A 72,089-nucleotide genomic window follows, 5' to 3' on the forward strand; every position below is an offset into this window, starting at 1 on the left:
CGGACCCAGCAGCGCCCCCCCCCCTGAGTAGGGCCCTCTCAGCACCAGCACTAAACTTCGGCTCTCGTTATGACACCATAAGGATTGAGTCCGTGGGGGAGGAAAGCGAAAGCGACAGTGAAAGTGAGAGTGAGAAGGAGGGGAAGGGAGTGAAGAACCAGCCGAGGGTGGGGAAAAGAAAGGGTAGAGACGAGGGGGGGGGGAAAGAAAGAAGATAAAGATCAAAGACAGCAAGTTGCAGGTGGCCCCCATAGATCCAAAACCAGCTAATGTCCACACAAAGTCCCCAGTCTTGCCCTCGCAGGCAGAGACGGAGACGAGTGGGACGGCTACACTGCCGCCTAGTGGGCAGGTAGCAGCCAGCCAGGGCATCCCCAGCCAGCCTTCCCAGTCGTTAACACAAACCCTAGCACACCTCACAGAAGAGGTGTTCACTAATGCACCGAGGGAGAGGTCGGGGTCAACACCTTCCCTGACCAGCAGTACCTCGGTAGCAATGACCCTCTTCAAGCGAAGGGCCTCCCTTCAAAGCATCCTTGACCCCCTCCCTTGTATGGGCAAAACCAGGGGCCCCCTAGAGGTCCTCCTAGATACAGCACTGGAGGACATGGGAATACCCCTGGACGCGGTAAGCCAGAAGTCGGCTAACAGCTCCAATTCAACAGACGGTAACAGCCAAAGAAGGCTGTCTGTCATAACCCCCCCAGGACAAAGCTGACCCACACGTTCTGAGGGGCCCTGAGCAAGTTCCACCAGACTTACCTTGTGGGGAGTTGAACAGCCCAAACAACTCCACGTACTGTGCATACAAAGACGGTGCCTTCTTGGACGAAGCAACAGTGAGTACCTTCTCAGGGGTGATTGGAGTTGCAAATAAGCCCAAGCCCCCTCGAAGCAAGCGTAGAGCTAAGAGTAGGAAGAGTGTCCTGACCTCCCAATCATAGTCGCTATGGGGTGGATGCAGCGACTCCTTTTTTTGTTAGCTACCCTGATGGCCCTGATATGTGTGTCTGTTAATGTCAGGAGCATCAGAGAGACACAAAAAAGATTCGATGTACTAAACTATCTAGCTAACTTGAAAGCAGATATCATTTTTCTGCAGGAGTGTGGTGTTTCGTCGAGCCCTGATTATAGGGACCTGAAGGAGAGTTGGACCCTGGGGGACTACTTCTGGTCGGGCTCCAACATAGCCAGAGCCGACTGAGTAGGTATCCTGTTTAAAAACCCATGTATTACCTCCCGCAGCAGCAAGGAGGAAGAACCTGGTAGAATTCTGAGTGTGGATGTGACATACAACAACACTCCCCTCAGACTGGTCAATGTCTACACACCCACTAACCAAAACGAAAGAGTTCAATTTTTTCCACAGCTGTGTCCACTCCTGCTGAGGAACGTACCAGTCATCGTGTCAGGTGACTTCAATTGTGCTCTGAGGGACGTAGACCGGAGCAGGCTACGCAACGACCGCTCTAGTAGAGTTTTGTCCTCTGTAATATCTGATTTCTCCCTGTGTGATGCAGGTAAGGACCTGGTGCCTCCCTTTACCTGGGTGAGCTCATCTGGGACCTCCTTCTCCCGCATTAATCTCGTCCTGCATACCAGCTCTCTTACGAAGACGGCAGTAGACACCCTGGCCATCTTCTCTGACCATAGGCTCCTGCAGGTAACACTGCAGGTCCCTCAGGCCTCCCAGATGGGGTCAAGGGTTAGGAAATGAAACACTTCCTTACTCTACGACCCCTCCATAGCTGCAGGCTATAACAGCAGGCTTGTCGAGTGGACCACTTTGTGTGACCTATTCAACTCCCCTATAGTGTGGTGAGAGATGGTCAAAATGAGAACTAAGGGTTATTTCATAGCAGCAGGCAAGAGGAAAGCAAAAGAAAGGGAGGGCCAAATATATTTACATATAAACATTAGTACCCGTGTCTTGGTGAACAGACACCTGACTGGTAAAATATCTATCCAGTCAGGGGTCAGACAGGGTTGCTCACTATCCCCACTACTATATGGCGTGTGCATTGAACCCCTCCTGCAGGCAGTCCGTAGGGATACCAATATAACTGGTTTCCAGCTGCCTGGATCCAATGGGGTCCAGGTCAAAACAACATATATGGACGATGTGTCACTAATTTGCACCAACACATTGTCGGTACCTCGGATTAGCAATAGCCTTGAGAAGTACTGTACGACGACCGGGGCAGTGATTAATAAGTCCAAGAGCGAAGTCTACGTGTCTAAAAATTGGCAGGTAGATAGGGAACTGTCGGACACGTACCCTGCCAAAAAAAAGGACAAAAATCAAGATTCTGGGCCTCATCTTCGAGAATAGCTCAGGGGCCCAGAGCTGGACGACGGCCATTAACCAGGTCCATAAAAAGATTGGCGGATGGAGCACAAGATCCTTAACAATGATGGGTAGAGTATTAATAACCAAGTCTATACTGTTCCCCATCCTATCTTATGTAGGAAAAATCTTTTCCCCTAGACAGGACCACCAAAAAAGTGGTGGACCGCATTATCCACCGCTTTATCTGTTAAATTTGTGATAAATTTGTTGCTAAAAATCGGGAGATTGTCACCTGCATATAAACCTGCAGCTCTCTGCACTTCAGGGTGTGGGTGTTCGGAGGAGGAACGGGAGAGTAAGGAGAGAAACTAAACAAAATACATAGGAACAGTTGTGGCGACTGCCACATGTGTTGCAAAAAGCGCAACACCTGCTTAATTCTTAAATGAATTGCAGAAGACCTGGCTAGGTTATGTCATCTTATATTCTAGTTGCTGATATTGTACTATATGGATACTCCCTTTATTTTTCAACAGTGAATATTGTATACAATGGATACTTTGTAATAAACTAATACTATGTTTATTTAGTTTATCTTTCTAATCTAATCGTTTGGTAGCAGTTCTGTGTCTCTGGTATTGCCTTGCTGAGATTTAGTACTAATTACTGCTGCGCTTTCCTTGTTTTTTGGCCCTGTCGGCTTACCATAGGTAAGGCTATTATTTTTCCTCCTGTGTTTTGTAGCCGGGGGGTTTAAAAAGATGTCGATTACATGTGGTTTTTTTGGTACGCTGTACGCTCTTAAGACTTGCCGTTTTAAAATTTGCGGTTAAGTTTTTTTTTTCTCCCCCCCCCTCCCCTCCTTTTCTTTCCCTCCTCTGATCTCCATCTCCATTCCTCTGGAATCTACCACACTCTCTCCTTCCTCCTCAGCTAAGACTCACAATCACCCTGGAACCCTGCCTCTTATTCCCAGCACATTCACTCTGGCACGCACTTGCCGATTTTCTTCCTGAGCAACGTACAAAAGAATCCGACCTTTCCTCACCAACTACGCCACCCAGCTCCTGGTACTCTCCCGCTTACACTACTGCAACTCCCTCCTGACTAGCCTCCCAGCATTTGCCACCTGTCCGCTCCAGCTCATCCAGAACTCTGCTGCTCGCCTGCTGTTCTCTGTGCCTTGCTTCTCGCACGCAACTCTACTGCTCCACTCACTCCACTGGCTCCCAATCACCGCTCGCATCCAGTTTAAGACTCTTGCACACACCACAGCATGCACGGAGGTGGAAATCTGTATGGATCATAAGCTATACAAAAGTGTCAAAGTATTCCTGACTCAGAGTACAGTCGAATAGCACAGGAGACATGGAGTAACATACAACTAAAGGGGTTAGATAATCTAAAGGATCCAAATCTGTTAACACTAGAACCGCAAATCAGTCTTTTGAACCATTTTAGCAATTTCTGTTTGTGAATTTCTCGCACATGCCCGTTCTTAAGTGTTACTAAATATTGTAATTAAATACTCATACGGTGTTTCAGCTGCAGAAAAGAGGTTGTAAACACTTACTCCTTAAACACCAGAGCAGCTTCTTTAGCCGCATATTGAAATCAATGTAATACAATCACAGTGATTGTGAAAGAACATATTATAATCCCGTTGAGTGCTTGAAACACGGATGAAAGTCATTCTACACATCAAATATTATTATTATTTTTATTTTTATTTTTATTTTTATTTTTATTAATTATTATTATTATTATTATTTATTATTATTATTATTTATAAGCTTTCTACACAGATCAGTGACCATCAGGACTGATGCTAAACGAAAGCCAGAGACTGTTGCATTTTACAACGTAATGAAGTATGGTGTGGATATGCTGGATCAAATGGCACAGCTGTATTCTGTCAAAGGTGGTTCTCACAAGTGGCCTGTGGCTGTTCATGTTTTGGACCGGGCTTTTGTTTTGTATAAGAAGTGCACCGGGAACACAATCTCCCGTAACAGCTGGGTTCAGATAGGCAGAAGCAGGGAAAAAAAGAAACTTCGTCAAACACAACCACCAGAAATCCAGACATCCAACAAATTTGAGCCACTTCAACATTTAGATGACCAAAACCAACATCCAGGACCCTATAAACAGTGCTGGCCAGGCAGCAAAAAGAAGGGAGGTAATGATTGTTGGGGACTCCATATTGAGAAACACAGCAAGTTCAGTTCGCAGTTTGGACCCCCTTACTACAACAGTGTGCTGCCTTCCAGGAGCCTCAGTCAAGCACATCACAAAGAGCATGTGGACAGGCTCCTAGAACGAACAGGAGATGACCCAGTAGTAGTCGTCGTCCACATCGGTACAAACAGATTGTGGTGCACACAGGAAGGTTTCACCTTTCTTGAACATTGGAGCACGTTCTACAACAAGGACTATCTATATAGGTGGGACAGACTGACTGTACTCTGAGAAAGTATCCTTGAGGAGGTCCAGAACATTTAAAACTAGAAAGGAAGGGGGGAGAAAACAAAAAAAACTGAAAGGAGACCACATCAAAACAAGGGCAACAACTCTGGTAAGACAACTATTAAATGTATTTCTTAATGCTAGAAGTCTCAGAAACAAAATGTTAGAACTTGAAGCTACTGCACTAACAAGTAACTACGATGTGATGGGTGTTACAGAAACTTGGTTGTCTGAGAGTGATGGAGACTAATATAATATTAGTGGGTACACACTGTATAGGAAAGACAGGCAGGACAGAAGAGGCGGAGGGGTAGTGCTATTCATAAGAAAGTCTTGAAGCCCAGGTGTTAAATCTGGACAAAGAAAACAATGCAGAATCAATGTCAGAATAATGGACACAATTCAAAAGGCATAATAGGAGCATACTATAGACCGCCAAATTCAGACGCTGAGCAAAATAATCTGTTATACAATGACATTCGAAATGCGTGTAGAAAAGGAGAAGCCATACTAATGGGGGATTTCAACTTCCCCGTATAAAATGGGAGAACAACGGACGAAATTGAAAAGGTGGAAATGACAAATGACTGACTGTTTCCTAACGCAGTTTGTCAAGGCACCGACTAGAGAGGAGGGATGCCTTGATTTAGTCTTTTCAAATAATGAAGACAGAATAACTAAAACAGATGTCACAGAGCCATTAGCAAACTCAGACCACAACATGGTCTCATTTGAAGTATTTTTTAAAACCTCAAAAGGAATGACTAAAGCTAAGGTTTACAATTTTAGAAAAGCAAACTATAAAAGGTATGAAAAAGAGACTAACAGAAGTAGCACAAGGGTCAGTCTTGGGTCCTCTCCTGTTCTCTCTCTACACCCGCTCCCTGGGCCCCCTCATCGCATCCTATGGTTTCTCATACCATTTCTATGCTGATGATGCTCAGATTTTCCTCTCCTTCCCCATCTCCTCCCGTATCTCTACCTGTCTGTCTGCTATTTCCTCCTGGATGCACTCGCATCACCTCAAACTCAACCTCTCTAAATCTGACCTCCTTTTCTTTCCCTCCTTCTCCCCCTCCTCTGATCTCTCTCTCTGTTCCTCTGGAATCTACCACACTCTCTCCATCTTCCTCAGCTAAGAACCTTGGAGTCACCCTGGACCCCTGCCTCTCTTATTCCCAGCACATCTCCACTCTGGCACGCACTTGCCGATTCTTCCTGAGCAACATCCGAAGAATCCGACCCTTCCTCACCAACTATGCTACCCAGCTCCTGGTCCAGGCCCTGGTACTCTCCCGCCTAGACTACTGCAACTCCCTCCTGGCTGGCCTCCCTGCGTCCGCCACCCGTCCGCTCCAGCTCATCCAGAACTCTGCTGCTCGCCTGGTGTTCTCTCTACCTCGCTTCGCCCACGCTACTCCACTACTCCGCTCGCTCCACTGGCTCCCGATCACCGCTCGCATCCAGTTCAAGACTCTTGTACTAGCCTACAGCTGCCTTGATCAGACTGCACCCAGCTACCTCCAGACCCTCATCTCTCCCTACACCCCCACTCGACCTCTCCGCTCCGCCTGCACTAGAAGACTGGCTCTACCTCCGCTACGCTCCCCTGCCTCCCGAGCCCGCTCCTTCTCCACCCTTGCACCGCAGTGGTGGAACGAACTTCCTACAGATGTCAGGACTGCCCAGTCGCTGACCACATTCCGGCGCCTCCTTAAGACTCACCTCTTCAAACAGCACCTGTAGAACTCCTCTGTTGTATCCTGGGACACTATCACCCTTCATTTAAATATGCTTTATTTTGCTCTTATCTGCCCCCTATTTTACTGCATTTAATCCTGTACCTCAGAATATTGTAATCTGCCAAGTGTTTAATCTGTAGTATTTTGTACTTAATCATATCCTGATGTAACTTTCACTATTATCTGCTGTATTATTGAATTGTGGTTTGTCACACTTGAAAAAATTATTGTATTTCTTGTTCTTATTGTATGACTTGTATTGTAACACTTGAATGTATTTGTATTTGCTTGCGATTGTAAGTCACCCTGGATAAGGGCGTCTGCTAAGAAATAAATAATAATAATAATAGATTGGAGTAAAATAGAGAAAACATCCAATTTTAAATAACTTTACCATAACAGAGGCAGAAGTGTTAAAGGGACTAGGAGCTCTTAAAATAAACAAATCCCCTGGGCCGGATGAGATCCTCCCAATAGTACTCAAAGAAATGAAAGCAGTTATTTACAAACCGCTAACCAAGATCATGCAACAGTCTCTTGACACAGGGGTTGTACCGACAGACTGGAAAATAACAAAACGTAATACCGATCCACAAAAAGGGAGACAAAACCGAACCAGGTAACTACAGACCAAGAGCCTGACTTCTATTATATGTAAACTTATGGAAACTATAATAAGATCCAAAATGGAAAATTACCTATATGGCAACTATCCTGGGAGCCAGTCAGCATGGTTTTAGGAAAGGGAGATCGTGTCTAACTAACCTACTAGACTTTTTTGAGGATGCAACAATGAAAATGGATAATTGGAAAGCATACAACATGGTCTATTTAGATTTCCAGAAAGCTTTTGACAAAGTCTCGCATGAAAGATGAATTCTCACACTGACCGCAGTAGGGATTCAAGGAAATGCATGCACATGGATTAGGGAGTGGTTAACATATAGAAAACAGAAAGTATGGATTAGAGGAGAAACCTCAAAATGGAGCGAGGTAACCAGTGGTGTACCACTACATTAATGATTTAGATTCTGGTATAGTAAGCAAACTCGTTAAATTTGCAGATGACACAAATAGGAGGAGTGGCAAACACTGTTGAAGCAGCAAAGGTCATTCAAAATGATCTAGACAGCATTCAGAACTGGGCAGACACACGGCAAATTAAATTGAGAAAAATCTAAAGTATTGCATGCAGGCAATAAAAATGTGCATTATAAATATCGTATGGGAGATACTGAAATTGAAGAAGGAATCTATGAAAGACCTAGGAGTTTATGTTGACTCAGAAATGTCTTCATCTAGACAATGTGGGGAAGCTATAAAAAAGGCCAACAAGATGCTCGGATATATTATGAGAAGTGTTGAATTTAAATCAAGGGAAGTAATGTTAAAACTTTACAATGCATTAGTAAGACCTTGCCTAGAATATTGTGTTCAGTTCTGGTCACCTTGTTACAAAAAGGATATTGCTGCTCTAGAAAGAGTGCAAAGAAGAGCAACCAGAATTATCCCGGGTTTAAAAGGCATGTCGTATGCAGACAAGCTAAAAGAATTTAATCTAATCAGTCTTTAACAAAGACGACTACGCGGCGATCTGATTCAAACATTCAAAATCCTAAAAGGTACAGACAATGTCAACCCAGGGGACGACTTTGACCTGAAAAAAGAAACAAGGACCAGGGGTCATAAATGGAGATTAGATAAAGGGGCATTCAGAACAGAAAATAGGAGGCACTTTTTTACACAGAGAATTGAGGGTCTGGAACCAACTGCCCAGTATTGTTGTTGAAGCCGACACCCTGGGATCCTTCAAGAAGCTGCTTGCTGAGATTCTGGGATCAATAAACTACTAACAACCAAACAAGCAAGATGGGCTGAATGGCCTCCTCTCGTTTGTAAATTTTATATTCATTTCGCAGCTAGCCCTGAAGCTACGGTAGAAACATTTATCAGAGAAGCGCAAGCCGGCTTGCAAATGCCGATCAAATCTTCAGCCAGCGCTGCACCCACTGGCACACGGAAGAAAAGACAATGCCAGGTTGCTAAATGCAGCAGAAACAAAACTTTCAATGTCTGCGCCCGTTGTGAAAAGGCAGTCTGTGGTACATGCACTGGTTGAAAAGTGTGTTATCTGTGTAGATTGTACCAATTAGACAGCTGTAATAGATGAGCCTTTGAACTCTGTTTCCCTCAAAGCACATTCACGTCGCTTGTTATATTTTGGTTTTATGCCATTTTTATAACTAGTTATTTATTTGATTATTTTGTATGTGCATACAGCTTTCTACACATGTTTACACAGTAGTTTATTGTGTAATGTTTGTGTTTGAAAAAAAGTGTCACTTTCAATGTATATACAGTGTTTTTGCTGTCTGTGCAAATGTTATATATGATGTTCATAAATACAAATATCAAGTTGTATCCAATAGTTTGTTTTTCATATCAAAGCGGTTTTAAAATAGACTCCAAATGAACCGCTGCGGCGGTTGTAACTAGTTTTGTCCAAGAAATACATGTTTCATGGAGGAAACTCAAGAACATGTGTTTGGGAGTGTCCTTTTGCCATTTCTGTTTGGGAGAGAACAAAACAAATTAACCAGGGTAGGTTTGGGAGTTACATTGTCATATGATTTAAGATTTAATTTTAAAAGGTCTTACAAAAAAGTACCCAGCACATTTTTTGTGGTTAATTATAAGTGTTAAATATGAGATGTGGGTATGAAACACATGGATAAAAATATAGATGCAAAAGATTTCTGTAGTAGAGAAAGTGCAGAACGACATTAGAAATAGAATTGAGAGGTGTGTTAAATAACTGAAAATATGCATAAATAAATAAATAAAATAAATAAATCTGTTCTAAAGTTTAATATCCAATACGTCCCCCGTCTATTAAATAGATTTTTGGAAGCAGGAGATGGAACCGGGGCTTGCTCCGTCCACTCCACACATCGACCCGGTATTGCAGTACCTCCGGGAACGGTGCACAAGAAAGGTTGAGAGAGAGAGAGAGAGAGAGAGAGACAGCCTCTCCCTCTCCCTTTTTCTGGGTTGTATTTTTTCCCGCTCTTTTTGTTGTTTTTTTTTGTTTGTTTGTTTGTTCCAAATAAGGCAGGCAGGTCTGCCTAACTGAGGGACAGTCTGCTCTGCTCACGCAGCAGGCCAGTGTACCCAGAAGGCCTTGCGCTCATGGGAGGAGGAGGACGAGCGCAGCGGTAAAGCAGAAACAGAGCCGTTTAGTGGGGCAAGGAGCCCTCGCTTTCAAGGCGGCAGCAGCAAAGCGCCCCTTTGCCGGGACCGAACGGCACTTGCGTTTTGGGAAGAGTTCCCTGTTTTGTTTTGTTTTGTTTGGCCTTGCCGTCGGGTAGAGAAGGCCTTTGGGCCGGCCGGAAGGGCTGGGCTACCAGTAAAACCACACTCTGGCTTCTCTTCAGTTCGAATAAATCTTTCTAAGACTAAGGCTTAGAGGGTAGTGGCATTGCCCGCTCCCTCCGAGGGTCTGTGAGAGGTTTGTTCGGGTGAGGAGGAACAGAATTTTTTTTTATTTTTGACTGGCTTTCTTCAGCTCGGCAACTTTTTGGAAGACTAATGCTCAGTCTGGTTTTGGCTTGCCCAATCCAGGCCGAGGGTCTTTCAAGATTTTGTTGACTGTTGAGAGCAGTTTTTTCTTTTTCAGGCGGTTCCAGTTTTTTTCTTTTTCAGGCTTTTCCAGACGTTCCTGGAGTTAGAGAGAAGGAGGACCTACCATCCAGACGACCTTTGAGGACCCTTTGATGACCTAGACGACCTCATCCCCAGCCCTTGATTGTAATCGAGATCCAGACCGAGAGAGCAGCAGGCGCCCAGCAGAGGGTGCCATCTGGGAGGAGCAGAGGGCGGCCCCGGACCCCGAGGAGGCGTCACAGCCATGATTCTTCCTACGTGGTCTCGGTGCCAAGCAGCGCCCCCTACTCCGCCAGGGAAGGACACCGTTCACCTGGGGAGGGGTTCCCTCTTGCGAGGCGACCATCTCCTCAGGGACTAAAGTAATAGTTCCTTCAACTGCCCAGATTTGCTGCTTATGTTGTCTCTTTTCCGTAGAGAGAGACAACCCGGACGTCCAGAGGCTTCTCCCACCCCAATCGGAGGAGCCAGCTGAAGGATGGCGTTCCGGCCAACCCAGGAGACCAGGAGGCACAATGCGGTGCGCTTCACAAGAAACAAGCAAGATGAAACGGAACCAGGACTGACGAGACTGGAGTTCAGCCGGACCATTCTTCAGAGGGGTATGGGTTTTTCCCCTTCTGACTTGAATTGTTTGGTGAAATTGCCAGGGCTTAAGGAAGTGTTTGAGGTCAGTTTTAGGAACCCCCAAAAGTTACAAGAAATGTGGTCCTTTTGGGGGGAGAATAAATATCTCGCTCCATACAAAGAATTTTGTGTGGATGCACTGACAGACAGAGAAATGAAAGTTGTTACTGTCCAATTTTTCAATGAGGCTGTTAGCGACTATGATATTACAACATGGCTTAACCGCTATGGGAGGGTGTCATCAGAAGGGAGGAAAATTACAGATGAAGATGGGGTTTGGACAGGAGCCAGAAAGTGGCTGGTACGCCTTAATGTTGATCCATCGGGCATTGGAGGCGTCCGCCACATTCCAAACTCCATAGTGTTAGGGCCCAACAGAGGGCTGGTATTCTATAATGGGATGCCAAAACTCTGCAGGAAATGTGGGGAATTAGGACACCTGGCGGCCGCGTGTACTGTAGTCAAGTGCAGGAACTGCGGCGCCCCCCACGAGACCAGCCACTGCAGAGAAGAGAGGCAGTGCAATTTGTGTGGAAAGAAGGGGCACCTGTTTAAGGACTGCCCCTCTTCCTATGCCAACATGGCCAGAGCCAGCAAGGCAAACACGAACAAGCCTAGGCCTGAGCAGGAAGAGGGAGCAAGTAACAAAGATCAGTCCACATCACCACCAACAGTATCCAAGACCCAGACTCCAGCACCACCATCATCACCAGCACCCCCCTCACCCCCCCGCCCCCGAGACATGTCCCGTTTTACGAGGACCCCTTCCCCCAGCCCAGAGAGAGAGTACAACAGCCACTCCACTAGCTCCTCCAGTAGCTCCTCTGATGCAGAACACGAGGCAGGGAGGGAGCCCGGACCCAGCAGCGGCCCCCCCCTGAGTAGGGCCCTCTCAGCGCCAGCACTCCCCCTCGGCTCTCGTTATGACGCCATAAGGATTGAGTCCGTGGGGGAGGAAAGCGAAAGCGACAGTGAAAGTGAGAGTGAGAAGGAGGGGAAGGGAGTGAAGAACCAGCAGAGGGTGGGGAAAAGAAAGGGTAGAGACGAGGGGGGGAAAAGAAAGAAGATCAGGATCAAAGACAGCAAGTTGCAGGTGGCCCCCATAGATCCAAAACCAGCTAATGTCCACACAAAGTCCCCAGTCTTGCCCTCGCAGGCAGAGACGGAGGCGAGTGGGACGGCTACACTGCCGCCTAGTGGGCAGGTAGCAGCCAGCCAGGGCATCCCCAGCCAGCCTTCCCAGTTGTTGGCACAAACCCTAGCACACCTCGCAGAAGAGGTGTTCACTAATGCACCGAGGGAGAGGTCGGGGTCAACACCTTCCCTGACCAGCAGTACCTCGGTAGCAATGACCCTCTTCAAGCGAAGGGCCTCCCTTCAAAGCATCCTTGACCCCCTCCCTTGTATGGGCAAAACCAGGGGCCCCCTAGAGGTCCTCCTAGATACAGCACTGGAGGACATGGGAATACCCCTGGACGCGGTAAGCCAGAAGTCTGCTAACAGCTCCAATTCAACAGACGGTAACAGCCAAAGAATGCTGTCTGTCATAACCCCCCCCCAGGACAAAGCTGACCCACACGTTCCGAGGGGCCCTGAGCAAGTTCCACCAGACTTACCTTGTGGGGAGTTGAATAGCCCCAACAACTCCACGTACTGTGCATATAAAGACGGTGCCTTCTTGGACGAGGCAGCAGTGAGTACCTTCTCAGGGGTGATGGGAGTTGCAAATAAGCCCAAGCCCCCTCGAAGCAAGCGTAGAGCTAAGAGTAGGAAGAGTGTCCCGACCTCCCAATCATAGTCGCTATGGGGTGGACGCAGCGACTCCTTTTCTTGTTAGCTACCCTGATGGCCCTGATATGTGTGTCTGTTAATGTCAGGAGCATCAGGGAGACACAAAAAAGATTTGATGTACTAAACTATCTAGCTAACTTGAAAGCAGATCTCATCTTTCTGCAGGAGTGTGGTATTTCGTCGAGCCCTGATTATAGGGACCTGAAGGAGAGTTGGACCCTGGGGGACTCCTTCTGGTCGGGCTCCAACATAGCCAGAGCCGACGGAGTAGGTATCCTGTTTAAAAACCCATTTATTACCTCCCGCAGCAGCAGGGAGGTAGAACCTGGTAGAATTCTGAGCGTGGATGTGACATACAACAACACTCCCCTCAGACTGGTCAATGTCTACGCACCCACTAACCAAAACGAAAGAGTTCAATTTTTTCCACAGCTGCGTCCACTCCTGCTGGGGAACGTACCCGTCATCGTGTCAGGTGACTTCAATTGTGCTCTGAGGGACGTAGACCGGAGCAGGCCACGCAACGACCGCTCTAGTAGAGTTTTGTCCTCCGTAATATTTGATTTCTCCCTGTGTGATGCAGGTAAGGACCTGGTGCCTCCCTTTACCTGGGTGAGCTCATCTGGGACCTCCTTCTCCCGTATAGATCTCGTCCTGCATACCAGCTCCCTTACGAAGACGGCAGTAGACACCCAGGCCGTCTTCTTCTCCGACCATAGGCTCCTGCAGGTAACATTGCAGGTCCCTCAGACCTCCCAGATGGGGTCAGGGGTCTGGAAATTAAACACCTCCTTACTCGATGACCCCTCCATAGCTGCAGCCTATAAGAGCAGGCTTGTTGAGTGGACCACTTTGCGTGACCTATTCAACTCCCCTATAGAGTGGTGGGAGATGGTCAAAATGAGAACTAAGGGTTATTTCATAGCAGCAGGCAAGAGGAAAGCAAAAGAAAGGAGGGCCAAATATAAATACCTGAATGCTGCCCTCCAGCGTCTGAGCCTGCTTCAGCTTCGGGGGTTCCCTGTAAGCGACGAGATAGCCCAGACCAAGCTAGATCTTTCAGTGCTTTGTAGGGAGGAACAACGAAAGGTCATGCACAATGCAAAAGTGCAAAAAATGGAGGAAGACGAAAAGTGTACTCGCTTCTTCTTCCAGAAAACGAGGGAGAAGCGGCACTTGATGTCCTCCATGCTCGACAGCAGGGGGAGGATAGTAGAGGATAGTGAGGGAGTGAAAAAAGTGGTAGAGAACTTCTATAGGGACCTGTATAACATCAAAGCTACAGATGACACCCTGATAGAGTGGTTCCTGAGCCAGTTGGAGCCTGACTCAGTGCGGGACGAGGAGGAGGAGGAGAAGGACCCAGAACTCACGCTGGAGGAGCTCACCCAGGCGGTTAAGACCATGAACACCGGTAAGACGCCAGGTCCAGATGGCATCCCGGGTGAGTATTACCATCTTTTTTGGGACACGCTAAAAGTCCATTTAGCGGAGGTCTACAGAGCGGTCTACAGGGAGAAGCGGTTGGGCCCTTCTATGCGGGAGAGTGTAATTACTCTCCTTCATAAGAAAGGGGAAGTTAAAGATCTACGGAATTGGCGCCCAATCAGCCTCCTTTGCGTGGATTACAAGATACTAGCCAAAGCTCTGATGCTCCGGCTACAAGTACACCTCCCTTTGGTCATTGGCCCTGACCAGGCTTGTGGCGTCCCAGGGAGGTCCATCACGGATATTTTAATGTTAACAAGGGACATTCTGGCTTATTCTAGAGAACGGAACCATCCCCTCTGCCTGTTCAACCTTGACCAGGAGAAGGCGTTCGATAGGGTAAGCCATGAATATATGTACAAAGTGATGGACCAGATGAAATTCGCTCCTGGACTTAGGGAGTGGGTTAAAACCATATATACAAACATTAGTACCCGAGTCTTGGTGAACAGGCACCTGACTGGTAAAATATCTATCCAGTCAGGGGTCAGACAGGGTTGCCCACTATCCCCACTGCTATATGTCGTGTGCATTGAACCCCTCCTGCAGGCAATTCGTAGGGATACCAATATAACTGGTTTCCAGCTGCCTGGATCCAACGGGGTCCAGGTCAAAACAACAGCATATATGGACGATGTGTCACTCATTTGCACCAACACATCGTCGGTACCTCGGATTAGTAATATCCTTGAGAAGTACTGCACGGCGACTGGGGCAGTGATTAATAAGTCCAAGAGCGAAGTCTACGTGTCTAAAAATTGGCAGGTAGATAGGGAACTGTCGGACATGTACCCTGTCAAAAAGGACAAAATCAAGATTCTGGGCCTCATTTTCGAGAACAATAGCTCGGGGGCCCAGAGCTGGACGGCGGCCATTAACCAGGTCCGTAAAAAGATTGGCGGATGGAGCACAAGATCCTTAACAATGACGGGTAGAGTATTAATAACCAAGTCTATACTGTTCCCCATCCTCTCTTATGTAGGAAAAATCTTTCCCCCAGACAGGACCACCAAAAAAGTGGTGGACCGCATTATCCACCGCTTTATCTGGGGCAGCAAGATGGAGAGGGTAAAGCGAGCCACCCTGAGTAAAGCCGACAAGAAGGGAGGTAAGGGGGTCCCGGACGTTGTGCAGCTCACCCGAGTGCAGGGGCTCACGCAAACTATCAAGAACATCCAGGCCCTGGACAGGAAGGTATGTTACATGAATCGTTTCTATTTTGCCACCTGTCTCAGGGCCTTGGGCCTCTGCACTATTGATAACACCGTGCCGTACTCCTGGGACCCCCCATTGTATTATAGAACCTTAAGGGACACTATATATAAATTGGGCTTAGATAAAGCAAAATTGGCCTCCTGGGAATACAAGGCTGTAACTAAATATCTTGCCGGTTCCCAGGAAATTGAAAAAGTAGCTACTTTCTCCCTCACCCAAAGCCAAAAAATCTGGGAGAATGTGTCTCACAGCTGCCTCAGTAATGTCCAGAAGGATATAGCATGGAACACCGTCCACAGTGCACTCCCCACTCGAGCGTTCATGTTCAGGAGGGGACTAGCCCAAGTAGAAACATGCCCCTATGCAAAGTGCCGCAAGAGAGAAACACCAGCCCATATCTTCTGGGAGTGTGATGTGGCTGGCAGTGTCTGGCTCTCTGTCTCTGTCTTCCTAAACAGGTTTGCTGACACGGCCAAGATGACCGCTGAGACTGTGCTCTATGGGCCTGCGGGAGGAATCACTACCAGCACAGCTAAGTGCGTTTGGCGTGTCATCAATGTTGTCAAGCAGATCCTGTGGGAAGGCCGTAACGTCTGTGTCTATCACAAGCAGGAGCTAGACACTATCACCACGACCAGAAGGGCACAAACTCTTATCAAGGACTTTGTAATTCTGGACATCCGGACCCTCGGGAAGGACAAGGCCTGCGCGGAGTGGAGGATCGCCGGACTTCAGGACGTGAAGATGGAATAAAGGAAAAAACTGGAACCGCTAGCTCCTAGGAGCGGGACTACGGGGCACCGCTAAGCCTTTTATTTATTTTGTCATGCCAGCATTCCGCCCTTTTTAGCTGGCATGACCGTTTTTCAACGGTGCCCTGGTTTTATGTAGTCTTTTTGTTTCAGTTTTATGGACCTTTGATTTAATTTGAATGTTTTATTTGATTTTGTTTTGTTTTGTTTTATGTATCTTTAAGATTTTTAATGTAAACTATTAAAAGTTACATTTTAAGTGTTTTAAAATTTTAGAATTTTAACTCACTGTTTATACACTGTCCCTTTTCCCCTGTCCCTGTTTTAGATCTAGGTTTATGTTCACTTTTTTAGAGAGCACTCCCCGGCCCTCACAAGCACTGGTTTTTTATAGATGGTTCTTTTTTTCCAGTCACTTTTAAAACAGCACAGGTTTTTTTCATGTTGATTTTAATCTGTGTCTGTTTTAACCATGTACAAAGCACAATTGTCTTGGTGTTTTTAAATGTATTTTAAATGCTTTTAAAACAAAATGTATGTCTGTATGCATGAATGTCATCTTTAAAAGAAATGTAAAATGAATGAAAAAACGAATGGGTGTAAATGTAAAAAATGTAAAATCTCAATAAAAGAGTATTTTACTAAAGATTTCCGTGGAGAGGAGCATTTATGAGTTCAATGCAATTTTTGGCTAGCCCTGCCCCTCGGGGTGGGGCTCGACATGGGTTTAAAAGCAGAACGAGCACAGCGGCGGCGGTCGTGTTAATAATTAGAGCCTGGCACCTTTTTTTTTTTCTTTTTTTTTTCTTTTTCCCATTTTTCCCCCTCAGTCCAAGAAGCGAGTACCCCGGCAGCTCCGGCGGGCGGCCGCGCCCGGGGCGTTTGGTCAAAACCATTGTGGGCATCGCTTCTCGGCCTCTTGGCTAAGATCAAGTGTATGTGGCTTGTCCGCAGCAGTTGATTGGAGAAGAGATAGGTAAGGTAAGGTACGGCAAGGTAAACGGTGGCAATATTGTTTGCTGGTAGCTGAGGTCCTATTGAGGAGAGAGTTGTTGGGGCCGTTTCTGTAAGTATTCCGCTGTTTTTTCAGGTAAGGGGGACCCTTTGAGGGCACCTTATCTGGGCCTTTTGTTCTATTATATCTGTGTTTCTTTTTTGGTTGTAAAGTGTAGATCAAGATGGCTTTCCAGAAGTTTTCAGAGCGTCGCTTTAATTGTTTGAGGATTGGGATTAAAGCCGAGTATATGGTTGGGGTGGAGAAAATTGAACTAAACCGGCTTGAGTTTTCACGGCAAATTCTGCAGAAGGAATTGGGATTTAAGCCTGAGGAGTTGAACTGTTTGATTTCTGTGGGGAAGGGGAATGAATGGGATGTTAGTTTTTGTAAGAGAGAGTCTATGGAGAGGTGCCAGGGGCTGTTTGAACAGTCTCTTCAAAGTGAGGTGATAGGATAGGAGAAGGGATAGGAGTGGGTATGAGGGATATGGGATTATACCATCAGAGATCTCCTTGGGGAATAACCGAGGCTATGTGCATTATTTTGGGCAGCCTAAATTGTGTAGGTGTGGGGCGATGGGTCACTTAGCAGCTGGGTGCACAAAAATCATTTGCACTGTTTGTAAGAAGGAGGGGCACGTGGCGAGTGAGTGTGAGATGAAAAGGACTTGTAATTTGTGTGGGAGTGGAGAGCATTTTTTTAGTAATTGTCCCCACTCTTTTGCAAATAGGACTAGGGGGAGGGAGGAGAGTGAGAGGGAGGAGAGAGAAAGAGGATAGGGAGGGACAGAGGGAAGGAGGAGAAAGCGAGGGAGGGAGAGGAAGAGGGGAAGGGTAGTGAGAAGGGTGAAGGGGTGGGGCAGGAGGAGGGTAGTGAGCATGGGGGAGGGGAGGAGTGGATGGAGAGTTGTGAGCAGGGAGAGGGAGAGAGTAAGCATGGGGGGGGAGGGGGGATGAGGAGTAAGCTAGCCGGGGACCTTGCAGTATCAGAGTCAGAAGGGGAGTATGAGGATAGTGACACAGGGAGTGTGGTGGAGGTGCAGATCAATAGGGGGGAGTGGGGGGGAGGGAGTCAGGGGGGGGAAGCGGTACAAGATACCGGGGGCTCAGGGAAGAATGGGGCAGGGGAGGGCGAGGAGGTATTAGAAGAAGGGGAGGAGGGTGAGAGAGAGAGTGGGATGGATCAGGAGAAGGGTCCAAGTAAAAGGAAATCGGATGGGGATGGGGGTGTGAGGACGGAGGGGGTGGTGGAAAGGAGGAAAAAAAAAACGAGGGGTCAGGAGAGCGGAGGTGGTCTGCTCGTCGCCGAGCTCTGTTGGGTCCTTGAGAGAAGAGTATGGGGGAGAGGGGAGAGCGGGGGGAGGGTGGTAGTGATTCCTTTTTAGACAATATTGGGGTGAATGTTTTTGCGGGTGAAGTGGGTGAGGAGTCTTCAAATTCAGAATGGTAAGGTCACTAATAATTTGGTTGAGTGTTGTGATGGCGTTGTCCATAGCAACTATTAATGTGTGGAGTGTGAGGAGTAAGGATAGGTGCAAAATGATTTTAGATTCTTTGGGTAGTGTAAAGGCAGATGTGCTGCTGTTACAGGAGTGTGGTCTCCCCTTTAGAGAAGCTTATAAGGAATTTGAGAGTATGTGGGTGTATGGTGCATCGGTGTGGTCAGGGGCAAATGGTTGTAAGAATGCAGGTGTGGCTGTGTTATTCAAAAATAAAAATATAGAGATTAAAAGTAAAACTGTGGTTGAGTGTGGGAGAGCTGTGGTAGTGGATGTGGAGTGGATGGGGAAGGAGGTGAGGGTTATAAATGTGTACGCCTCGCCAGATAAGCATGAAAGGGTTGAGTGCTTTGAGAAACTGAGGGTGTTTGTGAAAACATCAAAGATTGTGATTTGGGGAGGGGACTTCAATTGTGTGTTAAGCGTGAGTGATAGGAAGGGTGAGGGTGTGAAGCTGGATAAAACCTCTAAGATGTTGGGGAGTATTGTGCAGGATGCTCAATTAGTAGATGGGTTTAGGAGGTTGTATCCAGGGCTATCGGGATACACGTGGTCGGATACAACGGGTGTGAGGGCTTCTAGGATTGACTTTATTTTTTCTTCAAAGGAAGTGGAGTGGGTGGCATGTGTGTGTGTGCCTGTGTTTTATTCTGACCATGTGATGGTGTGTGCGGAGGTGAAACTGGAAGGGGTGTGTGTGGTGGGGAGAGGGGTGTGGAAGTTAAATGTGAGTGTGTTAAAGAATAAGGATGTTATGAGTGAGTTTGAGAGGAGGTACAAGGGGTGGCAGTCATTGAAAGAAATGTTTGATTCAGTGGGTGAGTGGTGGGAGTGTATAAAAAATAAAATTAAAAAGTTTTTTGTGGAAGTGGGGGTGTGGCAAAAATGGAGAGAAAGAAGGTGAGCCGGTTGCAAAGGAAGTTGAATAGGATGTATGAATTGGGGAGTATGGGGTGTAATGTGGCGAGTGATGTGTGCGAGATTAAGAACAAATTAAAAGTGCTGCATGTAAAGAGAACCGAGAGTGTGATTGTGGAGAGTAAGGTGCGGCATTTGGAGGAGAACGAGAAGTGCTCTAGGTACTTCTTTAAGAAAGTGATGAGTGGCAGTAAGGTGTTGTATGGGTTGAGAGATGAGAGTGGGGTGGTGAGGAAGGAGACGGAGGACATGATAGATGTGGCTGAGAGGTTTTACACCAAGTTGTATGAAAGGAAGGTGATTGATGAGAGCATGGTGAGTGATATGTTGGAGGGGTTGGAGAGGAGGGTGTGTCAGGGTGAGGTATTGAACGGGGTGATCTCCCTGGAGGAGGCTGCTGCTGCTATGGAGTCTTTCAGGGACGGGAAGACGCCGGGCGGGGATGGTCTGCCCAGAGAATTCTACAAGACCTGTTGGAACTTGGTTGGGCCGGATTTAACCAGGGTGTTCAATGAGACTTTGCTGAAGGAGGAGATGCCGGCATCCTTTAGACAGGGGATTATAGTGCTGGTCTTTAAGAAGAACTGTAAAGAGGAACTGGCAAACTGGAGACCTCTAACCCTTTTAAATGTGGATTACAAATGTTTTTCTAAGATTTTAACTTGCAGAATGAGGACGGTGATAGAAGAGGTGATCCATCCGGATCAGACCTGTGGCGTTCCAGGGCGGAAGATTACGGATAGCCTTATCTTACTGAGAGATGCTGTCTTTTTTGCACAGGACCGTAAGGTGCCGGTATGCCTTTTGAATTTGGACTTGGAAAAGGCATACGACAGGATCTCTCATGAGTTTATGCTCCAGGTTTTGAGAAAAATGGGGTTTACAGATCAAATTGTTAAGTGGGTAAGTCTCCTCTATAGTAATATAGGGAGTAGAGTGAGTATCAATGGGAAGCTATCCGGTCAAATTGATATCAAGTGTGGAGCAAGACAAGGCTGCCCGCTGTCCCCCCTGCTTTTTATCTGTTGTATGGAACCTTTGGCTCAGGCCCTCCGTAAAGACAAGGTGATCAGGGGGCTGGCTATCCCGGGGGGGGGGTGGAGGAGCTGAGGCAAAGTGCGTCTTGTATATGGATGATGTGAATGTGTTGTGTGTGAGTGAGTGAGCAATTAAACGAGTGTTGTGGCAGTGTGAGTGTTTTTGTGTGGCCTCCGGGTCCAAGTTGAATAAGGAGAAGTCGGAGTGCATGTTGTTTGGGGGATGGGAGGGGGTACCGGATGTTGGGGTATGCGTGAAAACTGATTTTATAAAAGTTTTAGGTATAAGGATGGACGCCACAGGATCTGGTCTGAGCAATTGGGTGGAGGTCTCAAAGAAAGTGGGCCAGAAAATGGGGCTGTGGACACAGAGGAGCCTGACACTGGAGGGGAAGGTGCTCATTGTCAAGGCGGTCATTCTCCCCTTGCTTCTGTATGTGGGAGTGGTCTTCCCACCCCCCAGGGCTGTTATCACAGTTTTAAAAAGGCAGATGTTTCGTTTTTTTTGGGGTGCCAAGTGGGAACGTTTGAAGAGAGAGGTGGTGTGTAAAGGGGTATTAAAGGGTGGTAAAGGGCTTCCGGAATTGGAAACGTTTTTATATGTTCACGCAGTTTGCAGGCATGTTGAATTGGTGTTAAGAGGGGAGTGTCAAGGGGCTTTGTTTGTGAGGTTTTTTATGGGGGCGTTTTTAAGGTTTCTAGGAATTTTAAAGATCCCCCTTACTGTCCCGTTTTTGATCCTCCCTTTGGGTATGCAGTGTTTAAAGAGTTCTTAAAGGGGAAACTGACGGGGAAGGTTGACAAAGACCTGCTTTTAAAACCAAGAAAACTGCTTTCTTTTGTGCAGGAGAGTGTGACCACATGTCCTATAAAGAGGGTTGCAGTAGGCGATCCAGAGAAGGTGTGGAGGAATGCTGCCCATCCTGCCTTGATGAACCAGCATAAAGACCTGGCCTGGCTTATCATGCATGAGGTGTTGCCGGTGAGAGCGGTGATGCATGGCAGAGGGATGTGCAAGACCCCTAGCTGTCCTTTTCAGGGCTGTGGGGCGGAGGAATCTGTGTGCCATCTGTTGTGGGAGTGCGAGTCTGCCAGGCGCTTGTGGAGAAAGGCGTCCCCCCTGTTGGCTGTGTGGATGGAAGGCAACCTGTTGGAGGAACAGCTGGTTTTGTATGGCCCAAAGAAGAAGGAGGAAGGCTCATGGCAGCTCTGGTGTGTGGTGAACTGTTTTAAGGAGGCCCTGTGGAAGGCAAGGAATATCCTGGTCTTGAAATCTGAGACCTTGAGCTGCCATGAGACCTATGAGATCGGCCAAAGGGCCATACGGGACTATGTGCTGCGTGATGTCAACAGGAGGGGGCGTGAAGAAGCGGAGAGGATCTGGCGGTGGGAGAAGTGGCAGGGCAGTGCTGGTGCTAGGTTGGAGTGTCTGGGCTTGTCAAGGCAGGATGAGGACTTTATTTAAGGACATGCACTCTTTTGTACAAACGTGTTTTAGAGGTGCCTGTTAACTATTGTTATTGTGAATTGTATGTGTTAGTTTTGTAATTGTGTTATAAAAAAAAAAAAAAATAAATAAAATAAATCTGTTCTTATCAGTTTAATATCTGATACGTCCCCCATAGGGGGACCAGTCTATATTAAATTGATTTTTGGAAGCAGGAGATGGAACCGGGGCTTGCTCCGTCCACTCCACGCATCGACCCGGTATTGCAGTACCTCCGGGAACGGTGCACAAGAAAGGTCAAAAGAGAGAGAGAGAGAGAGAGCCAGCCTCTCCCTCTCCCTTTTTCTGGGTTGTATTTTTTTCCGCTCTTTTTGTTGTTTTTTTTTTTTTTTTTTTTAAAAAAGGCAGGCCGTCCTAGCTAGACGATGAGGGACAGCCTGCTATGCACATGCAGCAGGCCAGTGTACCCAGAAGGCTTTGCGTTTGTTGGAGGAGGAGCGATTTTAATGCATGCAAATCAAGGTAGGCATTCACTTAAGGCAGCAGCAAAAAGCCAATTTTCCAGGACCAAAACGGCAGTTGCGTTGTGGGAGGAGGGTTCCCCATTTAGCCTTGCCACTGGATAGAAAAGGCCTTTGGGCTGGCCAGGCGGACTTTGCCGCCAACAAACCCATGCTCAGTCTTCTCTTCAGCTCCAATAAATCTTTCGCCTTTTACTAAAAAAAAAAAAAAAAAAAAAAAAAAAAAGTGGTGGACCGCATTATCCACCGCTTTATTTGGGGCAGCGAGATAGAGGGTAAAGCGAGCCACCATGAGTAAAGCAGACAAGAAGAGAGGTAAGGGGGTCCCGGACATTGTGCAGCTCACCCGAGTGCAGGGGCTCACGCAAACTATCAAGATCATCCAGGCCCTGGACAGGAAGGTATGTTACATGAATCGTTTCTATTTTGCCACCTGTCTCTCAGGGCCTTGGGCCTCTGCACTATTGACAACACTGTGCCGTACTCCTGGGACCCCCCCCCCCCCCTTTGTATTGAACTTTAAGGGACACTATATATAAATTGGGCTTCGATAAAGCAAAATTGGCCTCCTGGGAATACAAGGCTGTAACTAAATATCTTGCCGGTTCCCAGGAAATTGAAAAAAGTAGCTACTTTCTCCCTCACCCAAAGCCAAAAAAATCAGGGAGAATGTGTCTCACAGCTGCCTCAGTAATGTCCAGAAGGATATAGCATGGAACACCGTCCACAGTGCACTCCCCACTCGAGCGTTCATGTTCAGGAAGGGACTAGCCCAAGTAGAAACATGCCCCTATGCAAAGTGCCGCAAGAGAGAAACACCAGCCCATATCTTCTGGGAGTGTGATGTGGCTGGCAGTGTCTGGCTCTCTGTCTCTGTCTTCCTAAACAGGTTTGCTGACACGGCCAAGATGACCGCTGAGACTGTGCTCTGTGGGCCTGCGGGAGGAATCGCTACCAGCACAGCCAAGTGCATTTGGCGTGTCATCAATGTTGTCAAGCAGATCCTGTGGGAGGGCCGTAACGTCTGTGTCTACCACAAGCAGGAGCTAGACACTATCACCACGACCAGAAGGGCACAAACTCTTATCAAGGACTTTGTAATTCTGGACATCCGGACCCTCGGGAAGGACAAGGCCTGCGGAGTGGAGGATCGCCGGACTTCAGGACGTGAAGATGGAATAAAGGAAAAAACTGGAACCGCTAGCTCCTAGGAGCGGGACTACGGGGCACCGCTAAGCCTTTTATTTATTTTGTCATGCCAGCATTCCGCCCTTTTTAGCTGGCATGACCGTTTTTGAACGGTGCCCTGGTTTTATGTAGTCTTTTTGTTTGTTTTATTGAATTTATTTTGAATGTTATTTGATTTTGTTTTTATGCATCAAAAAGTTTTTTTAATGTCAACTATTAAATGTTACATTAAGGGTTTTAAAATTTTAGAATTTTAACACAGTTTTATACACCGTCCCTTATAGTTTTATTGTTCTGTTTTATGTTCACCTTTGAACCTTTTTAAGAGGAGCACTCCCCAGCCCTCAAGCACTGTTTTTTTTAGATGGTTCTTTTTCCAGTCACTTTTAAAGCAGCACAGGTTTTATCATGTTGATTTTAATCCGTGTCTGTTTTAACCATGTACAAAGCACGATTGTCTTGGTGTTTTTAAATGTATTTTAAATGCTTTTAAAACAATATGTATGTCTGTATGCATGACTGTCATCTTTAAAAGAAATGTAACATGAATGAAAAAAGAATGGGTGTAAATTGTAAATATGTAAAATCTCAATAAAAAAAAGAGTATTTTACTGAAGATTTTCATGTATAGGAGCATTTAGAAGATTTGTGGAGAGCCGCTCCAAAGAAGTGAAAGCTGAAGTCTTGTTGTCAAACCGCCGAAAAAAACGACTATCTTCAAATCTTTCGACAGACATTGTGGCTCGATACATTGGGTTTGAGAGTTGATCTCCAAAGAGCTCCAGAGTGCAAATGTCAGTTTTTTCATATCCCGCTAAAAGGGAAAGACCCAGAAAAGCCAGAAGCTTGTTTTCAGATGCATCCTTCCTTGCTGCTGTTCTTTGTCCTTCAAGGTTGGTACAAACAGATCTGAGGCATCTTTGGGTGATAGTTGTTCTTCCAGGTGCAGGACCCAGTGGGCTCCTCATTATGTTGGGTCTCGCCTGGTTTTTGCTCTAGTACGTGCCACTGCAGCGGGTTTGAATGGTCCGTTGGACATTATCTTCGGGTTCCTCTTCAGAAGACTTTGATAAATCACTCTCCTCACTAGCACAGGATTCTTACATAAAATGAACATCTGTAGCTGACTGACATAAGCTAAATCATCAGCAGCACATGCTGAGAGAGTCACAGTGTTTAATGACAAGGAAAGCAGGAGGTGGAAATTATAGTCAACAGTAAAATAATTGGAGTCTGCTGGACCCGATAACAGGACAATTAGTAATAAGAATGTAAGTTTTTTCCTTTTTTTTTTTTTTTTTTTTTTTTTTAATTAATCTATAGAAACATTTGTCACTAAATTGTAGAACAGAAGGAGGGTCACGACAACATAATGCATCTATAACGCAATTATTACACAACAAAAACCATGCAGAGTCTTAGACCCAGGGCTGCATTCTAGGGTTAAGTGCCCAATGGATATGACATCTTAAGAGTATGAGGAAAAAAAAAAAAAAGTGTCATGAGGGAACGACTGCAAGTCTTCTGGGGTAGCAGTGTTATTTAAAAAGGAATATTTTTTTTAAAAAAAGAGAGAAGACATTATAAATGGGAGATTATTGGTTACTGATGCAATGTTTAATATTGTACCTAAGAGTTATAAATGTGTCTGGGAAGCCAAGTAAGAATGAAGGGAAGGATTTATTTTAGTTCTTGCCAATATATTTAAACTACTGTAAAAACAGTCATCTGAAAGCAGACAGTCATGAAGATGGATTGGTCATTAAAAAGGTAGTTTTAAAAGGATTCAAAGCTAGTGGATGAAGGGAAGGGACATATCCACATTTCCGGGGGTTCAGCAAAGTCTAGACTACTGATTTGCATCGAGAAAGAAGTTATGCAGCCAGTATATTTCTGATCAAAGAGCTATCTGCTCAGAGATTTATACACCAGAGTGCCCTAATGAGAGAGGAGTGTGGAAATTAAAACACGATTAATAACTAAAGAGAACAAGGAGGAGCTTGAAACATTGTGGGGTGGAGGTCACAAAGTTTTGAGAAGATTAAAGTTTCTCAAGAGGGTGGGATGCAATTAGCTACATTAGTAAGAAGGAGTGGTTTAAAAAAGCACAGAATAAATTTCAGGAGTTTATTAAGATTGCAGGAGGGGGGGATGGGATGCGGCCAAGGAATGCAGCTCTGCTACTATTTACCTACTTTACTGTGATTTAATGACCCCACAAAAATGCTTCAGGATGAAAGCATCGAAAATTGCCCCCCCCCCTGGGTTTTGCCTCTAGCACCACATGACTTCCCATCTGCTAACACAAATGTTTGTTCAGGACATGGCAGCAGCTTCTCATGAGAGAGATTAAACTTCTGCCAGAGCTGTAATTGCATGAGTGTGAATATACATCCAGTACAGCTTCTCCTTTAATTCCTCTCACTTCAATGGGAAACGGCAGCAAAGACAAGTGTTTTTGCAGTTTATTAGCCTGGTTAACTTTTGACCGGTACTATCTGTGCTGCCCAATCCATTTCCACCAGCATGCCAATTCTCACTAGCTAGTCAGTCTATACAGAAACTAGCAAGCTTTGGATGACAGTTATTCAATGTTGAAGCACTTCTGCAATATCAGACTTACATTTAAGACAAAGCCCTATAACCATCCCTTATGCATTGCCGTGGGGTCTGTACCATATTCCTGAGCCTGTCTTATTGCTGACAAATAATCAATGGGTAGAAGCAGCAAGAAAAGGCTTCACAAAAAATCATTTCAGCTACGTACATTTCCCCTCTCAGCTATCCACCAGCTTCTAGCTGAACCTTTCAAGACAGACGACAGAATAGCCACTCTCTCAGGATCCCCCATAGGGCAAGGGCGAGGAAATTCACACTGTTCTATGAACCCTAACATGTCATTATATTATACTTGATATAAGGGTTGTACTGACAGACTGGAGAATTGCAAACGTAATAACGATCCACAAAGAGAGACAAAACCCAACCAGGTAACTACAGACCAATAAGCTTAACTATTACATATAAACTTATGGAAACTATAATAAGATCCAAAATGGAAAATTACCTATATGGTAACAGTATCCTGGGTGACAGTCAGCATGGTTTTAGGAAAGGGAGATCATGTCTATCTTGCTTGATTTTTTTGAAGATGCAACATCGACAATGGATAATTGCAAAGCATATGACATTTATTTAGATTTCCACAAAGCTTTTGACAAAGTCCCGCATAAAAGATTAATGAACGCAGTAGGGATTCAAGGAAATGCATGCACATGGATTAGAGAGTGGTTAACATGTAGAAAACAGAAAGCACCGATTAGAGGAGAAACCTCAAAATGGGGCGAGGTAACCAGTGGTGTACCACAGGGATCAGTATTAGGTCCTCTGCTATTCCTAATCTACATTAATGAGTTAGATTCTGGTATAGTAAGCAAACTTGTTAAATTTGCAGACAACATACACATAGTAGGAGTGGCAAACACTGTTGCAGTAGCAAAGGTCATTCAAAATGATCTAGACAGCATTCAGAACTGGGCAGACACATGGCAAATGACATTTAAAGAGAGAAAAGTGTAATGTACTGCACTCGGGCAATAAAAATGTGCATTATAAATATCAGATGGGAGATACTGAAATTGAAGGAATCTATGAAAAAGACCTAGGAGTTTATGTTGACTCAGAAATGTCTTCATCTAGACAATGTGGGGAAGCTATAAAAAAGGTGCTATAAACAAGATGCTCGGATATATTGTGAGAAGTGTTGAATTTAAATCAAGGGAAATAATGTTAAAACTTTACAATGCATTAGTAAGACCTCACCTAGAATATTGTGTTCAGTTCTGGTCACCTTGTTACAAAAAGGATATTGCAAAGAAGAGCGACCAGAATTATCCCGGGTTTAAAAGGCATGTCGTATGCAGACAGGCTAAAAGAATTGAATCTATTCAGTCTTGAACAAAGAAGACTATGCGGTGATCCGATTCAAGCATTCAAAATTCTAAAAGGTATTGACAATGTCGACCCAGGGGACATTTTCGACCTGAAAAAAAGAAAAGGTCCAGGGGTCATAAATGGAGATTAGATAAAGGGGCATTCAGAACAGAAGATAGGAGGCACTTTTTTCCCCCCACAGAGAATTGCGAGGGTCTGGAACCAACTCCCCAATAATGTTGTTGAAACTGACACACTGGGATCATTAAGCTACTAACAACCAAACGAGCAAGATGGGCCGAACGGCCTCCTCTCATTTGTAAACTTTATGTTCTTATATTATCTTCTGTGTGAAACACCAAACAAGAACAATTCTAGGAGAAGATAAGGGAGCAGAATCAGACATTCTAGGTGTACTAGCAGATCTAACATGTTGCATGAGCTTGCTCTGCCATTGTTCATCCCTTCTTAAACAATTGACCATTTTGTATTCCAGTTCTGCTACAGCTGTGACAATGGATATTTGCACATGTTCAAATCTTTGGTCTATATAGTGTTTAAGCGGCTCCTTTCTGTCGATAACACTTTCTTGGGCTAATTTACCCTTATTCTCCATGGTATCTAAACAAGTAGTTAATTGCAGAATGGAGTCTTATTGTTTCTATCTCTGAAAGGACAGCAGTAAACTCCTCCCCACCTTCTAAATCACTGCCAATGGTCCTGGTGATATGCAAGTCATACAGTAAAGAGGCAATCTCTGCAACAGGTTCTCTTCTAGTTACACAAGGTACTATAGTGATATTTGAGAAATCCACAGCATCATGCATCAGGTGAGCCTTCCTCTGGATTGGACATTTTTTATGTATTAAATTGGCTTTTAACCAAGCACAACTAAACAAGACTGCTAGCATTTCTAGACTGCACCACAAACACAAATTAGTACTGAAATTCTGAACCGTCCCCGTAGACACCATCAGTCAGTAATAATCTCAACTCTAAAAGCACAATGAAAATAACTAATTACCTGTCAGAATTATATTCCTACCCACAAGAAGCCATATATTAAAAAAGGTAGGTGAGCAGAGTGCCAGATCCAAGAAAAAACGCTGGGAAAGTCAGTACTCATTACAATAAATATGCATTGTGGTAATCAAACACAAAGAAAGAAAAGAAAAATACTGGGAAACAATTGTAGAGCAATGAGACTAAAATATCCAAAAAGTGTCCCCTGGACTAAACTGGCCATGCACAGGGCATAAAAAAAATAAACTGAGACTTCTGTGAGAGGCGCTCATTGAACCCCAATAAAAGAAACAAAAAACTAATTAAACTGAGCCTTCTGTGAGAGGTGCTCGTTGAACCCCAAAACAAAAGCAAACTAAACTGAGCCTTCTGCGAGAGGTGCTCATTGAACCCCCAAAAAACTGAGCCTTCTGTGAGGTGCTAATTGATTCCCAATAACTGAGCCTTCTGTAAGAGGTGCTCATTGAACCCCCATAAAAGAAACAAAAAACTAATTAAACTGAGCCTTCTGTGAGAGGTGCTCATTGAACCCCAAAACAAAAACAAACTAAACTGAGCCTTCTGCGAGAGGTGCTCATTGAACCCCAAAACAAAAACAAACTAAACTGAGCCTTCTGTGAGAGGTGCTCATTGAACCCCAAAACAAAAACAAACTAAACGAAGCCTTCTGCGAGAGGTGCTCATTGAACCCCAAAACAAAAACAAACTAAACTGAGCCTTCTGTGAGAGGTGCTCATTGAACCCCAAAACAAAAACAAACTAAACTGAGCCTTCTGCGAGAGGTGCTCGTTGAACCCCAAAAAAACTGAGCCTTCTGTGAGGTGCTAATTGATTCCCAATAACTGAGCCTTCTGTAAGAGGTGCTCATTGAACCCCCATAAAACTGAGCCTTCTGCAAGAGGTGCTCATTGAACCCCAAAACAAAAACAAACTAAACTGAGCCTTCTGTGAGAGGTGCTCGTTGAACCCCAATAAAACTGAGCCTTCTGTGAGGTGCTAATTGAATCCTAGTAACTGAGCCTTCTGTAGGAGGTGCTCGTTGAACCCCAATAAAACTGAGCCTTCTGCAAGAGGTGCTCATTGAACCCCAAAACAAAAACTAATTAAACTGAGCCTTCTGTGAGAGGTGCTCATTGAACCCCAATAAAACTGAGCCTTCTGTGAGGTGCTAATTGATTCCCAATAACTGAACCTTTTGCGAGAGGTGCTCATTGAACCCAAATGAAAGAAACAAAAAACTAAATTAAACTGAGCCTTCTTTGAGGTGCTAATTGATTCCCAATAACTGAGCCTTCTGCAAGAGGTGCTCATTGAACCCAAATGAAAGAAACAAAAAACTAATAAAACTGAGCCTTCTGTGAGAGGTGCTCGTTGAACCCCAATAACTGAGCCTTCTGTGAGAGGTGCTCGTTGAACCCCAATCAAACTGAGCCTTCTGTGAGGTGCTAATTGAATCCCAGTAACTGAGCCTTCTGTAGGAGGTGCTTGTTGAACCCCAATAAAACTGAGCCTTCTGCGAGAGGTGCTCATTGAACCCCAAAACAAAAACTAATTAAACTGAGCCTTCTGCGAGAGGTGGTCATTTAACCCCAAAACAAAAACTAATTAAACTGAGCCTTCTGTGAGAGGTGCTCGTTGAACCCCAAAAAAACTGAGCCTTCTGCAAGGTGCTAATTGATTCCCAATAACTGAGCCTTCTGTAGGAGGTACTCATTGAACCCCAATAAAACTGAGCCTTTTGCGAGAGATGCTCATTGAACCCCCATAAAAGAAACAAAAAACTTATTAAACTGAGCCTTCTGCGAGAGGTGCTCATTGAACCCCAATAACTGAGCCTTCTGTAGGAGGTGCTCGTTGAACCCCAGTAAAACAAAAACAAATTAAACTGAGCCTTCTGTGCGAGGCGCTCGTTGAACCCCAATAAAACAAAAACTATTTGTCCAGACCAATGTATATAAAAAATTCAGGTGATAAAGGAAAAACCACAGAAATATTAAATTTTAAAAAGCTGAACAAAAATGAGTAAATTGGCTTGATCTTACCCAGCATTCAGGAAACAGTACAACAGCAAAACCACCTGGGTTTGGAAAAATCCTTCCAACAAACAATTCCCCAATGGAAAGGCAGCTCAGAGAAATGATCCTTTTAAATCCCAGGGTAAAGTAGGAACGGCTTGGTGAGGCAATGGCCAGTAATCCACAGCCTGCAAAGAACATTAAATAAATATCTATTCATTCACTAAGGTGAATTTCAAACTCAGCTGAAGAAGTTAATTGTAGAATTGATTCCAATTTTTATAAAGATATCTTTACTGAGTGTAGTTGTGTTGGTGTTTTTTTTTTTTTTTTTTTTTTTTTTTTTTAAGAGCAGTAGATTAGAAAATACTTTTTCTAACAAACACACACAGCAACCACACCCTTCTCTCTCCTCAACACAAACCTGACTCTCCCCTTATAAACAGTCAGGTGCGTGTAATAAAGAAATAGCCAAATGGTCTAATGAGACAATGATAATCAATTAGATAGAACCAGGTCATTGCTATAAGGACCGTTAAAAACAATTAACATGATAAATAGGAGAACAGATGCAAAGATAAATACTAATGTGTTGTGTATGGCAAACAGAATATATGAAGATTTAAAAAACGTTCAGCATTTACCACGAAACCATAGATAACGTTGCATTTGTAACTTTAAACTGCTTAATAAGCTTTCAATTAAACTCTGATAACCTGGCCAGGTTTCCTGCCAATCAGTTAAGTCTGGCAGGCAGCAAGCTTCTCATGCTGCAGGGGTGTAGCTAATGCTACAGCGGGCGGGTAGGAATGCTGTTTAACAGTGCGGATTGTATTAGAAAATAAACCAGGATTATTATACCGGGTAGGGTTATGTATGTAGATATAATATTGCATAAAGAGAATTTTAGGTTAATAAATGTGTATGCACCAACCATTAAGAGTACTAGGCTAGAGGTGTTTAAAATCTTACCTGAGTTGGTATCTACAAATAGGAACATTATTTGGGGGGATTTTAACACTTCACTGGATGATCTGGAGGATGTTAATGTGAATGTAAAAGATTTTTCAGAAATCCACTTAACACTTGAAGCGCCGGAATTTCAAACGACCTAGAAGCTCCACACCGGTCATTTTAACCGGTAGCTTTTTAAACAGGTGTAATATGATAATGAAAGACAAAACGATCGTATAAAACTAAAAAGTTTATTTATGAACATCAAATCAAACATTTGCGTAGCAGAAACACCATATTTAAATGGAAAACAAAACATAACATATTTTTTTTTTCAAAAGGAGCAGTACAAAAGTTAAATAAAACATAACTAAAATAAAGTAGTAGGGCCTAACTATTTTGTAACGGGTCTCTTTACATACTAAATTGTATAAACATTTTATTTGTCTGTAAAAATAACATCAAATAGTATGTAATGCACTACTTCAAAACATAAATAACTATAATACAATAAAACTATTTACATAACATATTTATTTAGCCTACATACCTGGCAGCTTTCTAACTTGTACAGTCCATACACGCTCCTCCACTTTCCCTGAGCATTTACCGCACACTGCCCTTCCACAACCTTCCACAACCACACATCCAAAGTTTTGTTGTCATTGCATTTTGCAACCTAGCACGGTTTCCTCTTGCGTGTGGGTGTAGCGGCTGCAGCACTGCCAGAAGGGGCATCTGTCTCTGCACTTTTCTGATCCATATTTGCTTGCTGAAGCTCCATGGCTAACTGCAAGATGAAGTCCCTCCTGTTGCAGTTGTCCTGGGTACATTCCTTGTACAAAACATATGCATTGATGGCTGCCAGGTCCAAAATGTTATAAAATACAACCACAGGCCACCGACGAGACCTGCCTTTGACTGAATACTGTCGTGCCATCTGGTCCAGCACATCCACACCGAACATGTGGCATTGTAGTATTCCACTGTGTGACAGGGCAATTATTTTGTATTAGTATTATGATTTATTTTATGTATAAATATGATGGTGAAAAGCTATGTTTATTATTGTTTGGCAGCATGTATAGGGAAGCCACATCCACAATAAACCCCGTGCAGAAGGTGACTATGTCCCGAGTTAATGAATGAATCCCTGTTCGAGGTGGGTGTTCAGGAAGTGGAGAACGAGAGCGAGTGGAGAATCTCAAAGTAAACAGAAAGTAAGAAAACGATTCCTGCGAGGGCTGGAAGCACCAGCACTGTACTTGTTTAGTTGGTGTCAGTTTTTTGTGTGCGAGATTTGTTTTTGTTAACCCTTTTTATTTTTGCTCTGTGAGCAGTGTTTTGTGTTTAAATATTTATTTTATTTTTGTTGTAAATAAACACGGCGCCACAGTGCACATTTTCACCCCAGTACTGCCTGCTTGTAGTTCCTGTTTCTGGCCTGATGCCACCACCCTCAGCCTCCCTGTCACACACAGTCTCAGGCTTTTTTTGCCATCGGTTCCGATCGCCACTGTTTTGTGCCTGAACTTGCAATGCTATACACAGGGGGGTACCTATGACTCAGAGGCATGTTTTTCAAGCACTCAAAGAATGCAGACAGATAGACGTCACTTGATCACAGGACTGATTGTATTGAAAAGGACAGGCAGGATTATAGGCTATATTTTATTCAGTAAACAGGTTGGGAAAAGGAAGAAATATGAAATTGATAGTTTGCAAATGAGTTAAATGAGGGGAGAGGGTGAATATAGAACTGTATGGGAAATTGAAAAAAGACATGAAAAGTAGATTAGAAAAAAGTGAAGAATTTTTGTGGAAGGGAAAAAGAAAGATGACAAGTGTTCATTTTTTTTCCAAACTGTAAAAAAGAACCAGAGAAAGGTTTTAGGTGTTAAAAGTCACAATAACAATATGTATGACTCCAACTCTATGAAAGTCAATGGAGTTAATTTATGGATATAGGTACCCTGGCCTTAACTCAGTTTATTCACCAGATTTTTAATTACCAAGAGCTATCATTGCTGTGTAAATATAGTGTATCAAACAATATTTACATTTAATACATTGGTAAATAACATTGTTGCAAATAGAGGATATGTAAACTTTTGATGACAACTGTATATATGTAAGGGCAGCAGTGTGGAGTAGTGGTTAGGGCTCTAGACTCTTGACCGGAGGGTTGTGGGTTCAAGTCCAGGTGGGGGACACTGCTGCTGTACCCTTGAGCAAGGTACTTTACCTAGATTGTTCCAGTAAAAAAACAACTTTATAAATGGGTAATTGTATGTAAAAATAATGTAATATCTTGTAAGTCACCCTATATAATAGGACAGGGCATGGGGTGTGTTGCATTAACATACGGCTGTGGTTGGGCTGGAGGCACGAAGCAAAGCTGAGTATCAACAAACATATCAACAAAGTCATATGTTAATACAACACAGCCCACAAGCTCTGGAGTGTGTTATTCTGCTTATAAAACAGACACAATAAAACATAGAAAAAACAAATGATTTTTTTATTAAAAAAACCCAACAATTTTAATATATATTCTTCCACTTTTGAGAAAAAATAGTCCGTCAGACAAGATTCTATTTGCCGGAAACATTAAACTGGATGTTTTCCACATTTCCATTTATTGTAAAATGTTCCATTGAAAAAGGAAAACGTGATGAATTAGTGAAACCTCCACTAGGAAGGGCTGTAGAAAGAGTTTTCTCCTTTTTATCCTTACGTTTTGTGGGAGGAGTTGCAGATGAAGACGGACGGTCATAAGGTGTGGAATGAACTGAAGTCCACTGCTTTCTGTTTTCATCCGAAGCAGTCCAATAGCTTCTTAACTGGATTCTGCTCTGTGACCAGTAACTGACATTATTTCTCTCGCCTCCAAGCCAGCTTCGCTAAGTAGGTGCACAGCAGTGCTTCTTGTGCTGTGGTTCGTATAACGACGAAACAGCGCTGCTTCCAGTGATAAACGAGGCATCACTGAAGCGAGGTGATTCACTCCCATCGGTTTTAGAGGATACCAGATAGCTTCATCATTTAAGTGGCATAAAGGAATTTGGCAAGGGTGAAGGAAAAAACTGATTTTGGTGATATATTTTTAAAAACTCAATATGGGTCAAAGGGGATTACCAGGCATGGCATACATACACACACGGTGGCTCTCTTTATTTATGTCTTTCAAAGCGTTGTGATTTTTTGTCTCTTTGTTGTAGTTTAAGGATACAAATTCCAGTCCATTTTCATCTGTAGTGACAGCAAAGCTGTGAGGTTTAAAAAGACGCTGCCCTTCTCTGCCACGCCTGGCCATGTGTATGTGAATATCCAGCCAGACTTTCTGCACAGTCCAGAGGGTGTGGTGCTGGAAGGAGCAGCTGAGTTTTGTAGCTTCTCCAGGTCAGCAGTAGCAATGCCTGGATTCTGAACTGCGGTGTCTTTGCCTGCTTTTCTGTGTCTTTTCATTATTGACAAAAATACATTATTGGCATTTTTGAATGCTTAGTCGCTAACAATGCTAACATTGCGGTTTATGTCAGTGCCGTTTCCATAGCGATTGAGACCAGCACGGAGGCTACCAAAGCTAGAAATGGAGTATTCTTGACCAGCTGAATTACACACTGAAGCACAGAATGATCATAACTGAGGGTAGGCTAAAGTTAGCCATTAAATAGAAATCTTCAGAGATATTTGGTTTTTTTTAACATTGTTGTCGTTATTTGGGGGTTCAATACCCCGGTGAAGTTAGGTTGATATTGGACATTGGATATTCAGGTGGATATTCGCGCAAAACACTAATATTTCACCCAATGAAAGATGTTATGCTAAGGAGTAATTTAAGCCATGTCTCGTTGATTTGCGAGTAAGCAATCTCTAGTTATGAACGTGGAAAATAAGCATTTCAATTTACATTGTACAGTAGGTTACGCCATATAATGGTTCATAGCTCCTACATAAAAACTCGCAAATAACTGTTATTTCACCTCATGAAAGATGTCATGCTAAGGAGTAATTTAAGCCATGGCTCATTGATTTGCGAGTTAGCAATCTCTAGTTAGGAACACGGAAAATAAGCATACACAGGGGAGACCGGGGACAGTTGTAACAGTTTTTACATTTTGCATCATAACTCCAAGACCATTTGAGCTGGTTTTCCCATTTTTTGATACAAACAACTTACACCTGTCTGTTACCAATTATCGCCGTTGTCATGTTTGTAGAGGTAATGTAAAGACCACAGTATTGCTTCAAATGCAAGGAGTCCGATGTTACAATTGACCATATGGCCGGGGGCAGTTGTAACAGTGGTCGGGGTCAGATGTAACATTTTGTATATTTTATTTAATAACAAATAAACAACAACACGTTGTATTTCATTTAAAAACTGGATATCTTTATTCAATAAGATATATATCTTTAATACTCAAACAATGTTCAACAGTGTAACAAGAACAATTGTCATACATTCTAATTGAATAACTCAAACTTTATTGAAATATTGTCAATGGTTTTTTTTTTTGTAACAAAAACAATTTTTAAACATTTATTTTGTATCTACATTGAATCACTTATAATATGTAGTGCTTTGTACTAGCTGAAAGCAGTCCTACTTTCAAAACTTAATACTTTGAAAACTAGGGCTTTTCAAAATAACTATTTCACTCTGATTCACAATTGTGACATATACATAACTTGCCTCCTTCAGTGCAAGCTTCGTGGGCCCAAAACTTGCAGGACCAGCTCTGAACCCCATACTTCCTTGGGTCGGGATAAAGTATAATCTTCAAGGCACACTACACAACCGTTTTCTTTCCAGTTTTCTTTTTTTTATCTGCCAAATCAATTTTTCTTTTTGCCTTCTGACCCACAGACTTCTTTTTTCAGCTTCCATGGCTAATTCTACAGGTGTGTCAGTGAGAATTGCTGTTACTTTCCTCTTTCTCCCTCTGTTTTGACTTGCCTTGGGCCTGCTTTGGGGAACTTCTTGTGTCTCCTTTTGGAGAGCTTGATTATAGCCTGATGTACTTGCCTCTGGAGAGGTGACCTGACGTGTGGCTGGAGTGGTGACTTGAGGTGTGGTTGGAGAGGTGACCTGAGGTGTGGTTGGAGAGGTGACCTGATGTGTGGTTGGAGAGGGGACCTGACGTGTGGTTGGAGAGGTGACCTGACATGTGGTTGGAGAGGTGACCTGACGTGTGGTTGGAGAGGTGACCTGACGTGTGGTTGGACAGCTGACCTGAGGTGTAGTTGGAGAGGTGACCTGAGGTGTGGTTGGAGAGGTGACCTGTGTTAGGAGAGGTGTTTTCTTCTGAAAGTGAAGCAGGTGGAAGTGGCCGATCAGTGACAAAAGATGGTGCGAAGTCACATTCTTCAAAAATATCCTGGATGAAAAGCCAGATTCCCGTACACTTGAAGCCTGCCTGAATATTTTTGGGTGTACCAGCTAAGGGAAGAGCAGTCTTCACAATTCCTGGAATATCGTAGACCGTCTTCTTTAATGTCCCATAAACACTACGATCGAGAGGCTGCAATTCATGGGAACAGTGTGGGGGAAATGACAGGAGAACAATGCCATTGTTCTTACAGAAATCAATGCACTGGATTGACAGGTGAGAGTCATGGTTGTCTAGCAGGACCTTTGTTTCAGGAGAAAATCTGGTGTGTTTTGCGAAGTGTCGGATAAAGACCATAAAGTCGTCTTTTTGCATCCAGCCTGACCCATTTGCTGTTCCAATACAGCCTGTGGGCCCATCTCTCAAAAAAATGGTCGATATTGCCTAATGCATTCACTGCAAATGCCATAGAAACAAGAACACCATGCTCTGCAGATGCCATTGCACCAACTTGTTTAATTCTGCGTTTGGCCACAATTTTGTCAGGTGTTTGGACTGTTGTGATCCCAGTTTCATCAACATTCCAGATATCCTTGGCATCAAACGTGTTTCTTCCTAAAACATCCCCTAGGTTTTTGAAGCACATAGACACGTGTGTGGTTGAAACGTGTTGCCCGCTTGCGGACTCCTAATGGTAAGTTTAGGATGCCTCTTCAAATATGATGGAGGATACTTGCAACTGTATGTTTTTGCAAGCTCATATGCAAACTTGCGCACTTGCAAAAAAAATTAAAACAAAAACATAAATGTCTCATTATTTTGAAAGATCATGATGTTACACACAGTTTCAAATCCCCTTTTCTGCTATTTAATAAGAATACACGAAAAGGGCTATGAACACAGAGGATACTGCCTGTTTTCTGTCTACTCTACATTAACTATTAACTGTCCAGCATTGTCTTACGTGTTGATTCTATGCTTACCTCACAAGTCCATAATACAAATCTGCAGCCTTCAACATATATTCTGACAACTTATTTTCCTGCTTAGTTATGCACACAATCAACGAGACATGGTTTAAATTACTCCTTAGCATAACATCTTTCACTGGGTGAAATATTAGTGTTTTGTGTGAATATCCACCCGAATATCCAATGTCCAATATCAACCTAACTTCACCGGGGTTTGTCAATGCCTAATGTTAATTTACCATAGCATATCGTAAAGTAGCACAAAAAAGAGGAACCATGTTTATTTGAAAAGAAGTCAGGATTATTATTATTATTATTATTATTATTATTATTATTATTATTATTATTATTATTATTATTAATAATGTATTTTTTTAAGTTTTATTTTCCAACCGAGCAGTTGTGACACTGGAACTATGCTTGTTAGAGAGGGAAGCAGAATGTCGTTTCACTTTGTTTTGACTGTATTTATTTTGGTACTGTATGCCAAGTAATAATAATAATTTTTTTTAAAAAGTGCTTTGAGCATGAATTGCTTCTGAAGTGTCCTTTATTGGAACTCTGCATGGAAAATACGTCTTTAATGAAGAAGAGCAACTTGTTAAGGTAATGTGTAAAAAAATAAAAAATAATAAATAATAACAATAACTTGAAACAAACCATGCAGCTACTTCACAATAACTTCAGACCCTGAATGCATCTCGGGCAGGCAGCAAGTATAGCTACAAAGTTGTGTGCACTCTGCGCTGTAACGGGGCTTGCGGTGGTGGTCTGTGGCTGTAAAGGTGTCGCGCGGTAAGGGGTCCCGGGGTGATGGGGTTGTGCTAGTAATTTGTTTTTTCACAATAAAAAAATACAGTGCAAACTTATACACATTTGCGCCTGGCACCTTTTTTTTATCTCTTTTCCCTCCCTCAAAGAAGCAACTACGAATATCCTGGCGACTCTGGCGGGCAGGCATACACGGGGGCATTTGGGCAAAACCATTGTGGGTATCGCTTCTCTGCCTCTCGGCAGTGATCAAGTGTGTTGCATGACTTTTGAATACCATTCTTTTGGTTGGGAAAGAAAAAAATGGGGTGCAGTTCAGCATGGGAAGAAGGATGTTAGCAAAATAAATAATTTGGGGTTTTTTGTCCTTACGGTGGAGCAGATATATAGCTTTTGGGACTTTCCTCTACGGAATACTTTCAAAGTGACTTTTATGGGAGACTATCTATGTCAAGAAGCCTGGAATAAGTGCCTGGAATACAAGGATACAGCTACACTATTTATAAGTAGGGTAAGAACTTTTTTTAAGCAAACAGTGATGTATACTGTGATGTATTGAATGTTGGAACAAAAGATATAGACTATGATGGAATGTGGAATGGGAACAGAAAATATGCCATTCGATTTAGAACACAGGCAGGAGGATTTGAGTCCCCCCCCCCCATACCCCACCTCCCCCCGCTTCCTTTTTCAGTGGTGGAGTAAAGGGATATTTGTACTACTGTAAACCGTCACATGCATTTAACTTATTTAAAGAGAAACAAGTAGAAGATAAAACAATAAATGTTCCTTTAAGAGCAGCCATTTGGTTGTTGTCACTTTTCCACATTCAGCAGGTGTGGTGGTTAGGGGGAAGCGCTTGTTTGTTCCAGTCTTCACCTTGTTAAAGCTGTGTAAACGGGCTACCGTTCAAACAAACACAGGCTGGGGTTCCTGGCCTCTCTGTTCATCTTTTAAAAACATAACTTTAGTTACTAAAACTTGAATAAAACCTGATCCAGATAATTGATTACGCTTTCCTGAGGAATATATTTTGTTATGGATTTTTATTTTTGGGGGGCAATTCACTGAGGAAGTATCTGAGTCATGCCACATTTCATCCTCTGGGTAAGATCTGCCTAAAACATTACCATGTGTGGACTATTATTTTAATTTATGGACTGTTTTTTTTTGGTTGTTTAAATTGGGACATTCTTTGGAGATGACTCAATGCAACTAGGACTATCTACTACAGTCAGCACTGGGATATCCGTTACCCAGATACACGTCAGTCGCATTTTACAGCCCTTGTATTAAGAATAAATAAATATATATATATATATATATATATATATATATATATATATATATATATATATAAATACTACTGTTAACAATATAGTACTGCACCAACAAAACTAATGCAGTACATTTAAATGGATGCCTACTTATTGTAAAACACAGTCCTTTCACATATGGATTTTTTATATTGTCCGTTTTTCAGGGAACACAAAAAAGAATAAGGTTTGGAACGGGCTAAAATGCAATAAATCAGAAGTCAAAATGTGAGAGGGTTGGATATGCGAGTGCTGACTGTAATGAACTTTCCTTGCATATAATCTATATATTATGTGTTGTTTCTTTAGGTAGAACTGAGTTTGCTGTTATTTAGTCACATAAGGAAGAAGAAAAACATGAATTAGTTCTATTTTGTGCTGGCTGCTGGTGATGGAATTTATAAGTTTCTGCAATATATTGGTGTTCATGCCTGTGTTTGTCTGGTACAATACACCTGCTTGTTTGTTTATTGAAAATTCTGTGTCCTGAGCTTATTCCTTTGGATTTTGCTGACGATTATATTATTGTTGATTCCCTGATCGTTACACTGCTATGGACATGCAGAAGGCGTGGGCAGAAGGGACATGTTGCAGCAGTGTGCCCAAATGTTTTCTGAACAAACTGTCTTCCGGCAGGACATTTTGGCAGAGATTGTAAAACACCAAAGTCTTCTGAGTCAGAAGCAGTTAGTGATGAAGATTTGAATTTGCCGCCAGTGGCTAGGATTGGAGGAGAGCTAATTGACTAAGGGGAGGGGTCTAGCAGTGCCAGGGTGCCAAATGAGGAGGCGGGGCATGCGAATGTGGTGGATAAGCAGGTATGTGGAAAGGGTGTAAAAAGAGGAAAGGAGAGAGACACAGAGGATGGACGTGAAGAGGAGAAGGAGAGATGGAGGTGGAGAAGGCTAAAGAAACAAGGAAACCAGACGAGAAATGGAACATTGCAGGGAAAGGGAAAAAAGAAGGGTGAAAGAGGTGGAGAGGAAAAGGAGCATATTAACAATTTATTTTCTGATTCTGGAGGGACGAGTCGGGAGGTGGAGATTTCTCTGTTTTCTTCTCCTGGTGCTTCTGGATTGGGAGGGGCAGGTGGGGATGTGGTGGGGCTGTGTCTCCAATCCCCCTTTCCCCCAATTGGTATGAACTTTTACAGAGAAAGACCAGAATATGGGAGACTTTTTAGAGAAGGAGCTGGTGGATAATCTGGCAAATACGTTAAGCATGAAGAAGCCCTGTTAAATAAAAATGATGGATGGCAAAAAAATAATAATTTTCCTGATATTGATGGCTCTGTCTTTTGCATCTATCAATGTTAGTGAGTTGTGTGTCTGTTCTATCATATCTGCAAAGTTTGGATGTGGGTGTGTTTTTGCTGCAGGAGTGTGGAATTGATTTTAATGACAATTATAGCGATTATGAAAATATGTGGAAATTGAGACCATCTATCTGGTCGGGAACTAATGAGAACAGATCGGTGGGATGTTTCTTTTTTCAGGTCGATATATAAGCAACTTGCCTGAATCAATGGTAAAAAAACAGTGAATAAAAAATAAAAATAAAACATTTGCCTTTTTCAGTAGAATACAAAATGTCCGTGGCTCACAGGTTTTCCAAAAGATCTGGAGAAAACATACTGTAGGGTCATATTTATAAAGCACTGTAACAGGTATTTGTTTATTTATTTTTAGAACGGGATCTCCCCCTCTGCCCCTGTGTCTCATTTGTATTATTTTGTATTTGTGTTTTATGATTTATTTATTTGTAAATGTATTGATGGCGTAGCGGTATGGTTTTTTTTTTATTTGTGTTGCAGCGTGGATGGGAAGCCCCATCCACATTAAAAACCCATGCAGAATGTGACCAAGGGATTATCAGATGATCGATAGCTAGTTAATCCTTCGGTCACTAATATAAAAGCCTGCAGTTCTCCCTGCTCAGGGTGGGAGTACAGAGGAGAGTACGGGAGAGCGAGTGGATTAAAAATGAAACTAAAACATTCTAGGAACAGTGACAGCAACTGCCCAGCCTGGCTCTGTGAGCAGGGTGTTTTTGTGTTTTTGTTATTTAAATAAACGGCGCACACCGCGTCTTTTGCCCCTCTCTGTTATTCTTCCTGCTTCTGGCCTGACGTCACCACTACTGCCATCCGTGTCACAAGCATTTACCTTTTTTCCTTATTGGAAAATAACACAAATAAGTAGTGTCAGATACATCTTTCATGTGCTAATTTAACAGTCCCTATAGGCAGTTCAAATGCTTATTTTTGATTTTGGTTGAAAATGCTTTATGAATGTGGACCATATTGAAACCAAAACTATAAAATGTACATTTTCTATAGGCTTACGTTACCATTCCAAATTGTGATAACAGCTTTGTCGCAAGATACATTTTCATTCCATACATGTAATATCGCACTCGTTTTGTTTGATTAACTTTGATTAAAGAATTTACCAGGTTTTTTCGATCTTTATGTTTCCATTAAAGCAGAGAATGGGTGAAATCGACCTTTATGCTTTATGCTATTTCAATTCTAATTGAAATAACGTTTGGTCACAGCGGAGCTATACGTATAGATAAAGATCCTACACATTTAAAAATGGTCTCAAATAAACTGCAGAAACCACAGTATATAAAAGTGTATTAAACAGACTTTTATAGCACAAATTTACAAGTACAAATAAAATGCACAGAACAAAACTAGGGATAGCTGAACAGAACTAACTTGCACTATTTTCCGGAGTCTGGGGTCCGCCCTTCCCCTGGGTCACTGTCTTGGATGATGTTTGACATTTCATGACACATATTTTTTAGAACAAATCTCCCAGCAAAAACAACACCAACCTAAAATGACTCTCTTGACACTGTTAGAAATATGTGATATTAAAAGGACAAGAAGAACAGAATTTATAAATATGAATAAGTAGATGGGTTTATACCTTCATTGAGAGACACGCATTTGGTTCACTGCTACTGAAGTTAATGCTGAGACTGGTGGCACTGATGCTACAGTTGGAACTGGTAAGACTGGAGCTGACACTGCTGGGACTGGTAAGACTGGTGCTGCTACTGCTGACACTGCTGGGACTGGTGCTGACACTGCTGGGACTAGTGCTGCTACTGCTGGGACTGGTAACACTAGTGCTGACACTGCTGGGACTGGTAAGACTGGTGCTGACACTGCTGGGACTGGTAAGACTGGTGCTGCTACTGCAGGGACTGGTAAGACTGGTGCTAACACTGCTGGGACTGGTAAGAGTGGTGCTGCTACTGCTGGGACTGGTAAGACTGGTGCTGACACTGCTGGGACTGGTAAGACTTGTGCTGACACTGCTGGGACTGGTAAGACTGATGCTGACACTGCTGGGACTGGTGCTGACACTGCTGGGACTGGTAAGACTGGTGCTGACACTGCTGGGACTGGTAAGACTGGTTCTGCTACTGCTGGGACTGGTAAGACTGGTGCTGACACTGCTGGGACTGGTAAGACTGGTGCTGCTACTGCTGCGACTGGTAAGACTGGTGCTGACACTGCTGGGACTGGTAAGACTGGTGCTGCTACTGCTGGGACTGGTAAGACTGGTGCTGACACTGCTGGGACTGGTAAGACTGGTGCTGCTACTGCTGGGACTGGTAAGACTGGTCCTCCTACTGCTGGGACTGGTAAGACTGGTGCTGACACTGCTGGGACTGGTAAGACTGGTGCTGCTACTGCTGGGACTGGTAAGACTGGTGCTGCTACTGCTGGGACTGGTAAGACTGGTGCTGCTACTGCTGGGACTGGTAAGACTGGTGCTGACACTGCTGGGACTGGTAAGACTGATGCTGACACTGCTGGGACTGGTGCTGACACTGCAGGGACTAGTGCTGCTACTGCTGGGACTGGTAACACTAGTGCTGACACTGCTGGAACTGGTAAGACTGGTGCTGACACTGCTGGGACTGGTAAGACTGGTGCTGCTACTGCTGGGACTGGTAAGACTGGTGCTGACACTGCTGGGACTGGTAAGACTGGTGCTGACACTGCTGGGACTGGTAAGACTGGTGCTGCTACTGCTGGGACTGGTAAGACTGGTGCTGACACTGCTGGGACTGGTAAGACTGGTGCTGCTACTGCTGGGACTGGTAAGACTGGTGCTGCTACTGCTGGGACTGGTAAGACTGGTGCTGACACTGCTGGGACTGGTAAGACTGATGCTGACACTGCTGGGACTGGTGCTGACACTGCGGGGACTGGTAAGACTGGTGCTGCTACTGCTGGGACTGGTAAGACTGGTGCTGCTACTGTTGGGACTGGTAAGACTGGTGCTGACACTGCTGGGACTGGTAAGACTGATGCTGACACTGCTGGGACTGGTGCTGGCACTGCAGGGACTAGTGCTGCTACTGCTGGGACTGGTAACACTAGTGCTGACACTGCTGGAACTGGTAAGACTGGTGCTGACACTGCTGACACTGCTGGGACTGGTGCTGACACTGCTGGGACTGGTAAGACTGGTGCTGCTACTGCTGGGACTGGTAAGACTGGTGCTGCTACTGTTGGGACTGGTAAGACTGGTGCTGACACTGCTGGGACTGGTAAGACTGATGCTGACACTGCTGGGACTGGTGCTGACACTGCTGGGACTAGTGCTGCTACTGCTGGGACTGGTAACACTAGTGCTGACACTGCTGGAACTGGTAAGACTAGTGCTGACACTGCTGGGACTGGTAAGACTGGTGCTGACACTGCTGGGACTGGTAAGACTGGTGCTGCTACTGCTGGGACTGGTAAGACTGGTGCTGACACTGCTGGGACTGGTAAGACTGGTGCTGCTTCTGCTGGGACTGGTAAGACTGGTGCTGACACTGCTGGGACTGGTGCTGACACTGCTGGGACTAGTGCTGCTACTGCTGGGACTGGTAACACTAGTGCTGACACTACTGGAACTGGTAAGACTGGTGCTGACACTGCTGGGACTGGTAAGACTGGTGCTGACACTGCTGGGACTGGTAACACTAATGCTGACACTGCTGGAACTGATAAGATTGCTGATACTAGTGCTAAGACTGATCGGACTGCTGAGACTGTATGATTCCACGATTAAAAACACTGATTTAGAAGGATTTACTTTAAATAGAGTTTGCCAATCCTCCTATGGCCTGATCTATCGAAACGCTGTAACACTTCCTCCTAGGTCATGTCTGTGGACATATAGCAGGGCAAGGCCATTCAGGCCATTTCCCCATACTGCTGCGAGAGCAATCAAACATATGGAAAGGATGCACTCAGATAAACTTTCTCGTCATGAACAGGGACCCCAGGAATCTGTCTGCTGCGGAGAACACGGATTGTCTCCATGCTGTCGGAGAACTTTTGGTTTTACACTAGGGGCGGGGCAAAAATGATTTTTTTCTGTTTGTTTGAGAACCAAACCAATACCCTTATCATATATAATCATCAACCCAGACAATGTTGCTTTAAATTCACGTAAATAATACATTAAACTGCTTCTGGTGTACAGAGGTCAAGGTTGAGGTTGTCACATTCATGCTGGAACGTAGCTGCAGTTTACTTCACAATCCAGTGCGTTGTTACCACTGAACAAGCTGTTTACAGATGCTGAAAACCATTTATAAAAAAAAAAAATCAACGGTATTAAAACAGTACTTCCTTGGATTTTTTTCTCTAATGAAAAATAACTTTACAAAAACATTAGGAAAATAACTTTTTTTTTTTAAACTGCTGTTGCCAAACAGTGAATTTATAAATAGAATTACATCCAATTCTCCCAGCCCATGGCATCAAATACAATACATGAAAAGTGCTACAGCTGTGAATCGTTATATCGGGGGAGGGGGAAGGCATTGCCATTGTGCAAGAAAAACACCAATTTATGAAAACTAGAACCACCATGCGGGTCATTGTGACCCATTTTGCACATAAAATGTTAATTACTCTTCCGTTGTAAGTCGTATGTGTGTATCCATTCTTGACTTTTCCTAAGTATATGAATTAAATATCCTGACGGCGTTTGATCGCCAGAATTGCAAAAATTATAAAGTTATAAACAGTTCTACCTAGAACCGCCACGTTGGTCAATGTGACCCATGCATTACAATACATGTCTTTTTTTATATAACGTAAGATATTCTATTATTTTTGTAAATGCAGCAAACAAGACATGCCGCCTCCTCCTCCTAGCACACGTGTTTTTAATTTTTTTTTATTTCAAGCCTTTGTTTGTAGACTGACTAGGAGACAGAGATTGCTATGATAGTGGATTTGTCAAGATGCAAACTCAGTGAAAGCCTAGTTGCTTATTTTTCCTAGTTGCTTATGTACCCGGAGACAACAATCCTTTGTTTTGTTCCACAAATGCAACTGGGAATATATCAGAAGGAAATATTTAATCTTGAAAGTAGTCATTTTGATTGGAATACGGTGTAGCATGAGAAACTGCACCCCATGAGACAGTGCGGGCCTTCAGCGCCGCTGTCTTTACCACGCAAGCGCACGTTATGTGACGTACAGGGGATTCACTTTAGCATAGCTATACCTATGAGAAACTGCAGCCCGTGCAATTGTGCACCCCGACTTTATATTATATTGATATTCACATTTAGCTGTCTACGTTTAATAAAATATGTTGTTTTATTAACAAATAGGTTGTTCCACTTCCTGTTTTTTCACACTATTAGTAATGCGAACAATTCACATGATCTCCATGGCAGACAACTAAAGTTCACGTGTGACTGGATTTTTACGCCTTTTTTTGGGAGGGGGGGGGGTTGTTATTGTTATTTAATGGTTGAGTAATCATTCTCCGTGTTTGTTTACTTTTTTTTACAATGGACTAACGCAAACTGCATGTTTGACAAAACAAATTAATACTTTAAAAAAGAGGACAATAGTTAAAAGCAAACTAGGTACGTAAGACAGTAGTACTAATATACATGTATATCATTTGCTATTCAGTATGATTAGAATAAAGCATCAGGTTTACTAGTGCTACCAGCGATTACATTTAAAAAAAGAAAATAAAAAAGCACCTCTGCCTCTATTTACTGTATTTGTATTCCACAGAGACAGGGGGAATGGAGACAGGAGAGACGATGAAAAAAAGTAGGTTAATTGCAGTGTGGCAGATTTTTGTCCACTTGATGGTGCATTGCAACATTCTATTTAAACCGGTTTTAATTGAGTTTTAAATCTGGAAATGAGTCTTCAAAAAGACCGGACAAAAAGGGTTTTTTTCAATTTCAGCGTGCCAGCAGTAGCTTAATTTAACTCATGTTGCAGTCAGTCCATCCAGCAGTAGGTTTAACTGCGGTTTATCCAACCTCAGAGTAACACTATATGAATATATTGCAACGTCAGGTAAAATGTTATTAAAATACATACATGTGCATTTGAAACCATTGGATGTATAAATAACTATTGTAAACAATAGGTATTGCAGCTCCTGCGTGCCTTAAACTATGTCATTGTAGATTGTTGTATTGTGCACAGATTTTTACTTTTGTGAATACAGGTTATATCTATTTTCTGTTGAATTTGATATTTTAATATTTGTTTGCTGGAATGTGTATCAATTGTTCATTTATTTACAGCATTCTTCAAAAAAATAAAAGGTGTTTTAAACCTTTTCTGAGGGGGTGCAGTATCTCATAGCTATGAAAACACCTTTTCTGAGGGGGTGCAGTATCTCATAGCTATGAAAACACCTTTTCTGAGGGGGTGCAGTTTCTCATAGCTATGAAAACACCTTTTCTGAGGGGGTGCAGTATCTCATAGCTATGAAAACACCTTTTCTGAGGGGGTGCAGTTTCTCATAGCTATGAAAACACCTTTTCTGAGGGGGTGCAGTTTCTCATAGCTATGAAAACACCTTTTCTGAGGGGGTGCAGTTTCTCATAGCTATGAAAACACCTTTTCTGAGGGGGTGCAGTATCTCATAGCTATGAAAACACCTTTTCTGAGAGGGTGCAGTATCTCACAGCTATGAAAACACCTTTTCTGAGGGGGTGCAGTATCTCATAGCTATTAATGTTCAGCTGCGTGAGTTGTCAGCACATCATAACCAATGTGCAGTTCAGAGGGTTGCAGCTCAAGCTTTTCGGCTGACCAGTCAATTTGATTGGCTATTTGGCCGTGTTCTGATTTATACTCATAAATATGCATTTTACTTCTTTAATGTGATCCGCTGCCAGGCTCCTTGCAAACCACACAGCCCTGAACTCGACAAAACCCACAACTCAACCACTACCAGTCAAACACGCACTGTCTGAATATCAAGCCTGAAGTAACCCACTTACTTCAAATGGAAACGTCAAATTCTTCTAAATACACCAGAACGGATAGTTAAGGTTTCTGGTTGTCGGGTTTACTTTTTGAGCGGTTCGTTTGCCTTTAATGTTGTAATTAGTCATTAAACCACCTCAGTTTCATAAGTTAATCATGGAAAAATGATAATGACAAAATAAACACAACTATTTTTTTTTTTACCTATACATTCCAAAAACGACAGTGATGATCGCTTTACCTTCGCTGCTTGGGGGTTGTAACTACACTGACTGTTTCATAAAACAAAGACTTCACCCTCGCTAAACTAGTCATATAAAATGAGTAATGATTGCGATGATTAATTATGTGTTTGCATTATAAGAGCACTACTTAAAATTCACTGGAGTAGAAAGAAGCTTAAAAGTTCATCGGGGTGTTAAAATATATTTTAAGGCCGGTACATCGTCAGAAAAAAATAGAGAAAAATAAATAAATAACAACATTAAATTGAAAGACAGTAGCCTACTACTCACATCAATCACACATCATAAGTAAAGAGACAGTGAAGATGTTGAAAAGCACAGTATAGATATCAGCAGGACTTGGGGATTCATGTACGCACACAACGAGGGATTAAAATGCATTTTATTTTGCGGCACAGCAACGTGTAAAAGAGCCTGGATAAATATTATTACTATGATTTTTTACTGAGGCCCGTGCCTCGGGTGCCTTAGCTGGCTAGGGCCTTGAACGCTCACTAAATATTATTTTACACTGACTCATAATGTGTCCCTAAAATTGAACTCAACTACACCTTATGAAGTATATTAAGTCCTACATGTAATAATCAAATACAATACATGAAAAGTGCTACAGCTATGAATCGTTATATCGAGGGAGAGGGAAGGCGTTGCCATTGCGCAAGAAAAACACAGATTTATGAAAACTTATCACAGCTATATTGCACAGGACTGTCAGCAGAAAAAAAATATATTAATATAAGAAATATAATCACTAAACATTGTTACCCATAATTGGCTTCTTCTGAAAGAAATGCATTACGGATTGTTTCTTCATTTCATCTTTGAGTATGTACAGTACCGAACCGTCCACTAAATAATATACAGGACTGCTGCAGGGGCTGGGTTCACGAATGAGAACAAAAAATGGGACCGGACCCGAATTCACTGGAGTCGGATCATAAACAGATGTTGGATCCAATTCTGGAGGTACAGGTGTAACTAGGGAAACTGACCAATGAGAACGAGAATCGAACATGTCTGTTTGGCGCAAGGTTTCAATTGGTCATTCAAAATTCAATAGGTCATTCAAAATGATCTAGACAGCATTCAGAACTGGGCAGACACATGGCAAATGACATTTAATAGAGAAAAGTGTAAAGTACTGCACGCAGGCAGTAAAAATGTGCATTATAAATATCATATGGGAGATACTGAAATTGAAGAAGGAAGCTATGAAAAAGACCTAGGAGTTTATGTTGAGTCAGAAATGTCTTCATCTAGACAATTTGGGGAAGCTCAAAAAAAAAAGGCCAGCAAGATGCTCGGATATATTGTGAGAAGTGTTGAATTTAAATCAAGGGAAGTAATTTTAAAACTTTACAATGCATTAGTAAGACCTCACCTAGAATATTGTGTTCAGTTCTGGTCACCTCGTTACAAAAAGGATATTGCTGCTCTAGAAAGAGTGCAAAGAAGAGCAACCAGAATTATCCCGGGTTTAAAAGGCATGTCGTATGCAGACAGGCTAAAAGAATTGAATCTATTCAGTCTTGAACAAAGAAGACTACGCAGCGATCTGGTTCAAACATTCAAAATCCTAAAAGGTATAGACAATGTCAACCCAGGGGACTTCTTTGACCGGAAAAAAGAAACAAGGACCAGGGGTCACAAATGGAGATTAGATAAAGGGGCATTCAGAACAGAAGATAGGAGGCACTTTTTTACACAGAGAATTTTGAGGGTCTGGAACCAACTCCCCAGTAATGTTGTTGAAGCTGACATCCTGGGATCCTTCAAGAAGCTGCTTGATGAGATTCTGGGATCAATAAGCTACTAACAACCAAACGAGCTAGATGGGCTAAATGGCCTCCTCTCGTTTGTAAACTTTCTTATGTTCTTATGTTCTTATGTTCTTATAGCCTTATGTGTTGCCTTATTCTCTTTTTGAATTTCAGCCTTTATTTTTGCAAGAAGTGAGACTGGTTAAGGTTCATCTGTATAATCCATATGTCCCTGCTGCTGAGGTGGCGACTTCAAGTCAATTTTGTAATGTAGTTAGACTGCCAATTAAAAGTCTGGATGAATTTGGAATTTTAATTTGGGACATGGAAGGTCTGGTCGAGGTTCCGGCCTAGTAAAGAGGAGTTTGAGGGTGTGAGACATCTGCCTTCCTCCTTTTTCATTGGAGTGAATAGAGGATACCTGTATTATGCTGGTCAGCCGGAGGTTTATCGAAAATGTAAGCAGATGGGACATAAAGCATAAATCTGTGTGGAGGAAGTAATCATTTGTATTCTAAGTGTCCGCAGAGAGCTGCTGGTGGAGAGAGCCGTGCTGGAAAAGAACAGGAGACCGCTGAAGAGGATGGAGGTAAAGCTAACAGTACTGCAAATGTGGCTCCAGCAGCGACAGCAGCAGCGGATCAAGGGGGAATCAGTGAGGAAGAAACCCAGTGTGCCAGTGACAAAGGAAGGTGTGGAGAAAAAAAGGGGTGCAGGCTCCGGAAAAAAGCCTGTTTACAAGAAATGTGGGGATTTTCTCTGTTTAAACAAATTGGAGTTGGGGGAAAGGAATTTAACTGAAATGTGTTTTATAGTGATTGGTGGAATTTGAATTTTGGCAGGAAAATGTAATGATTTGCATATATGTAAATGTATTGTTTCCTTGGTTTGTTGTAGTTTTTTGTGTATGTATTATATTTGTTTTATTATTTATTGTAATGTAAATATTGGTGTTGAATGAAACATTTATGCAAAAAGCAATCTGTTCTTATCAGTTTAATATCTGATACGTCCCCCATAGGGGGACCGTCTATATTAAATTTATTTTTGGAAGCGGGAGATGGAACCGGGGCTTGCTCGGTCCACTCCACGCATCGACACAGTATTGCAGTACCTCCGGGAACAGTGCACAAGAAAGGTCAAAAGAGAGAGCCAGCCTTTCCCTCTCCCTTTTTCTGGGTTTTATTTTTTCCCGCTCTTTTTGTTCTTTTTTTCCCCCCAAATAAGGCAGGCAGGTAGGTAGGCCTGCCTAACTGATGGACAGCTTGCTCTGCGCACGCAGCAGGCCAGTGTACCCAGAAGGCCTTGCGCTCGTGGGGGGAGGAGGTGGATGCGTGCAGCGGTAAAGCAGAAACGGAGCTGTTTAGTGGGGCAAGGAGCCCTTGCTTTCAAGGCGGCAGCAGTAAAGCGCCTTTTTTCCTGGGACCAAACAGCAATTTTGGAAGTGTTCCCCGTTTTGTTTTTTGTTTTCGTTTTAATTTGCCATGCAGGCAGGTAGACAAGGTGGCCGAGTGGTTAAGGCGATGGACTGCTAATCCATTGTGCTTTGCACATGTGGGTTCGAATCCCCTCCTTGTCGGCTTTTGGCACTTTTTCCTCTGTGGCCTCGACTCTCCTTCCGTGCAGCTTTGACCTGCGTTTAGCTCTGTGGCACTACAGTTAGCACGTTGGACTGTGCTGAGCTGTGTGGCGTGACTGAAAGGTTGTGGCTGAGTTCCAGCAGTCTCGCAAGATTTTCTCCTTCGTTTACACTTTAAAATTCAAATAATTTTCTTTTGTGGTTGTTTTTAATGAACAAATCAAGAACATTGAGGTGCTGCTGGGATTTGAACACAGGATCTCCTGTTTAACAGACAGGCATTTTAACCAACAATGCCACAGCCCCCTGCCACTTCCTGTGATTTGCTTCCTGGCTTGCTGTAGTGAAGGGCTTTGTTGCACAGTCCCAAGATCTGCCTTCCATTTAGAGGGATTTCCAAAGTTTGTCAGCCGGCTCCAGTGGCGCAATCGGTTAGTGCGTGGTAATTATATAGAAATATGTCTACAGAGCAATGCTGAGGTTGTGAGTTTAAGGCTCACCTGGAGCACTTCCTTTTTCTCAGTCAGCTTATTCCAATAGGTTTTGCTTCAACGACAATGTTCATCAAGTGTGAGATTGATAGAAAATAGCAATAAAATAATATCCGCACACGCAGACATACCTATATTTATGTATATATTTACAAGTCAAAAGACAGATAGATTGAATGAATGAATGAATGAGTGAATGAATATTTGAAAATGCCTGAAAGGAGGTGTGTGAGTTTGCTTCTGATCACAAAATATGATTTTAGTGAAGGGGGAAGAAAAAAGGGCTTAGAGATGCCAGGGATTGCACCCGGGCCCTCATACATGCAAAGCATGCACTCTACCACTGAGCTACACCCCCAATTGATAGTTGCCCACCAGTTTGATGAAATTGACCCCGTTCATTTCTGAGACAACTGCTCGTTTCAGGTCAGCATTAGGTCCTCTGCTATTCCTAATCTACATCAGCAGCAAAGGTCATTCAAAATTCAGATTATGAGACTGACGTGCTACCTACTGCGCTAAGGAGGCAGAGACACCTGTGGGTCGCCATTTATCAACCCTGCCCTTCAAATTGCCAAAGCCGAGGGAAAACACGCATACAACAAATGTCGCGAGCCAGGCAGGAATCGAACCTACAACCTGGTGATGTGTAGTAAGACTATCCATTGTGCCACTGGCCCCTGTGTTCTGGAAGCACTGTTAATGCGCACTCACCAACAAGAACAGTAGTGGTGGCAGCTATTGACTGCTGCAATCAGCTGAGCTTGCTAGCCTTATGCTGAATTGTGTATTGTTCTCAAAGAACCACCCTCCAAAACTTCCTTCGATAACTGAGCTGGTAGAGCGGAGGACTGTAGTATAACACATTGGCATCCTTAGGTCGTTGGTTCAATTCTGGCTCGAAGGACAATACATTTTTTTCCCCACCTGGTTTTACTGGTAATGAGGACAAAAAGAACGAACGAAACCTACGGCAACAACTGTCTGAAACATCAATAAAAATGAGAGAATCATTTTCGCCTAGCTCTGGGCAGCCACGTGTCAGACATTGTCAGGTGTGGGGAATTAGCTCAAATGGTAGAGCGCTCACTCAGCATGCAAGAAGTAGTGGGATCGATACCCGCATTCTTCAATGGATGCTCTTTCTCTATTAAATGGTTGTAAATGTTCAATTTGGTCTTACTTGAGAACAAAAGTTTTTTTACTGGTAATGAGGACAAAAAGAAAGAACGAAACCTTTGGCAACTAGTCTGAAACATCAATAAAAATAAGAGAATCATTTTCGCCTAGCTCTGGGCAGCCACGTGTCACACTTTGTCAAGTGTGGGGAATTAGCTCAAATGGTAGAGCGCTCGCTTAGCATGCGAGAAGTAGTGGGATTGATACCCGCATTCTCCAATGGATGCTCTTTCTTTACTAAATGGTTGGAAAATGTTCAATCTGGGCCCTGTTTCAGAAAGCGGGTTTAGTGAAAACTCAGAGTTAGTTGACTCAGAGTTGAAGGAAACTCTGGGTTTTTGGTTTCACAAAGCCAGTTCAGCTGAACTCTGAGTCAGTTACTATGGCAACATACTCCGTGAAGCTAACCTGCTCGCTAGCAGGTTTTCTTCAACTAACCCTGAGTTTCTCCTCTTTAGCTGAAGCCTGCAGACTGAAGGAGGAGTCAGACATGGCGTGTCCTTTTCTTGAAGAGCCAGTTGATATTGAAGCATAAATACTCTGCAGAAATCTCCGTCAGGAGAGGGTGATCAGACCCCGCTTGGATGTTTTATCATTCCCTGATCATCATCTGTTTACATTACCGTTTTTCTGCTCAATCGATCATTCATCTGAACAATATTCTCAGCCCTCATATCGTTCATATGACACATTGTGGATATTCTTTCAGTTCGGAACAAATTCCTTGTGTTGCACGTTTTTTTGCCAACGGGAGTTTTCTATATAACATCGGTGACGCTGAGCATATTTCCAAGGCAACCGTCTGTCGGGCTGTCAGAAATGTGACTCTAGCACTGAAACGTTTTACTGTACACTTTTGTGGTGTTCCCAAGTCACAGACCTACAAGACTCATCAAAGAAGAATTCCACAGAATTGCAGGTATCAGTCTAAGCAATAATTAATTTATTTAGTATGAAGCTTTGAGACTTGAAGCACTAATCAGTTAATTTGATATATTTTAGGGTTTCCAGGTGTGATTGGCTGCATAGATGGCACTCATGTTCCTATCATAGCTCCTTCAGTAAATGAAGGAGATTATGTGAATAGGAAGTCTTTCCACAGCATTAATGTGCAGGTAGGCGTAAATAGTAGCCTTTAGCATTCCAAATGAAAGATACTTCACAATACAGCTACTGCAGCTAATTACTGTTCTGCACTGTGAAGATCATATGTGATGCAGCCCACATCATCAGCAACGTGGAAGCAAAGTGGCCTGGGTCTGTGCATGACTCGCGAATGTTTCGTGAGTGTACACTGAGTGCTAGATTTGCCTGTGGTGAGTTTATATATATATATAGCTACATCCTATTATAATCAATATTTTGTTTCCTCCTATTGCAACTGAAAATTTAAACTGTATCCTCGTATTATCATAGGAGAGTTCGATGGTTACCTGCTCGGTGACAGAGGGTACCCCTGCCAGCCCTATTTGCTGACCCCTTACTCTGATCCTGAGCCCGGCCCGCAGCAACGTTATAACTTGGCTCACTGCAGGACACGAGCCAGGGTAGAGATGACCATTGGGATGCTCAAGGCCCGGTTCCAGTGCCTTCGTAGGCTCAGGGTCACCCCAGAAAGGGCATGTGACATTACTGTGGCATGTGTGATTCTCTACAACATTGCCACAATTAGAGGAGAACAATGTCCTACTCAACCAGTGAACGATCCTAATAATGATCCTGACCACCCTGCTGACGCACGAGATGGAAGAGCAGTCAGAGACACAATATGCTACCATCATTTCTGACTGACCCATCACCTCCCCAGTGTCAAATAAAGACAATATGCCTTTCTTTTTATGAAGTCTTCTTTATTTCCTGCAAGTACAAATGCAGTACAGTAGTTAATATTTTTTATGTTGTTCAAACAAGTAACATCATCCACCTGTGGGCACCTCACCCACCTTTAACTGATGTTCCAGCAGTTGTATTTCTAGTTTTGCCTTTCGCATCTGCAGCCTTATGTGGTCCATTTCTAAATTACATTTTCAATTTGTTTATTTAAGTACACCTTGTACAGCTGTTTCACAGGGAGCTATAGGAACACAAAACAATGGCATTGAATTTCACAGTGCCAGGTCTACTTAGTTTCATTGTAAGTCATGGGCCAATGCTGAACAACATCTTACTGAGGTAAGTTGTGCTGTGGAGGTGGATGGACCCTCTTCCTCATTGTAATTTCCAGCATCTTTTTCGCTCTTACAGAAAAAGAATGTGCAAGTTTTATTTTTGGTACAACACTATCATCAACTGTTAGATGTTACTTTTAAGGTGTGAACCTCAATAGGTCTCTCTGTATCTTCCCTCTCTGTGGCAGCTGACAAGGTGTCTTCATCATCATCCTCCTGTAATGAAAATTACCAATTTTTGTGTTCTACTTTAACCCATTATGAAACATCTGTGGAGTATTAAGAGTACTTACAACTGCATGGAGGTCTGTTATGGCAGAAGGCTCCACCAGACAGATTACACCATCAGTAACTGGTAGAAGATGAAGAAGATTAGACAGTGTAAAAGGATTGCCCTCACTCGGGTTCGTTGCCCCTTTAAGAATACGACCCAGACACGAGAAATGGATTTTTTCCAGCGCTCACGCGCTAATTTTTTTAATAACACACAAATAAAACAAAGTACACAAAATAAACACCTAGCTCTTCTGAGCAATAACTACACACACAGGAACCTAACTATCACAGGACGGCTAAGCCATTTCCCTGTTCCATCAAACTCAACCACACAGGTTTGCACTGTACCTTCTTCTCGGGACTGCCAGGAAGCAGAGCACTCCTTTCTGCCTCCTTCCATTCAGCAGCCTCGAGCAGACTGCTTGCTCTCTTTTTAAACCCCCGCACCTGGGCTTAATTTCCAATAACGCCCAGGTGCGGATGATAATTAACAATAAAACAATTAAACAATACAATAAATCAACACAAATCAAAACAGAACACAAATCAAAACAGTGCATTTCTCTAGCAGGGAGGTTTTAACCCCCTCCCTGCTGTTTCTCATAACCCGCTACTTTACAACAGTTAAATTATAACTTTACCCAGAAAAGTGCCCCACCTAATGTGAATTTTGTTTTTACAACAGTGTGCAGGCCACATCACAATTTTTCAAATATATAACTCTCGAGTCACCTTAAAATAGATCATGATGTCTGAAGGAGTAACAGCAGTCAATTGCAAAGAATTGTACCACTACAAGAAAATCAGTGTGCAAAGTTGTGTCTAAAATGGATGGGTGGGCGTCACTGAGCTAACACTGGCAAAAGGATGAATGTACAAATATCATTAATTTGAATAACTAACCTCTTATGTAGGCCCTTGTGTCCTGGGGGTTGGTTGGGTCAGATGAGCTTCCTCCAGAGATGCCTTCAGCAATAGGTCGCCCACTGTTTTGACTGAGGGCCATCTCTCCAGCCTCTGTGAGTGGTGGTGGTGGTGGACCCCCACCTGTTTTTCGGCCCAGCCTTTTTTCTATTGGCTATGGAGGTCAAATTTGAACATGTCCAGTAAGCACATATTTGGAGACTTGTATGTTTAGGTTTTACTTTCAAATAGACAATATTAAATACTGGCAGTGTTGGGATGGCTGAAAAATTTACTTTTTTTTTTGCTTAGAAAATTTCACTAACTACTTAAATATATCACATGTTGAATGTAGCCACTGAATGCGGTTTAATTAGGTAGGGTAGGCTAAACAACATAACAATTGCTTGTAATGAAGTTATACCTTACCTGTTTGAAGTATATTTCTATATTTCATCTTCAGTTGCTGCCAAGTACGTTTTGTGCCGGTTGGGTTGCACCTGCATAAATATTAAACACGCGCACACACACACACACACACACACACATTATATATATATATATATATATATATATATATATATATATATATATATATATATATATATATATATATACATATATATATATATATATATATATATATATATATATATATATATATATAAAATAAATGTTGAATAAGTAGAACACTCGAGATAAAACTTTTCTTTTTGTTCAATTAATACTCACACATTGACTCGGTCAGCAATTTCCTGCCACGCCAGCTCACGTTATTTTGCTGCTGCTACGGTATTGCTTTTTTTCTTAAATATATACTCTTATTCTGCATACGCATTCATTAATATTTCTATCTTCTCTGGGGAGAAGTAGAAGGTTCGAGCCCTTTATTCTCCTGTTGCCATGACGAATCAGGTTATCTGCGTTCTTTTGATGAGGGCTTTTTATCTCCTCATGCACGCGCTTTACTCAGGGTTAACTTAACTCAGAGTTGATTGAACTCATTGTTATCAACTGTTCTGAAACCGAAAACTCTGAGTTTGACAACTCAGTTAGTCAACCCAGAGTTCAGGTTTAAACTCAGAGTTTGTTAAACCTGCTTTCTGAAACAGGGCCCTAGTCTTCCTTGAGAACAAAAGTTTTTTACTGGTAATGAGGACAAAAAGAAAGAATGAAACCTACGGCAAGCACTGTCTGAAACATCATTAAATAAAAATAAGAGAATCATTTTCGCCTAGCTCTGGGCAGCCACGAGTCATTCATTGTCAAGTGTGGGGAATTAGCTCAAATGGTAGAGCGCTCGCTTAGCATGCGAGAAGTAGCGGGATTGATACCCACATTCTCCAATGGATGCTCTTTCTTTACTAAATGGTTGGAAAATGTTCAATCTGGTCTAGACATCGTGGGAGAAGTACAAGTGGACAAGTATAACATAGTTGAAAGCAGGTTGACAGCTGCAGAAGCTACACTAAACTAAAAAAAAAAAAAAAAGGTCTTCAAGCCAGTAATCTGTGACAACTGCATGATGTGGGAAATCCGAGAAAACCCAACAGAGCTCAACCAAGTTTGTGTAAAGTGCCGCACGATCCAGGACTTGCTTCAGCAATTAAGCCTGCTAGAAAAGGAGCTGGAGGAAATGAGACAGCAACAGGAGCTTGAGGAGCTGACACACCCACAATTCATGGAAGTCTGCACCCCTAGCAGACTGAAAGCCACCAGGGAGTTGGAAGAGAGTCAAAACAGCTGGGTTCAGATAGGCAGAAGTAGGGAAAAAAAGAAACTTCGTCAAACACAACCACCAGAAATCCAGACATCCAACAAATTTGAGCCACTTCAACATTTAGATGACCAAAACCAACATCAAGAGAATGAAAGAAACAACATCCAGGACACTATAAAACAGTGCTGGCCAGGCAGCAAAAAGAAGGAAGGTCATGATTGTTGGGGACTCCATATTGAGAAACACAGCAAGTTCAGTTTGCAGTTTGGACCCTCTTACTACAACAGTGTGCTGCCTTCCAGGAGCCTCATTCAAGCACATCACTGAGAATGTGGACAGACTCCTAGAACGAACAGGAGACGACCCGGTAGTAGTCGTCCACATCGGTACAAACAACATTGGAAGAGACAGGCCAAGATCCCTGCAAAACAAATTCAGAGAGCTAGGAAGGAAATTAAAAGACAAGACCAAAACTGTGGTATTTTCTGGGATACTGCCGGCGCCTTGCAAAGGACCATATGGACAGCTGGAAATACAAAATCAAAATGCATGGCTGAAATCGTGGTGCACACAGGAAGGCTTCACCTTTCTTGAACATTGGAGCACATTCTACAACAAGGACTATCTATACAGGTGGGACGGACTGCACTTAAACAGAAAGGGAACCAATCTACTCGGAGAAAGGATCCTTCAGGAGGTCCAGAAGCATTTAAACTAGAAAGGAAGTGGGGAGAAAACAAAAAAACAGAAGGGAGACCACATCAAAACAAGGGCAACAATTCAGGTAAGACCACTATTAAATGTATTTATCTTAATGCTAGAAGTCTCAGAAACAAAATGTTAGAACTTGAAGCTACTGCACTAACAAGTAACTACGATGTGATAGGTGTTACAGAAACTTGGTTGTCTGAGAGTGATGGAGACGAATATAATATTAGTGGGTACACACTATATAGGAAAGACAGGCAGGACAGAAGAGGTGGAGGGGTAGCGCTATACATAAGAAATAGTCTTCAAGCCCAGGTGTTAAATCAGGACAAAGAAAACAATGCAGAATCAATATGGGTCAGAATAATGGACACAAATTCAAAGGGCATAATAATAGGAGCATGCTATAGACCGCCAAATTCAGATGCTGAGCAAAATAATCTGTTGTACAATGACATTCGAAATGCGTGTAGAAAAGGAGAAGCCATACTAATGGGGGATTTCAACTTCCCCTGTATAAAATGGGAAAACCCGATGGGGGGCACGACGGACGAAATTGAAATGGTGGAAATGACAAATGACTGCTTCCTAACGCAATTTGTCAAGGCACCGACTAGAGGGGAGGCATGCCTTGACTTAGTCTTTGCAAATAACGAAGACAGAATAACTAAAACAGAGGTCAGAGAGCCATTGGCAAACTCAGACCACAACATGGTCTCATTTGAAATATTTTTTAAAACCCCAAAAGTAATGACTAAAGCTAAGGTTTACAATTTTAGAAAAGCAAACTATGAAGGTATGAAATGGAGACTAACAGAAGTAGATTGGAGTAAAATAGAGAAAACATCCACAGAAAAAGGATGGCTGTTTTTTTAAAAAATGTAGTACTAGAGGCACAAAAGTAGACAAATCTAAATCTAAAACAAAATGGCCAAAATGGTTTAATAGATCAATTAAAAAAAAATATTCAGCGAAAAAAGGCACTTTACAGAGCGTTTAAAAGGGACCAAAAACAAAGTACACAGAAAGAGAACTTGGAACTGCAAACACAAGTCAAAAAGGAAGTTAGAAAGGCCAAGAGAGAGATAGAAATCAATATTGCTAAGGGGGCTAAAACCAATTCCAAAATATTTTTCCAATATTATAACAGCAAGAGAACATTCAAAGAGGAGTTTAAATGTCTAAGAGACACAAGTGGCAAAATCATAGATGAAGAATAAAAAATAGCAAATATATTAAATGATTACTTTTCACAGGTTTTTGCAAAGGAGGACACGGACAACATGCCCGACATGTCAACCTGTTCCTTTCCAATTTTAAATAACTTTAGCATAACAGAGGCAGAAGTGTTAAAGGGACTAGAAGCTCTTAAAATAAACAAATCCCCTGGGCCAGATGAGATCCTCCCAATAGTACTCAAAGAAATGAAAGAAGTTATTTACAAACCGCTACCCAAGATCATGCAACAGTCTCTTGACACAGGGGTTGTACCGACAGACTGGAAAATAGCAAACATAATACCGATCCACAAAAAGGGAGACAAAACCGAACCAGGTAACTACAGACCAATAAGCCTGACTTCTATTATATGTAAACTTATGGAAACTATAATAAGATCCAAAATGGAAAATTACCTATATGGTAACAATATCCTGGGAGACAGCCAGCATGGTTTTAGGAAAGGGAGATTGTGTCTAACTAACCTCCTTGACTTTTTTGAGGATGCAACATTGAAAATGGACAACTGCAAAGCAAACAACATGGTCTATTTAGATTTCTAGAAAGCTTTTGACAAAGTCCCGCATAAAAGATTAATTCTCAAACTGAACGCAGTAGGGATTCAAGGAAATGCATGCACATGGATTAGGGAGTGGTTAACAGTTAGAAAACAGAAAGTACTGATTAGAGGAGAAACCTCAAAATGGAGTGAGGTAACCAGTGGTGTACCACAGGGATCAGTATTAGGTCCTCTGCTATTTCTAATCTACAATAATGATTTAGATTCTGGTATAGTAAGCAAACTTGTTAAATTTGCAGACGACACAAAAATAGGAGGAGTGGCAAACACTGTTGAAGCAGCAAAGGTCATTCAAAATGATCTAGACCAGTGGTTCCCAACCTGGGGTCCGCGCCCCCCTTAGGGGGGCGCCAGAGTTCACAGGGGGGGCGCGTGATCTCATTTGCTTGAGGTCAAACATGCATAAAATGTTCCACTATAATTTAATTGTAAAATTAATACATTTTAAAATGTTATTAAAAATCATATGCTTGCAATGCCAAGGCCAATCTAAAAAATAATAATAATGGCAGAGAAACGTAAAAGCAGTAATTCCCCGAAAAAAATTGTGCACATCAATGACCCGCGCTCAATCAGTTTCAGCTAGCAGCTCGTTTTTCCTGCAGTCAGAACATTACTATTTTATGAATAAAACAACATGTCTAAGAAACGTAAAAGTGCTGATGACTCATCATCAAAAAAGAAAGTAAGGCTATATCTCGAGAGTTATCTTAACTTTGGTTTTATTGAAGGACAGGACAGGACTCTGCCAGAATGTGTCATTTATGGTGAGAAGCTAGCTAATGACAGCATGAAGCCAAGCAAAATGCAACGACACCAGGAAACAAAACACCAGGAGACTATTGGTGAAGGTCAGGATTTTTTGAGAGGAAGAAGCAGTTGGCACTATCAAAAAGATCCACAGACATCAGAAAAGCATTTGAAAGAGCAGGCAGTGATTTACACAGAGCCACGGAGGCGTCATTTGAGTGTTCGCTATTAATTGCCAAGGCTAAAAAGCCGCACAATATTGGAGAGCAGCTAATCAAACCCACCTGCCTGAAAATTGTAGAGAGGCTGTGTGGCCCACAGGTGGTGGATAAAGTGAGAACCGTCCCACTCTCTGACAACACTGTCAAAGACAGAATTGATAAAATGGCTGGAGATTGCCAAAACCAGCTGCACAAGAAGCTTAGGAATGTTCCCTTTGCCATTCAGTTGGATGAAACAACAACAGTGTCAGACGAATCCGTGCTCATCGTTTATGTGCAATATATTGACGGTGATGACTTGAAACAAGACATTCTCATGTCTACCAATCTAGCCACAACAACAACAGGCCAAGATATTTTTATAGCTATGGACTCTTATCTCTCGTCCAACAATCTGCCCTACGAGAATATTGTTGCATGCTGCACTGATGGGGCTGCAGGGTTGATGGGCAAAAACAAGGGATTTAACAGTCGATTGAAGGAAAAAGCCCCGGGGTGCGCAATTTTCCACTGCATTCTACATCGCCAAGCATTGGCCAGTAAAAAACTTTCGGAAGACCTTAGTAACATCCTGGCAACTGTTGTTAAAGTTGTAAACTTCATTAAGGCTCGCCCTACTAACAAGAGACTGTTTGCCCAGCTGTGTGAGGATGAAGCGCATCAAACACTGCTGTTACACACAGAGGTACGCTGGTTGTCGCATGGACAAGTGCTTGTGCGTTTTATGGAACTGCAGGAAAAAATAAAGGAATTCTTGCAAGATCACAATCGACCACTGTGCGAACAGCTGACTGATGCGTTTTGGATCAAAACGGCATACCTAGCGGATACATTCACTCTCTACAATGAGACAAACAAGCGGATGCAGGGTCCTGAATCAAACGTCATGCAGTGCAAAGACGCTCTCGACGCTTTTGTGCGGAAACTGGAGTACAGAGTTGGAAAAATGTCAAAAGGGGAGCTACAACAATTTCCACTGCTGATGAAACAGTCTGGTGGCACTGTGCCTGCGTCTTTACGCACTGAGTTTACCCGGCACATGAACATGCTTCGGGAGGAAATTAAATCCCGTTTTGCCGATGTTGACGAATACTTATCAAAGGAATCGTGGGTGATGGACCCTTACATTTGCGGTCTCGAGGACGTGGAATACCTCGGCTGTGAAGATGAGCTTGCTGACCTTCAAGCCGATTCTGTGTCAAAGAAATATTTCCAAGAGAACGGATACAAAATGTTTTGGATTGTCAAAGGACACGCTGTTGCATCCAGACTGGCCAAACACGCAGCTACAAGGGTTATTCTACCATTCAGCACTACGTACCTGTCCGAGACGGCCTTCAGCGTGCTTGTAACAATAAAAACAAAAGCCTGTAACAGGCTCGATGTCCACCAGGACTTTAGGCTGGCTGTCACTAGCATCACACCTGACATCCCATCCCTGGTCAGAGGTATGCAGGCCCAAGGTGGCCATTAGTTTTTTAAGGAAGGAAAAAGTTATTGATTGTAACTTACTGTTTGTTATTGTTACTTATTGTTATTTTTATAACACATACATTATAGCTGTGTCAAAACCAGTGTTCACATGATGTGCATGTGTGTATGCAACAAACTGCCCCGTTTCAGTTAAATGGTCTGAGGGAGATCTAGGACAGAGCTATATAGGTGCTGTTAATCACTTATTAAGCTGATAATGAATCATTATTATTCTTTTGGTAACAATGTGTGTGTATAGGCCTACAGTTAATTATATACAAGGAAAGAAAAACTATAATTGTTCTAAATTTTTGCCAATAAAGATTTGGAATGAATCACTTTATTCTTTTGGTGTGTGGGGGGGGGGGGCTCAGCTTTTCTTAGATACAAGTAGGGGGGGCTCCAAGGAAAAAAGGTTGGGAACCACTGATCTAGACAGTATTTAGAACTGGGCAGACACATGGCAAATGACATTTAATAGAGAAAAGTGTAAAGTACTGCATGCAGGCAATACAGCATTATACATATCATATGGGAGATACTGAAATTGAAGAAGGAATCTATGAAAAAGACCTAGGAGTTTATGTTGACTCAGAAATGTCTTCATCTAGACAATGTGGGGAAGCTATAAAAAAGGCCAACAAGATGCTCGGATATATTGTGAGAAGTGTTGAATTTAAATCAAGGGAAGTAATTTTAAAACTTTACAATGCATTAGTAAGACCTCACCTAGAATATTGTGTTCAGTTCTGGTCACCTCGTTACAAAAAGGATATTGCTGCTCTAGAAAGAGTGCAAAGGAGAGCAACCACAATTATCCCGGGTTTAAAAGGCATGTCGTATGCAGACAGGCTAAAAGAATTTAATCTATTCAGTCTTGAACAAAGAAGACTACGCGGCGATCTGATTCAAGCATTCAAAATCCTAAAAGGTATAGACAATGTTGACCCAGGGGACTTTTTTGACCTGAAAAAAGAAACAAGGACCAGGGATCACAATAGGAGATTAGATAAAGGGGCATTCAGAACAGAAAATAGGAGGCACTTTTTTACACAGAGAATTGTGAGGGTATGGAACCAACTCCCCAGTACTGTTGTTGAAGCTGACACCCTGGGATCCTTCAAGAAGCTGCTTGATGAGATTCTGGGATCAATAAGCTACTAACAACCAAACAAGCAAGATGGGCTGAATGGCCTCCTCTCGTTTGTAAACTTTCTTATGTTCTTCTTAATTTAGAAACAAGTTAGTTGCTGCTAGGAGTAGTTCCTTGTTAGATTTACACTATTTGTTTATCCATTACGATTAAAAGGTTGATCATAAATATTTTATGTGGTTCTGTTTTATTCTCTTAATACAATTGTGCTTTATACTGGTTGCATATGTTTGTTGGCATATACAACCAGTTCAATTGACCTTTTCCCTGGTTGTACAACAGGAAATTGAGTCAGTTTTGCTTGCATTTGTCTACTCAGTGTAGCAATGGCCTGAGATTTACTAAAAACAGAGTCTGAAGTTGTAAGTCAAACGACAAACTGTAAACTTGGCTTAAACATTTCAGCTTGTACTTTTTGATATTTCATTTTATGTTTAGATGGCACATTAACTTTAATTTAATGATGGCACCAGTCTTAACCATGAAAATAACAATGGAACAGAAGAAATGTGCGGTGTGAAATGGGAGCAAATGTACAACAACATGTAGCTGCCACCAGGGCAGTGAAAGGGGGTAGTGACTTCTACAAAACAGCAGCTACATCGTTTAGAAAACTAGTTACAGCCTCAGTTACAATTAGTTACTTCGCAGGGGATCCCCGTGAACACACCCCCTGCCTTGGCTTTATAAAACGAAATCAGCCGTGCTGTACCTAAAATATATACTGTTCAAGTGTACTCAATCTAAAAAAAAACTAAAAAAAAACTAAAAAACATATATATTTGGCCAATTATCACTGTATAGTGTAAATATGAACTACAGAAACACAATCACATTGCTTTTTGAAGTAATTTATCTACCTAAATAGCTGATAAGTAACGAAGAAATGACATATGATGTCTATATAGTACATAAACATGTAAGGAAACAGGCTAGTATTGATTATTCAATGTCTAAATATATATCGCGACCTAAAAATGCATAAGCGAAATGGGAGCAATAACAGAAATAAAAAAGGCTGCGGAAAATCAGGGTGAAATAAATATGCAGCACTCACGAAAATAGAAAAGTATGATGAAACTTTATTTTATGTGAAAATAAGCGAAATGTGAACCACAACAAAATACATAAATATGACTTCTATATCTGTGATCAAATAATAAAACAAATCTTAAATCAAGATCTTCAGTCCCACAAATAGTAGTAGGCTAATGCAAAAGTGGCATTGCAATGCAGACGAATATCTTTCTGTTTGTTTTTGCGCAGCAATTTCAACTACAGTATTCATTGTTGAATAAAAGCACAATCTTAAAACTTTGTTTTTGTATTTTGTGGGACGGTGATGGGGCAAGTAGACTCATAACAATCTCTTATAGACATGTTTATTGAAAATATGGTGCTCGATGATGTCATTACGGCACAACGTCACTGCCTCTTTGGCTTACAACGCATGCTCACACGCCTGCCCTGAGAGAAGTACCCCCTGCTGTTTTATGCAAGTGTAAACGCGCTGTTTCAGAATAAGAGGGAGACTGATGGTGTTAAACCGTTTTTCCAGGAATACAGGGATGGTGGACTTGCCTCAACCCAGATAGATGCAAGAGAAATAGCTGAGAAAATGCAGATAGACATGACATTCCCAGTGGAGAGACAGAGAAGAACAACTCGCCAATTCCTCTATGAGGGCACAGAGAAAACTCAATTCACACCAGAACAGCGCTTTAAGAAAGATTTTTTCCTTCCCCTGGTTGATATGGCACTGAATAGTGTCAGTGAGAGGTTCACACGGTGGACCAATTTTTTTCTTTGTTTGGATTTTTATATTCAGCAGATAACATGAAGAAAGCCGTTCAAGAAGACACACTGGAGGAGTCATGCAGGAACCTGGAGCAGACACTAGGGGATATTGACAGCCAGGACTTGGTCCTTGAAGTGAGGGCAGCTGTCATTGCTTTTCCAGGTCACATTTCTTCTCCAGCAGAAATGCTGGATTACATCTACAAGGAGAATCTGTTGGAGCTGTATGGCAATTTGAGCATTGCCCTGCGTTTTACTCTTGACTTTGCCCGTCACTGTCGCCTCAGGTGAGAGGAGTTTCTCCTCCTTGAAGCTGATTAAAACGTACTTGCAGTCAACCATGTCCCAGGAAAGACTGAATGGTTTAGCAATGATCTCTATTGAGCAGAGAGTCCGGAGATCATTGAATATGGAGGACATAATCAAAGCTTTTGCTGAAGTCAAAGCCAGGATGGTTTGATTCTGATTGCAGCAAGAGCTACTAGAAGGTAAGAAAATGTCTTTCACTCTCCTATTTAACTTCCAACACCTTAGTTCAAGTGCACTGTCGGTTCTGTAGCCCACCCTTATAATGACATAGGACTGTGGCAGACACTGATGTGTGTGGTAACGCTAAAATGGTCATGACAGGTAGAGAAGGAGGGGCCCCTAAACTGAGCTTTGATTGGGGCCACAAAATTGACAAACCCGCCTCTGTATCCAAGGCGACTTACAGAGACTAGGGTGTGTGAACTATGCATCAGCTGCAGAGTCACTTACAATTACGTCTCACCATGAGCACAACGAAAACAAACAAAATCGCAGACCTGAAAGAGGGATTTCCCCAAAAACGGCAAGCATTAATAAAACTAAGATTGTTTCTATTAAATAACACAGTAATTCTACAGTTTACCGTGTTTGTACTCCTGTGCTTCCCTATACTTTCATTGATTTAATCAGTTTAATTTCACTTGTTAATGCTGAACTGCGTTTAGTATGGTTGGTCACATCAGGTTGTATTAAAGCACACAGTTTGTGTACTGATTGCCTATCTAAACAGAATTTTAATTTAAACTCTGCATCTTACAGATGTTCAAAAACATTTCTGGCTCTGAAAAATCTTGGTTGTCGTATTCTCTCTCTGTCAGTATGCCAATGCTGAGTTGAAATAACAGCACAGCATTAGTGAGTTCAATCTGAGCTGCAATGACACCCTTCATTGTTTTCACTTGTTTCGTAGGCAACATGGGAGGTGTGGCTGGGTGCTGTGTAAGTTTACTGAGCTTTAAAGCACATTAAAATATAAAAGTACCCAAAACAAAATCTATTGTTAGTTTGTTATTTAATATAAACTATTAATACATTTATTATTTGAATGCGCTTTAAAGTAATTATATTCCCAGCAAACGTTAAGCAGGAGGTTTCACATACAAACAGCCAGTTGAATCTACGCCAGTGAGAGGCACGTAAAATAACAGGCTCAAACCGCAGGTGTATGTCAGGAGAAAATGATAGTACATCAAGGTTAAGGGCGAACCTTCGATATTATAATGAGAGTCAGACATTTGCATACGAAAGTATTTTGAAACGAATGGTCAAAGCTAAACTACCGTAGCAGTGACGAAACTAAGTTACGGGAGTCAAAATGGTTTAATACATCGTCGGTATGTCTACAAATTCACAAAAACCTACGAAAAGTAAAGTATACTGAAAAGACCACTCTTCCGCTAAAACTGGAAGTCAGAAAAATTCTGTAAATATTTAAGAAATGAGCACCCCCTTAAACTTTTATCTAAAATATTTACAGTGTTAATGTTAATTAATGTACAGCTTACAATTAAAATAAGAGTGTAATTTGGACTAATTATCCTTTAACATCTGGATATGTGTGTTCTCTCACAACATGAAGAAATAGATTTTATATATATATATAATCTATCAATTTGAATTGGTTATTATGTTCTTACATATTGTGTTCAGCTTTCAAAATATTGAAATGGTCACTGAACACTCCAAAAATGACTGAAACTAAAAGTTTTTTTCCTTGTGCTGCAATCACTTCTGATGCTTCAGAGATTAGTTGTTGACTGATTTACTTATTTAAAAAAAAAAACATGCTAATCATCATAATATTTAAATTGTCAAAAGAGAACAAGGGGCTGGATTAAATCAAATCTTTGACCCACCTGCTAATAGCAAACTACAAACCTGTACTTGATAGCGGTTATATTTGAGTAGAAGGAGCTTCTGACAAAACAATAAAGCCGTCGCTGAGTACAGGTTTGTAGTTTGCTATTAGCGGGTGGGTCAAAGATTTAATTTAATCCCAGCCCTGGTTATGGAGAACATAAACATTAGATGAAAATCTCTGAATAAGAATAAAAAGACCACTTGACCTCAAACTCTTCCTTTTTCTTCAGCTAAAAGGAATAATGCAATCACATTTGGAGGAAACTGATTTTCTTATCTAATTCCATTCACCTGTTGCATAACATTTAGAAGGGTTTTGCTGGGAAAATAAAATCTCTGAATTAGTTGTTTAAAAAGAACAAAAGCATTAAACTATCAATTGAGTTTATCACCACTTGTAAAATATAACTTCACACCTTTTTTAAATAAGTCACACCAAAAAACAATATAAATCATTAACATACACATTTCTTTGCTCAGTGGATATAAAAATTAAACCAACAGTGCAAGTCTTTTTCTTAAATATTTGAAAGTGTATCGCGGCAAAAATGGTTTTCAATGAAGGCGGTTACGCGCAGCGGCAGAGGGACGCAGCACGCAAGAGATAAAATATTTTCAACTTTTGCCGCGCCGCTTCGTGACGTAACCTACCAACAGCCAATCAGGGAAAAGTAGGAGGTTCCTTTGCGAGGAAGAAATAAAAAAAATAATATGGAGGAAAAGCTGTTAGCTTTAATTTCAGATTTCCTGGCGTTGTATAATACAACAATTAATAGTTACCGAGATATTAATAAAAAAAAAGCTGCAGCATGGAGGTTTGTGGGTGTACAAATGGGATTACCGAGTGAATATTAAATATACATAATTAAGTAAATGAGATAATATATATTTTTTGTGCTAAACTCCACATTGAAAATAATTATGCAGTTGCTACTATAACATAAGCATTTTTTTTGGATAAATTAACTGCAGACAAACTTTTAAAAGATAAAGCAAAAGGTTTTATTTGGTGTACATGTGTTAGTTTAACAGTTTTAACAATTAATAAGCATGTACATTGTATTTTTAACTCGGGGGAAACCATGGGATTATTATAATTCTAAATTAATTTGAAAGAAATTCATTTTATTGTACCTCCATATAAAGTTTTTTGCGACAAGATTTCGACAGTAGCTGGCACAGTTTTAATAAAGTACAGTATGCAAGGCCTTATTGGGATTGTGAAGCAATTGCAAGGGAATATCGAGTACACTGCTGGCAAACTCACTTCAGAACAGGAAGCTAAACATCTCTGGAAAATCTAATGAAACCTACCCAATGATTTACATTTTCAAACATACCAAACAAATGCAAATACAGCAGGCAAACAAAAGACAGTACAGTATACAGCAGGGCGTTTTAAGTTTACTTTCCAGTTTTTTTTTATACTTATTTCCGTGTCAATTCAACCAGTCATAAACGGGTCATATCAAATAAACTATTAGTTGAGTGTTCAGATTTCAGATTTTGTAAAAATGTTTTTACTAACTTTGTACAGATTTTCATCACATCTGAGATGTATGGGTGACAATTATGTATTGACACGGAATGACCCATATATAAAAATGTGAAAAATGGGATAGTAAACTTAAAGACCCGCTGTATTTATTTATTTAAACGATGCTGTGCTGCCATGTCCCTGGAGCAGCCGATGGTATTCGCCGTACTTTTTTCTTTTCTTCAGGATGTCACATACCCACAACGATCTTACAGTTTTTTTTCTTTCTCCGGTATAGCAGAGTGATCGCAATAATTTGTTTTTGCTCGCTGTTCATTCTTCGAAGTATTGTATGTGTGTGTGTATATATATTTGATACTTTTATTTTTTTACAATTGCCTAATATTTTTTACAATTACCTAATGTTTTGGGTGCTCTGTAAATGGTGTCGGAGGGGGGTGATTGTGGTGCTACCATAAAGTAAGCTTTTTTTTTGATAAATTAACTGCAGACAGACTTAAAAAATAAAGCAAAACGTTTAATTTGGTTTACATATATTTCAACAGTTTTTAACAAATTTAATTAAAAAAAGGAGGGGGGGTGATTGTGGTGGTGTGGGGGTTACAATTAGGTTTTATAAAAAAATATTTATAATATTTCGCTCCTCAGTTTTCAGTTCTGTCAAAAGAGTTTTATTTTCCCGCTGGCATTTACTGTTTGTTGCTCGGCATCCAAAACCTGCAGCCGTGACGTAACAACGGACCGCCCACTGACTTTACCCTGCCGCGTTTGGTGTGAACAGTACTGCAGCGCGGCGCGCAAGCAGGCGGCATGCGCGGCGCGTCCGGTGTGAACGCCCCTTACGAGGGAACACTCGTCCTTCATTTTTCCTGCGTAATAAAGTGCATAGTCCCATTGTCTTGTCTCTTCTGTTGTGACAATTCCTCGTCCTTAAACAAAATATGGAATTAAACAATAGTAAATGATTGGTAGCCCTATTTAATTATAACTCAATTGAAAATAAAAACAACTAGCTAACATATTCAAGAATAATAAATCTGCAAATACAAATTGGGTAATATTAAAGTAGGACAAAGTATTATCCAAATGTTTATACATATTAGAATTGGATTGTATTACATACTGTGGTAAATGTTTTGGAATGGTTGAATACATTAATATTTTTGTTTGTTACTGCACCATCAAATATAAAATGCACAATTTGTCTAGCTAAAGCTGGACTTAGTTAACTACAATGTCTGCACAAAATTACTAATAATTTAAATGTTTGCCGTAAATAAAACACTTAGTTTTATATTGTATGGAGTCAAGCACAAGTTTTGACAAATTTTAAAACATTCTATGTTTTAAAAACGTTGTTGTCTCCACTCTAACACATAGGACTTTATTTTATTTTTATTTTTTTTAACTAGTTACATAAAGTGGTTAGATAGATGGATAACACACAGATCTATCGGTGATTCTACAGGTTGAATTACAAAATAGTAATATTTCATATTTAAGCCTGAACCGAGTCAAAACTTTGACACACCCGTTAACCACAAATTACAATCCAGTCCTTGATAGCTTTTTTTTTATGAGTAGAACGAAGGAAGAACCATCTGACAAAAAAAGAAACTGCCATTGGGTACAGGTTTGTATTTATTTTTTTTATTTCTAGTAGCCGGTAGGCCTTCATATTAGTGAAAATTTTACCAACATTAGAACAAATAAAAAAAACAGACTTACCTTTCTCTCCACAGTTTATTTCAAGGTTGTTTGGTTTATTTATTTTTTCCGGATGTCTTCTAAAGCAACTTTTTCTTCCTTTTTGGTCTTTTCTGTTGAATCATTTTTTAGTTCGACATTTTTACGCTTTGTGCCTGACCAATTTAACCAAATGGTGCGTTCACGGAGATCGTTCTTAGAAGATCATTGGCTAAACAAAATCTGCGCAGAATGATGATTATTATTATTATTTC

The 72,089-nt window shown here is 42.1% G+C and overlaps 1 long non-coding RNA gene, 2 other non-coding genes and 4 pseudogenes across 3 annotated transcripts; 5 read left to right on the top strand and 2 right to left on the bottom strand.

Moving 5' to 3' along the window:
- The first annotated feature begins 9,346 nt into the window (after window positions 1–9,346).
- Window positions 9,347–9,491, top strand: LOC117968058 (U2 spliceosomal RNA; annotated as a pseudogene).
- A 12,529-nt stretch (window positions 9,492–22,020) lies between these two features.
- Window positions 22,021–22,225, top strand: LOC117418666 (U2 spliceosomal RNA; annotated as a pseudogene).
- Window positions 22,226–51,207: 28,982 nt separating this feature from the next.
- Window positions 51,208–51,381, top strand: LOC131697143 (U2 spliceosomal RNA; annotated as a pseudogene).
- A 361-nt stretch (window positions 51,382–51,742) lies between these two features.
- Window positions 51,743–51,824, top strand: trnas-gcu (transfer RNA serine (anticodon GCU)). Its single transcript has one exon. It is a non-coding gene; the product is annotated as a tRNA-Ser (tRNA).
- Window positions 51,825–52,601: 777 nt separating this feature from the next.
- Window positions 52,602–52,673, bottom strand: trnaa-ugc (transfer RNA alanine (anticodon UGC)). Its single transcript has one exon. It is a non-coding gene; the product is annotated as a tRNA-Ala (tRNA).
- A 1,199-nt stretch (window positions 52,674–53,872) lies between these two features.
- On the top strand, window positions 53,873–55,369 carry LOC117962821 (putative nuclease HARBI1; annotated as a pseudogene).
- Window positions 55,370–55,602: 233 nt separating this feature from the next.
- Window positions 55,603–56,944, bottom strand: LOC131740151 (uncharacterized). Its single transcript, XR_009330782.1, has 3 exons — window positions 56,842–56,944; window positions 55,956–56,014; window positions 55,603–55,878 (listed from the first exon to the last, which is right to left on the bottom strand). It is a non-coding gene; the product is annotated as an uncharacterized LOC131740151 (long non-coding RNA).
- Between the last annotated feature and the right edge of the window lie 15,145 nt (window positions 56,945–72,089).

The sequence above is a fragment of the Acipenser ruthenus genome, chromosome 13 (genome assembly GCF_902713425.1).
Source record: "Acipenser ruthenus chromosome 13, fAciRut3.2 maternal haplotype, whole genome shotgun sequence".
Lineage (NCBI taxonomy): Eukaryota > Metazoa > Chordata > Actinopteri > Acipenseriformes > Acipenseridae > Acipenser > Acipenser ruthenus.